A 72089-nucleotide genomic window follows, 5' to 3' on the forward strand; every position below is an offset into this window, starting at 1 on the left:
TTACTAATTTCTTTTCTTCTACTTCTTGTCTTCAATATTCTGCCATTAGTTTATTTCTAAAAAAGTAATCTAGTTGTTTCACTTCTTTCATTTTTCATTATCTGCTTTCCTTTCCATTTTGCAAGTAGGATTTCAATTCAGCAAGTAGCTTTTTCATTCTGTCAAGTAATTTTCATTCAATCAGCAATTTCAATTTTGTGAGTACATTCCAAGTTTTGAAAAGAATACAAAACCAACCCAAAAATATTTCCTTTCGTGCCTCGTAGGAATAGGGACAACTTAGGGAAATTTTTGCCAAATACCCCCACTGTATCCAACAGCCAACCTTCTCTATTCTTCAGTGGTTGTGAATTGGAGGAACCCTTAGGTGAGCAACATGACATATTTGAAGAACCTACGGGGGAAGAAGAAGAAGAGGAACCCATTCCTATTGAGCTAATGACTGAAAAACAAAATGACAAAGGGAATAGAGAGAGAGTTAAGGGTACCTTCCCCATCAGGGAAACTAATGGGGACACTAAGATGAAGAATATAAGCTCATTTGCCCTACCTCATTTCCATGGCCCGACCACAGAGGACCCAGACACTTTCCTATTTTAGTTTGCTATTATATGCTGAACCTATGACTATACAGATGATGATGAAAAGTTAAAACTATTTCCATCTACCCTCAAGGATGTAGCATTGCACTAGTTCATGGGTTTACCTAGAGATATCATCACAACTTGGGCTTAGATGCAGCAGGCCTTTAACAAAAAATATCCGGACTATTATCTATCAAAGGATACTAAAGAAGAAATTTTCAAGATGACCATAGGCCATGATGAATCGTTAGAAGACTACGAAGAAATATCCCATCTTAGTTACAAAAGGGCCAGGTGCACACTTGACCCTGAGTCACTAAAGCTGGTCTTGCTTAGGCGAGTAAGAGTAGATCTTATGGATACCTTACGTTGGTTAGCAGGAGGAGATATCTACAAATTACCCTATGAGGATATCAATACTGTGTTTAGAAACCATTCTAGGGTAGCCAAGTAAAAGGTTGTGGGTAGTCAACCTATGGCCAGTACATCATCTTCTAATTCATCCATCAAGGGTGAAATTGGAAACATGCTAGAAGATTTCAAAAGTGAGATGATACAAACCCTTACCTTGCAACTGGACACCATGAACAATAAAAGGAAGCAGGAGGAAGCAGAGAGAGCCTTCGCCATATTTTGTCCCAGATGCACCAGGAGGCATCCTAGGAATGAATGTCCATTGAACTCTATTGAAATTTTCTCGGTCTGTGAGGAAAATCACTCCACAGACAAGTGCCCTTCTTTACCCGGACTCAAAGTTGTATATCAAGGAGCTGAAGGGTTCACTGAGTAGCTTTGCTACATTAACCAAAGGAGACCTCCTGGGCCTAGACCATTTTTAGAAGGGCATGCAAGGGTTATCCCATGCATATTACAACCCCAACCAAACCACAATTATACCTTCTTGGGGACCCCCTACTTATCCTTCCTGCTCTACACCCCCTCCTTGGTCCTATGCATGTTAGTATCATTCCCAGCCAACCAGCCAGTCATTTCAACCTTATGCTCTGCTAGAACCTTAGTGGAATACACCACTTCAGGGGTGGAGGCCTCAAGACAGCAATGCTCTAGCTCTATTGCCTCCAGCACCTGCCCAACCACAACTCTTACACTTTTCTCCACCCAAGCAACCCTAGATGTCTGCCCAGCTAAATCTAAACCCTAATAATAGGCAAGCTCAGCAAGTATAAAGTGGAGAGACATCCTATCTATCTTATGCTGTGGAAATCCAGGAGATTAACCTGAGATCTGGGAGAGTTCTCCCAGATAACTAACCTCCCCCTCCACCTAGGGACGTTGAGGAAGAAATATAGGAAAGCAACCTTAAAGTAAATCCACCCTTTCCTAAGACATTATCCCAACCACTCCATCCTACCCTAGAAGAGACTGAACTTCTGGGAGAACTGAAAAATCTATGTGTAAAGATCCCCCTTCTCCAGGCAATAAAATATGCTCCCATTTACAATAAGTTTATTAAGGAGAAATGCTTCAAGCATCCAAGGAGGCAAAAAATGGATGCCCCGACCATTAATGTCATTGGGAAGCTGTCCCACTTAATGTTGGGGTAGGTAATATGTCCAAAATATTTGGACCCTCGAAGCCCTGTAGTAGATGTGCACATCAATGGCACCATTGTCCCACATACTCTGATCGATCTTGGGGCTGCCATTAATTTGATTACAAAGGACACCATGCTCAAGCTAAGCCTCCAAGGGTCATTGAGGAAGACCACAACATTTCTGCAACTTGCAGACCATTCCATAGTAACCCCTGAGGGAATTGTGGAGGATGTGATGGTCTCCATTGACTCTTGGGAGTACCCTGCAGATTTCCTAGTTCTCCAGCCTAAGGCTAGGCTTACTGGTTATCCTATCATCCTTGGGAGGCCATGGTTGGCCACTACCAAAGTTTATATTAGTTGCAGAGCTGGGAATATGAGCATAAAGAATGGGCATATGTCCAAGCAGTTAGTCCTATACCCTCCTACTCAACCTTCTCTAGAGCATGATTTACCTTTATGGTTGGATGAGGAGGAAGAAGATGAAGTTTATTCCACCCAAATTTATGCTTTGGAAGCAACCATGGGAGGAGAAGAGTAAGATGAGGATGACTTAATTGAACACCTACTCCAAAGTCCAACTCTCGGTTCATTACCTTTAGAAGAAGCAATAAAGGAAACCGAAAACAATCATCCAATTGAATTATGCTTGGCCGATTCCAACCCATTCCATGTCAAAACCATATAATTCCGCCGAGAGAGAACCTTGAAAATCAATCCATCTCTTTCTACTCTCGAAGAGGAGAAGCTATACAACATGTTAAAGGAAAATCTAGAAGCCTTTTCTTGGAGTTACTAGGAAATGAAGAGAGTACACCCCTTAGTGTGTACTCACCACATATACATCAAAGAAGGTTGCAAGTCGTCCAACAACCACAAAGGAGGATGAATCCAGCTCTTAAAGATATAGTCAAAGAAGAACTGCAAAAACTACTAGATGTAGGATTCATTTACCCTAACTCCGACAGTGAGTGGGTCTCTCCTTTGGTGTTAGTTCCCAAGAAAAATGGTAAGTGGAGGATTTGTGCCAATTACAGGGAGTTCAACAAAGCCACAAAGAAGGATCATTTTCTTCTACCCTTCATTGACCAAGTGCTATATGGCCTCACATGGAAAAGGTTTTTCTCTTCCTAGATTGGTTCAGTGAGTATAACCAAATCGAGACCTACCCAGAAGACTAGGATATGACCACATTCGCCTATCGTTGGGGTACTTTTGCCTATAGGGTCCTCCCTTTTGGCCTATGCAATGCTCCTGTCACTTTTAAGAGAGCAATATTGAGTATTTTCGTTGAATTAGTTCATGATGCGGTGGAGATTTATATGGATGATTTTACACCTTATGGCTGTGATTTTCAAGAGGCTCTGTCTAACCTAGGCAAAGTACTACACAAATGCATTGAAATGAACCTATCTTTCAGTCCTGAAAAATGTGAATTCTTAATGACTGTATGGACCATGCTAGGTCATTCAATATCTTAGCAAGGACTGTAGGTGGACGCAAACAAAATAACTATCATCCAAAGGGTCTCACCTCGTAAATAGTAGAGAGATGTCATAAGTTTCCTAGGGTTAGCTAGATACCATCAAAGGTTCATAAAGGACTTCAACAAGTTGGCCTCTCCTTTTGGTTTTTTGGCCAAAGATTCTGAGTTTATATGGTCAAAAAGTTGTCAAGAGGCCTTAGACATCCTAAAGAATAAGTTAACCACTGGACCAATTCTCCGAGGCCCAAACTGGGACCTCCCCTTTCATATTCATGTTGATGCCTCACACAAAGCCATAGGAGCAGCCCTAGTTCAGATAGATGAAACACTCCCTTATGTTATCTATTTTATATGTACAAACTTATCAAAGGCTGAACTAAATTATATAGTGACCGAAAAGGAACTTCTGACTGTTGTGCATTCATTAAACAAATTCAGGCATTACATTATAGCCTATCAAACATTTGTGCATACTCACCATGCTGCAATCAAATATTTAATGAACAAACCAGATGTGAATGCTCAAATTATAAGATGGTTACTTTTATTACTGCAGTTTGATCTAGCCATTCTTGATAAGCCCGGTAAGGAAAATGTTGTTGCAGAATTTTAATCTAGGGTAAATTTTCCTGCAGGTGAAGAAGGAATGGTGGATGACTAGCTACCGAAGAAGCACTTATTTGCCATTTTAGTTCTCTCTCCATGGTTTGTTGATATAGCAAACTATTTGGTATCAACAAAGTTCCAACCAAACTTGTCCTCCAAAGAAAAGAGCAAGATAGTCAAGAAAAGTGCCCCCTTCACTTGGATTTGGGGCAATCTTTTCAAACTTAGCCCAGATCATATCTTGAGAAGGTGTGTGAGAGAAGAGGAAGTCTTTGACATCCTTCTGACCTGTCATGACGGGCCTTGTGGAGGTCACTTTGCAGCAAAGAGGATAGCATTCAAAGTGTTAGAGGCAGGCTATTATTGGCCCACTCTTTGTCAAGATGTGAAAAAATACACTAGTCAGTGTGATCAGTGCCACAAGATGGGAAGGTCTACTCCAAGAGATGAAATTCCTCTGCAGCCTCAACTGACTTTCGAGCCATTTGACAAGTGGGGCATGGACTTCATTGGGCCTATTGACCCTCCTTCAAAGCAAAAATAATACATTATTTTGTGTGCTGATTATTTGACTAAGTGGGTTGAAACCAAGGAAATTAAGGTAGCAAGAGAAGCGAAGGTGGTTGAGTTCCTAAGGGAGAATGTATTCTACAAATTTGGGTACCCTAGAGAGCTGGTCACAGACCAAGGCAACCAATTTACCTCTAATATGAATGAAGATCTTCTCATCCATCACAAGATCAAGCATAGAACCTCCACTCCCTATCATCCACAAGCTAATGGGCAAGTGGAGGTGACCAACAGAGCATTGGAGAGCATCTCAACCAAGGTGGTGAGCAGCAGGAGGAAGGATTGGGTAGAAGGGCTAGTTGAGGCCACTTGGGCCTATAAGACCACATGGAAGACCACCACTGGATTCACACCCTATGAGCTGGTCTATGGTAAAAAGGCCTTGTTGTCCATTGAATTTGAATATAACACATTAAGGATGGAAGCTCAACTAGATTTGGACCTCAGCAGTGCACAAAAAGAGAGATTGTTTCGATTGAATGGTTTGGATGAATTCTGAATGTAAGCCCTCCTACATACAGAGGTAGTTCAACTTGAGAGGAAGATCTGGCATGATAAAAATATCAAGGACAAGCAATTTCAGGAAGATGATTGGGCATTGTTATATGATTCTAGGTATAAATACTTCAAGGGAAACTTAAGGGCAAGATGGCTCAGACCTTATGTTTTGGAAAGATGCCATGATAATGGTTCAGTGCAAATCAAAACCACAGATGAAGAAGCCATTCCTTTGCTTGTTAATGGACACTGATTGAAAAATTACAAGAGACCTTTATCAAAACAAGAGTTCGTTGATGATATCAATAAAACAATGATGATAGTGGAGCAAGTTCTAGCTCCTCCCTCATCAAATCACTGAGAAAAAAGAAAAAAGAATAAGGACTTAGGTGAAATCCTCCATGAGTCACCTGAGTCCCATCATTGGGTTGAAAATATCTTGAGGCAGCCTAGTGATGAAAAAAAGGGAAAAAAAAACAAAAGAAAAAGAGAATCAAAAGATCCCTGGGTGAAAACCTTTCTTGAGGTGCCTAGTGCAAACAGTTAGGGTGAAAACCACTCTGAGGCAACCTAGTTGCTTTTCAAAAAAAAAAAAAAAGATATCATGAAATTTCCATTTGCATGTGGGTGAGAAGGACAATCAAGGAGCAAAAGAAGATCCCAAGGAGATCCCTGCCACTCACATATTCATTTGTTTCACTCCTTACCATGCATCCCTCCATCATTTTTGTCATTTCTCTACTCCATTTCTTTGGTTTCTACAAAGACTGTGTTTCCTACAGGATCACCTGTATTCCTACAGGATCCCCTGAAAACCTATAGGATGATCCTGTAGGAATTACAGTGACCCAGGAATCCTATAGGAAGTAATCCGAAGGAAAATAATGGACTGGTTAGGTCCCTAAAATTCATCCACTTCATGACCTAGCACCTCACCTTGTCCACCACCATCATCCTTGCACTCACCATTCAAAAAAAGATTAGTTTCAAGAGTTTTTATCCAGTCTTCAAAAGAAAAAGAAAAAAGGAAATAGAGAGGAGTAAATAGCATCACCTGAGTATCCTTTGCTCTCCACACTCCCACTCCTTTCCATCCATTTCACCATCCTCATAGCCCCAGCAAGTAGGATGATTAAAGAGTTTTGAGGGAGAAGCAACTACAAGACATCCTGTAGCAGCCTATCCCACAGAATACCAATCACACCAAAAACAAGTCTTCACCATGATGGCACAAGAGCTCTAAAGCAGCAGCATCAGATCTTCAACTATACGCACCTGCAAAAACAGAGGAGCCATTAGCAAACAACAAGAGGAGGAAGAGAATGGAATGCAACAAATATACACAACAACACCTCTAGTCTTCGACAACTGCAGCATAGCATTCAAACCACAGGTAAGTGTCTCGCTCGCTCTCTCATATGCATCATGTAGTCAAAAATTGTAAGGATTACGAGATAGTTTATTTATAAGCAAAAAGGTGTCCAGTTAACTTGGCCACCTTCGTTAAACGAGCACATGCACAACCGGGTGTCCTCTCACATGTGGCTGTAGTCAACTCAAAGACAGAGAAGGAGTAGGAAAAAAAGTGGTTAAACTACGGATCTACGAGGTAGGAGCTGATTACGAGTAGTGGGAAATGATGAGGTGGTAGTGGGGACCAATGGTCCAAAAATGGCAAAGTACCTTTGCTGCTAGCACACCACCTCACCCTGAATCACCATTAGACGAAATAAAACATCGTTCCCATGCATTCATGCATTTGACCTGCTCAAAAATCCCTCACTCAAGTTGCTCTCATAACCTAGGTAACCCACCGGAAGCAAAGATCCATCGTTCACTGCATAGGAATTCCTACAGGAGCATGTAAAGGAATTCCTAGAGGATACAGAGACTATCTACAGGATACACAGAGACTGTCTACATGATTGGACATAAGATTTCAGAAGGGATATCACTGAAGTTGGCCACTACAACCACTCTAAAGAGGTAGGCTCTAAAATTACATTCCCCCTTGCAAGTAAATGAACTAAGGATACTCTAAATTTAAGTGAATTTAGCAACTGTGTGAAGGGAATTTAATATACACTCATCTCTATTTTGCTCCTGCATTTGAAAAATTGTTTCAACCCTCTCTTTTTATCCTCAAGCTTCACCAACAAGATGATGGGAGGGTTTAATAGGAGAGATCCCACAAACAATGTGAGAATCCAACAACACCCCCAAGTGCTTGAAATATTCACAAGAAATAATTGGATGGGGTTTTTCAAAATAATTAAAGGGTATGATGATGAGGTGGCTCATGAGTTTTCTCTCTCCCTCACTCCACACACCAAAATTCATGCCACTATTGTAATGAGGGGACTCACTATAGATCTCAACCCTGAGCTCATCAGCACAGTCACCACACTACCCCTAGGAATACCATGGAGAAAAGAAGGCGAAGGAGATAGCTAGGTTGCCAAAAGAAAATTCTTTCTAGAAGGTGGGGAACCCACTGAGGACAACAATGGAGTAAGGAGGGAAAGTCTGCCATATCCATGGAGTGAGATAGGCTACCAATTAATCAAATACATCTCATGTGATGGTATATATGGTTTTGTCTATGGCTATCATTTCAGGATCCTTGAAGAATTAAGATTTGGAGTAGAAACACCCGCTCACCAAAGGCTCAGCATACCATATTTCTTGCTTCAATCACTCATAGACTCAAGCAGTAAAGTGAAGGAGGGGAATTACCAACAATTAGCTCACCATGGGTTGATTAGGATCCTCATTGAAGATGCCCTCCAAAACCTCAAGACCCCTATAACATGGTCAGTTTTTAGAGACATGCCAGTAGAGGATGACATCAAAGCTTTCACTTATGATGTTAGTCCTACTCTCAATGAAGAGGAAGTAAAACAGGAAGAGGAAGACACAAAAGTAGATGAGTATGAGATGGATGAAGAAGAAGCTGACACAAAGGAACATGATGAAGATGAAGAAGAAGAGGGAGAATAGAAGGAGGATGATGAAGACACCAAGGAGGAAATTAAGGAGGAAACTAATAGAGATGATGAAGATCTACAATAAGAAGAAGACATGAAAGATAGAGAGGAAGAAGGCAATAGAACAGAGGGCATAGAACACAAGGAGGAGTCACCTAGGGTGTCTCTAGAGGCCACAAAGAGAGAGGCAACAGTTGCCCTCACTACTCTCAGCACCTCATACAAACAAAAAGGAAAAAGGCAGAGGCAGACCCCACTATATTTCAGGACAAGAAAGAGCACAAGAATAAGACAGGGGAAGCCAAAAACATCAACCAAATTTCCTATTTAGATTGAATATTCCCCTACACAAAAAGACAAAATGCCTTCCCCTAATTCCCCTATCACCTATGTAAGGAGGCCTACTACTAGATCAAATTCCTCAAAGGGTAAGGAAATCCTACAGGATCTACAACAAAATCTATAGGAAGCAAAAATAGTCCTACAGGATACAGTACTAAATCTACAGGAGGCACAAAAATTGGAAAGAAAGGTAGGGGAGCAACAAGAAGCTAAACAAGAGGACCCAAAGACAAAAGAACCCAGCCCCCAACCTAACGTGGACTCATGTTACTGATTTATTGAAGGACAAAGGGTCTTACCTCAAAAAGTTACCATCCCACTGTTCTTCGAGCTTGAGAAGGAGAGGGCCAGAACTCACTGATGGATGCAGATTTCCAAATCAAAGGGGGTAGAAGACAGTGGGCACATGGAGGAGAAACTCAAAGAAATGGGTAGAGAGCTAAGTGGCAGAAGGACAAAGAATATATAATGAGAAATAAATTAGAGACAGAAAATGCATGGCTAAGGGGACAACTGTAGGAAAGAGAGAACCAATTAGCATGTATGGCCAGCATCTCCTTGGAGGCAATCTAGTGTAGGGTGCCAGCTAAATCCTACGCTCTCTACCTCAAAGAATAATGGCTGCACTTTTAGATTAAGACACTAGCACAGAGGGGAACCATGCCATTTCAGGACTACAGGTAGTTTCTTGATCTTTATCATCAAAGTACACTAGAGGATAGGGCAGAATGGATACGTTTTATTTACACAACATGAACCTGACAAACATTAATGTATGGGACCCTAATGCGAAGCTAGGAGATCTACAATTAATGGCTTTGACATCATGAATGAACCATGAGGAGTCAAGGGTTGTAGAGATGAAAATGATATTGGCAAGAGAGCAAATTGAACCTCTTTTGATCAGAGCTGAACAATCAAATCCCATGTCCCTCATCAGTACCCATAATTTGATTGCAAATGACCCTGAGTGAGCACCTAGATATATTGCTGCCCAAGAGCAAGCAATTTCACGTTTTGAGGACATGTTTAGGTTGCTAGGAGATGACAGTATACATGCTTGCCTGAGGAGATGGAACGCACTGCCATACAGCTTAAAGATAAGATAATATCGCTCCCCTCAAAGGTTCAGAGAGGCACTCAACATGACATCTATGTATAAGCAATCTATGCAAAGGTTGAAGGTCAATTGGATAGGCATAAAACTCAGTCCACCACTACTCTTAGGGATGCTCGAAGGGAGAAAATAAGAAGAAGAAAAGAGGCAGTGGGAAGAAGTAGAAAAGAAAGAAGGCTTCTATGAACAAGAAGAGGAGACCACAGTAGAGGCATGGGATATCAGAGAGGCTACTAGAGCCATGAAGGATATGGATATTGATTAAGGTGCTCAGAGGATGAGCAACAATTTTAGTACAGGGGTGATGATGAGCCTCATCATTGGGTAATTATATGGGGCTTAATTCACCTCCTAGCTTAGTCAAACCAACTATTCTCATAACTTATTGCATACTTTTGATTATATATTGTTTATGAGATGAGTTAGTGTTTGATATTTTGCTTTGTGGTCTAATGTGCATTTAATGAAGGATTAAAGGAGAAACGCAAAATTTTTTGGTAAAGACCAAGGTAAAAACTCGAATAGGAGAAGGGAGAGCAATTATAGGAGGTAAATCCTCCCCATTTACTACCCCTCCATTCGAATATTCATCCATCAGCTCAGAGTGCAAACAAACAAACCATGAGGACTAGAAGGCAACCGAGCAAGTGAAAGGCAAAGCACCAGTTTATCTCGAGTTTGGGAGCCGAGCCTCCCTAATTTTAAGGAGGTCATTGGAGACTTCAGAGTTATAAGTAGAGAGGCCTAGGACCTGAGTAGGATTCAGATTTTGATTGAAAAACTCTCCTCTATTTTTCGAGATGCAAGACCTGTGACAGTTCTTCTAATGTAATTTGTTTTTCTGGTAATAAGAATGAGTTTTGTTTCGAGCCAACACTTAGTTAGCTCAAAGGGCTGAAGCTCTTGGGTTAGGGCCCAACCCTACTAGCCAAGGCTCCTCTTTATTGTACATGTATGCTTAGTTTAGATTCATAGCTTAGTTGTTAGTTTGCTTATTAGATGCATTCCCATTACAAGTAGTGTAGATCATATTGGTTGTGTGATAAGTTGTTTCCATTTGTACCTTCTTTCAAGTAGCAGGTTAGCAAGGAGAAAAGGATCACAACAAGGTTTTGATCAGGTGACTTGGCCACACTTCCTCCCTCTAGGACATGACTTGAGGAAGGGACCCTTCAGCAGCCCCAAAAACATAGATTTCTAGCTCTTTTATGAGACTTGGAGTTTGTTGTCTTTAATTCAGTAGTTGGTTAATGTTGTAAGGAAGATTTCATTGTCATATTTTTCCATCTCCATTTTTGCAATAAGGTCTCTATCATTCTTTCATTCCCTTCAGCAAATTTCTTCATGCATAATATAAGAAGTTGATTCATGCTTTTATAGTTTGTGAAAAATGTATCTTGTTGCATAGTTCTTTTTGGAAGGCACACATGTTTTATGTAGAGCAAGTACTTCAACTAGAGACCAAGACATCATAGCTAGTAGCCACCTTCCAATTCATCAACTTTATCCATCCCTTGTTTCACCATCACCCTCATTAGTTTTTCATCATTTTTCATTGAAATTCTCATAAACACATTGAGCGAATCTTTCCATCTCTTATCTTGGATGTTGACTCCTGAGTGCTCCTAGATCTTCTAACACTCCATTCCACAAATCACACACCTTTCCTAAACTTCCCAACACCCCCAACACCTCACAATTAGCTCTCGACTGTATCCTGTAGGTTTCCTGTAATTCCTACAGGATCATCCTGTAGGTTTCTAGTACATCCTGTAGGTTTTCCTGAAACAGCCTGTTTTGAGGCTGAATTGATGGGAAACCTCTAGGAAGTCACAAAAAGCCTCCTAGGACCCCTCCACACCATCCAAACACTTCATAAACCTTCTAGCCATCCTCAAACACCTTCCATCCACCTGTCACATCCACAAGAACAATTAGTTTGCATACTTGATTTTGCCTAAAAAACCAAAAAAGTGAAAATAGATTTAGTTTAGTTCCTTTCCTTGAACATTAGTATGGTTTGGTGCTTTTTACTTCTGTAACTTAGATAGTAGCATTTGTTTATTGTTGATTTAATAGTTCTGCTCAGCATAGCTTCTTAAATGGTTAATTAGGGTATGGTGTGGTTTAACATTACATGTTGGAATTTTCCATTACTGCAGTAGAGTAACTCTCTTAGAGTATATTTGCCCTTCTTCCATCAAAGAATCAAGCTTCTTCTGACTCTATAAAAGTTTGGCTTGGAACGCCAGTGGTCTCTCGCTAGCTGAACTGTGACAACAGACAAAACCATCACTTTTACTTGTGCATACAGCATTGTCACCTCCAAGTTTGTATGAACCCCGAGTTGATAAGTAAAGTTGGTAGCCTAGGAGTTACAACATCCTTGTTGCAATACTGGTGCTCATCAATTTCCCATATTTTGAAGAAGAATAATGTCTCCTCTACTTTCATGCCACTTAATACCATTAGGAATTCTCTCGGATCAATTAAAAACCCTATTTACCCCAACGTCATGAAAGGTGTCTACTCGATCCCATGTTCATGTGGGGTTCCCTACATTGGGTTGATCGATCACTCTATTAAACAAATAATCAAAGAGCATGATCCAAACATCAGGCACATCCGATCTCACTCCTCAGCTCTCGCAAAGCATGTAGAGAAATATAAGCACCATTTTTTCATTGAGGATGTGAAGGTCATTTCCAAGGTTGATCGTTTCCACCATAGGAAGCTAAGAGAGGCTATTGAGATTGAGAAACATGCTAAAAAACTCAATAGGGATGATGGGTGGAAATTGAGAAAGAGTTGGATTCCATCTCTTTTATTTTGATTTTTCCAATCTTTTTTTCTTAGATAATTTCATATATGTATAACCATTCGTAAATATTATATTTTTAGAAAATTTTATATATGTATAAACTATTGGTAAATATTACATTGATATTTGTATAATTATTGGTTTATTTTTTTATGAAATAGAAATAAGGTTAGTCATTGTAAATAAAAATGGTTAATATAATAAAAAATGTAATAATAAAAAATTCATAAATAATAATCTAATATTATTAATAAATAATTATATTTTTATTATTCGATTTATTGATTTATTAGTTTATATTATTAAAATGCTTTTGTTTTGACTCTGGTCAATTTTAATATTATTCATTAATAATTTCTAAATGGGTTATTATATATATATATATATATATATATATATATATATATATATATATATATATATATATATATATATATATAGTAATAATAATAATTTTAATATTAATAAATATTAGATATTTATAAATAACGACTAATTTTATAACAACTAGTCATTTGATTGGAATTTAAAAATAAAAATTTATTAATTTATTAATTAAATAACTAATTTCCTAATGACTAGTTTCTAATGGCTAATTCTGGTCACTGATGCATCCTTGCTATTTATTCATTAGGATTTATGGATTTTTTCACCTTTGTCTTGAGGATGAACCACATTAGCTGGTTCAAAACATCAACCAAATAATACTAATGTGATTAATCCGAAAGGCATGCTTACTATAATATTGGAATTTATTGAAAATTATTGGCCCACATAAACTTGGCCTCAAAACCTCAAAAAATATTAGAAATATTGGCAACCTAAAAAGCTTGGAAAATTTTGAAATTATTGAGAGAAATCCAAGATATTTGTAACACAACTTAGAATCAATAGATTATTAGATGCAACCCTTTGAAAGGTGTCAAAAAATTATATGGTTGTTGGTGAGATAAGAAGATTCAGTATTTTTCCACAACTATAGACATCTTAATCTAGATCATACAATGTTAACATATATTTTTTCATTTCCATCAAATCCAAAATGTGTTTTGCTAGTTTTTAGGCTAGAAATGTCAATTTCCCTTGTTATTTTGAGTGGTTGAACAAATAGTCAACTTGTTGGTCATTTGGACTATAGGTCTAACCAAATTTTATTTGAGGAATATTTTCTGGAGGGAAAATATTGAGAAATTATCTATAATTCTGCAAGCATATTTTTCTCCACCATCCCCAAACCCCTTGGGTATTCATTTCAATTGGTTTTAGGGCTTTCATTATTTCCCCTATTTTATAGGACATATCTCTTTTATAGGTATGTTTTTATTTTTAATTATTGATTTTTAATTTCTTAATTTACATTACTTTAAAACTAGGGTGCATACATAACCACATAAAGAATGCTACATTGAATAAGCAGGGCATTTAAGTTCTTCATGTTTAGACATATATAATACTAGGTACCTCCTTTTCCCTAACTATAGCACCCTAAATCTCAGGGACTCAATGGGACTCTAGAGAGTACATGGGATGGCATAAGGGACATCAACCATTATCACGTGAAAACCAAATATAAAGTTTAGGGTCTAGATAGTTAGATATCATCTTTCGCTTGCCAATCCTATAATGTGTTATGCAACTAGCTCACAAAATAGAAGAAAGAGATAGATCAACAACTTCAAAAGTAGTCTCTTCGAGGGGGAAACCTCCTTTTCCTTATTTGATGATATCCTCAATGAATATCCAACTTGGTGAAATAAATTTCTCCATGTAATTCATCCAATAATTCATCAATGAAAGGAATGGGAAATTTATCCTTTTAATAGTAAGCTTGTTGAGCTCCCTATAATCCAGACACATGTGCCATGATACATCCTTCTTGTGTAGCAATACCATTGAAGAAGAGAAATAACTTTGACTAGGTTGAATTATACCAACCTCTATCATTTCTGCAGTCATACGTTCAATTTCACTCTTTTGGGCATATGGATATATGTAAGGCTTGATGTTTCGGGGAACACTTCCTGGAATCAAATGAATAGCATGATCATGATCATGAATAGATGGGAGGCCTTTTGGAGTCTCAAATATCTTGGAATGATTGTCCAAAACATTTTGGAGATCTGGAGAAATAGATGATTTCAATGTGGGAACCTCTAGTGAACATAATTGTGCAATTATGCCTCGTTGTTCTTTCTTTAGAAGATTTGTCATGATGTTAGAGATGATTATCTTTCCTAGTTTCCCTATCATTCCCCTTAATTCAGCTTCCTTTCCTTCCCAAACAAATTTCAAGAAAGGTTCTTAAAAATTAAAAGCTATCATACCCAAAGATTGTAGCCATTGGACTCCTAGTACAACATCAACACCACCCATTGGAATGGAAAGAATTGAACTATTCATTACATATTTTCCCATGGATAACTTGATATTATGGCACTTTCCATAGGAATTTATGGTTCCTCCATTTGAAACCATCACTTGACACTTTGGTGCTTGATATAGGAAGCAATTCAATTCCTTGGCTATCTTACAATGGATAAAATTATGCGTACTACCCCCATCAATCAACGCTATTACCTTTTTCTTCTTGATATGTCCTTCCATCTTGAGAGTTTTAGGAGTGGTAATTCCTGCCAATGCATTACAAGATATGACCAGATTCATTTCTCCTTTCTCTAGGGTTAGTTCCTGGTGCATATCCTCTTCTTTCGACGTTTTGTTTTCCTTTTAGTCCTCCTCTTCACAATCTATGTAAAATATTTTCTTCTCAGCAAATTTATGACCTTTAGTGTATTTTCTATTACAATTGTAAAAAAGCCATTTTGCTCTTTTTTCTTCCAATTGTTGTGGTTTCAACATTGTAGGTTGTGGAAGGCTAGAGGAAGCATCACTTTCATCGTTATAGTTGTGAGTGGTAGGCTTCCTTATTGCCATAATTTTTCTTTCAATTTTTATTGCCATTCTAAATTCCTTCTCTAATGAATCAGGTTCCCAAAGGTGAACCTAAAGTTGGATGTTATACTTTAAAGTCCCTATGAACACATCAATTCTATTCCCCTCTAGAATAGATTTTACCCTTTGTTATGCAACCAACTCACAAAATAGAAGAAAATATAGATCAACGACTTCAAAATTAGCCTCTTCGAGGGGGAAACCTCCTTTACATTACACAAATGAAAAAATCTTGGATGGTACAAATGACAATACCTCCTTTCTATAGATAGGAGTCTAAGGGGTCATAATATAGTCAAGATGACATAAAAATAATAATGTAAGGGCATATCAATAACAATAGTGAGTTTCTATGGGGTACAATAATAACAATATGGGGACAACATGGACACAAGAATAAAAGAAAGTGGGCTACAATGACAATAATAATAAGGGAATACACTACTATTATAGGGGCCTAACATGCCCCTCTCCTTTAGAAAGGTGTTGTCCTTCTCCTTTAGAAAGGTGTTGTCCTCAATGCTTGAGTCGCTATGTGTGCTTCTGTATAAAATTCTCATCCTCCCATGTGGGATGTTTAGTGGCTAAGTTCTTCCACTTGATGAGATACTCTAAAATTGATCGATTTCATAGCTGTCGAGTTCTTATTTTTGTGTCTGCTTCAGGTTCCAATATTATTTTTCTTTCCTCATCAAGTTGTGGCAATATTGTTTGAACTGGGAGCTTGTCACCTGTAACCTTTTTTAAGCATGAAACATGGAAAACTGGGTGCATTCGAGATGCTGTAGGAAGCTCCAATTTGTATGCCATTGTACCAATATTTTGCATAACCTTGTGCGGACCATAATGCTTTGGTGATAATTCATTATCCATCTTAGCTTGCTTGAGGGACATTTGTTTGTATGGTTGTAACTGTAGAAATACCCAGTCACCTACATCAAAACTTATTTCTCAACGATGTTGATTTGCCTATTGTTTCATTCTATTATGTGCCAAGGTGAGGTTATCCCTTAAGAGTTGGAGAACTTGCTGTTGATGCTCAATGCCATCTTCCACTTCTTGAACCTTAGAATTTTCTATTAAATATGATGTGATGGATGGTGGATGATTTCCATAAAGTGCCATAAATGGGGTCATTTTTGCTGCATTATGGAAGGAAGTGTTATACCACCATTCAGCTAGAGGAAACCATTTGACCCATTATTTATATTTATCAGATAAGAAGCAATGAAGATATCCTTCTAAATATTTGTTCACTAGCATAATTTCCCCATCAGATTGAGGATGGTACGATAAGCTATGAGCTAACTGACTACCCAAATAGGAAAATAATTTTGTCCAAAAATTTCTAGAGAAAATGGGGTCTTCGTCGCTTACAATAATCTTTGGTTTTCCATTTATCTTTTGAATTATTTCCATAAATGCAATAGAAATTGTAATGACTTTAAAGAGATGAGATAATGCACAAAAGTGTGCATGCTTGGTAAGTCTATCAACTACCACCATGATGAAACCATTTCCTTCAGACTTGGGTAAACCTGTGATAAAATCCATTGAAACCTCCTTCTAACGTTGACTTGGAATGGATAAAGGTTGTAATATACCTGAGGTCTTAATTGTTTCAAATTTATTTTGTTGGAAAACCAAACATTCCGCCACAAACTTTTGAATATAATATTTAAGGCCATCTCAAAAGAAATCCTTCCACTGGTAGAAAATGATGAAACTAGTGACTAGGTGACTAAAAAATTTAGTCACCCTAAATATTTCAAGTGAATTACTACTAAATTTGAGAAATTTTAAGTGATTGAACTAAAAATGACTAACTTAAATGACTAATTTAGTCTAGGGATAAAATATACAACTAGATAATAAGTGACCAAACTAAAAACGAATAACTTAAATGACTAATTTAGTCAAGGACTAAAATATATGACTAGATAATAAGTGATAAAATTAATAATGATTAACGTAAATGACTACTATAGTCCAAGAATAAAAATATGACCAAATAACAAGTACAACAAGTATATGAATTACTCATTTATATTAGTAATTTTTAATTATGTCACTCCAAAAATGGAAAATTGCAATTTTGATACTGAAGTGTTACATTTCACTACAGGAGTCTCTGAATCCATCTGCAATGTTAAATTTAGAGACAAATGGGTCTTTGAATCCATATACAGTGTTAAAATTATGAATACCCTTTTGTCTCTAAATTTTAACACTGCAGATGGATTCAGAGATCCCCTTCTTTGAATCAATTTGTAGTGTTAAATTTAGAGGAAAAGGTGTCTCTGAGTCCAATTATAGTGTTGAAATTTAGAGACCCATTTAAGAGGGTCTCTAAATCTATTTGCAATGTTAGAACTATTTAGGTAGATGGATTCAACGACCCCCATAAAGGGGTCCATGAATCCATCTATAATGCTAAAATTTAAACAATTTTATACAATATAGAGTATAAGTTTGCAATATATAATAGTTTTATACTCTCTTTGGAAGGAGGGACAAGAAAGAGAGACATAATTCTTAAATACTTATTCAAGAAAATTGATCATGGGAAGATTCAAATATGACCCAAGCACCTTATGGTTCTTATTTTACCATGTTTAAGACCCCAAGTGCAATACATTGTGTAAAAAAAATCCTAATGATATTGAGGCCAAACTTAGAGGCCCCAAGACCCAACTATGGCACAAAAAACCTTAAAATAACACCCATAACATCACATTTGAAGGCTAGATATATCTTATATAAGATATGTGTGGTGGTTTGAGGCCTTATTCATGTCCATTGAACTATTAGAGAAATTTGTTTTAGGGACTAAGGATCTTATTTTCCTTCCCTATCCATCGTAAAGGCTATAAACCCCATTTTTATTATGCAAAACATACTAATTGTGCTCTTATTCTCATTATAATATTTTTTCATGGACATTAAACATGACAAATATTTATTTTAGGCCTAAGGCACTTTTTCATTCCTTGGTCAAGATATCAGCCCTAACTCCCATATATTATGTGGAAAACCTCATAATGGAGCCTTTATCCTAGATGGAGGCCTAAATTCCCTCAAAGATGATTTATATTGTTCTTTATGGTATTTTTCATGAAATGTAAGCTAAAGAAGTTTCATTTTGTGCCCGAGGCCATTGTTTTCATTCCTTTGCCATGGTACAAGCCTAAGACCCATAATTCTTACTATGTAAAACATACCAATGACACTAAAGATCCCCCATAGAGGCCTAAGATCCCCTATAGAAGTTGTGTGTGGTTCTTTGAGAACTACTTCAAAAAGATTAATCATCAAAGATTCAAATAAGGCCTAAGCCCCTTATGTTCTTATTTTGACCAACTCTACACTTGTAAACATCATATGTGATTTAAAAAAACCTAATTTCATTAAGGTCTAATGATGAGGCTCCAAGACACAATCATGATGTGAAAAACCTTTTAATGGAAGACACATCCCTCATAGAGACCAAAGAATATCCCTTAGAGATTATAATTAATGTGGCGGTTTGAAGCCTTTTTAATGGCCTCTAATTATTTAAGACTTAAGTCCCTTTTATAAAATTTCCTTCCTTGGCCATAGTAAAGGTCATGAGACCCATTCTTATTATGAAAAAGATACTAAATGCACATATTCCCAGCTAGAGGTCTTGTTCATGGAAGTTGAGCATGAGAGAGATTGATTTAGGGACTAAGGTCCTTGCTTTCCTCTCTTAATCATAACATAGACACTCACTTCCATATGTGGTGATAAATACCTCTTATGGTGCCCATATACTGACTTAAGACCAAATATTCATTAAAGAAGATCTATGTCGTTTTTAAGTCTAGCTCACAACCCTTGAGACCAAAAATCTTATTGTAAGGCCTAATGCCCTTGATTACCTCCCCTACACATGGTACAGTCCTTGACTCATATACATGGTGTGAAAAAATTCCTAATAGAGTTGATATCCCATATTATCCCTGAAATTATTTAGAGATGATCTATATGGTTGTTCAATGTCAAATTCATAGCCCTTGAGCACGAGAAGCTTCATTTTAGAAGTAGATACCTTTTTCTCCTTACCCCATACTAATTTTTATTATGCAAAGAATAGTAATGATGCCCATATTCATAGTCTAAGGCCCTTTTCATGTCCATTCGTAAAAGCCTTGAGAATTATTCCCTATGTGCAAAATGTGGTAATATTAGTAAGGATAAAGACCCCAATAGAAATTTCTCCATTGTTCATAACATTTTGTAATGTTAAATGTGGGCAATTGGCCTCATTGTAGTAGGAGGAAGCTTAGTTCAAAAAAATAATAATTGTCAAAATTTTAGGAGAGGGTATGTTATCATACATTTCTATGTCTATGTTGAAACAAGAAGAAACCTTAACATGATTTTAATGCTGAGCCTTTTAATTTATCTCAATACATGAAAATGGTGGCCACATAAAAAAATTATACTTTTTTGACACACATAAATATCATTGCAGAGAACCAAAAATTACATTGATTAAAAATTAAATTTTACATATTAAATAGTTTATATACAACTAATATTGTGTTTATTTTTATTAAAATTTTAAATTAATACTATGTATTATTTTTTTTTATAAATATTAATATTGTATTTAATTTTTGCTATAGAATTGGATGTTCAACCCAACGAATTTTCTCGCTCTCCTTTAGTTGTTCCCTCTTATCATAATTAACACTTGGAAACCACATATAAAACAAACATAAAATTAACACGTGGAAACCCATATATAAAACCCAACTACAATTGCAAAAGATTTTGCAACAGATTGAGCGACAATTGATTTGAAAATATTTTGCAATAGAAAGAGCGGAAATTGATTTTAAAGCATGATTAGATATCAGACAATGGAATTGTGGGTAGCACTGGTGCCACCTAGATTTAGGACTCGTCCAAGCTGCTTGACATCTTGCCTGAAACCATCTCAAGACATAAAGTTTGCCGTCAAAATGCACTGCTTTTGAAGGGCATGGAATGCAGTGACAGAGATGCATGGACTCTTTCAAAAAACCCCAGGACCTCCACAATTTTTACACCTTATCGAATTATTTCCTACCACCAACATATAACATTCTTGAGATACATTACACCAGTGATACCCATCTGTAGTTATGCAAAGACATGTTATATGAACCCCTGAAATCCATACCCACATTATTTTCTGCCACTTTTGGGTCCCTGCACAATTCATCACTTAGACTATCAAAAGTGTTCCTTGTATAAAATTTCCTTATAGCCCACTGGAATTTGAGGCCTCTAGGTAGAAGACATTTTTCCCACCACAATGGTAACTTCGTTAATAAAATCTGTGAAGATATCAGGCATGGCAGATGGGATCTCTTACAGCAAGATTCAGTGCCTTCCACATTACCCTAATTGATGATCACACATGTTTTGTTGAGGACACAATTAGAACTAGCAATGGCCTTCCAATTCTTCAAATGGGCAGAATAGAAAAATAGAGTAAGGCAAAATTTACAGAGCTGGTGCGTCATGGTCAATATTATGAGCTTTGCCAGAATGTTTTAGATGAAATAACCCTGATTCACCACTCAATATCAGGTCATGAGACTTGTAATGAGGTATTTGATGGGCTTCTACAAACATCAAACTGGTGTAATTGGAATCTTGTGGTGTTTGATATGCTCATCAAGGCTTATGCCCAGTGTGGGAGGGCGCATGACCTTGCTCAGATATTCAGGCTAATGGAAGTTATTGATTCTGTTACTCACATCATTGTGTCCAATAACATTCTGAATGGTTTATTCAAGTCCAATTGCATCAATCTTTGCTAGGAAATCTATATTGAAATGGGTATGAGACAAATACCTCCCAATGCTTTTACTTTCAATATAGTAATTCATGCTTTATGCAGAGAAGGTAACTTGGAAGAGGGCTTTTAGTTTCATATTGTAACATATAATACTCTCATTGGTCGGTATTATAGGCCCTCTCAACTATATAGAAGCTACAAGAGAACCCTCCAGAATATGGTACTCCATGTGTTCGATAGAATTGTAGTCACAAAAGCCTCGTCACTCCCCTCTTTGATTGTATGTAGAGTCAATGGGGTGAGGGGTAACCTCCCCAAAACCCATTTGTCACTTGTGTATCCACCCCATAAGGGAATAATTAAATTGTATTTTTAATAATATTATCTAATGTCATTGATAAGAAAACCAATAATCTATATATATATATATATCTATATATATATATATATATATATATATATATATATATATATATATATATATATATAGATATATATATATATATATATATATATATATATATATATATATGGTAAAAAAATGATAATATGTAGTTCTCTCATGAGTTCACATAGTAATATGCTTATGTAATAAAAACATGTTCACATTTTAAAACTTATATTTGTGTCATTTTATGCCGAAAAGTGTTTTCTCTATTGAATTGGTTAGGCAAGCACTATTTATCCCAACCAATCTCCTCGCTCCCTTTTTGTCATTCCCTCTTATCATAATTCAATGCGTGGAAACCATTTGTCAGTCACTTCGTACATGGTTCTTCGAGTCTCATTTACTCCACATATAAAACCCAACTGTAATTCCAAAAGCTTTTGGAACAAAAAGAGAGACAATTGATTTTCAAGCATCATCAGATCTCTAACAATGGAATTGTGGGCATCACTGGTGCCACTTGGATCTAGGACTAATTCAAGCTGCTTGATGTCTGCGTCAAATTTTTTTTCGGCGTGTCTCACATAAAAATTTAGACACTTGAGAAGGAAGACTGTGTCGAGAACCACGAGCCATGCCAAGGTTTTTTATTTGTAGTCCAAGAACTTATGGTAGCTGCTTGCTTCCTAAACTCCTCCAAAACTGTTGAATCAAACTTGAGTCTGTTGACTCTTTTTGAAATTTGTGAGTAGGTTAAAGTTTGTAGCGCTCCATGTCATAGAGCTCAGATCTCCAATGATGATAGGGGCTGATGGAAATGGACTGAGGATTGTATGCTTAAGGTTTCACTGCCAATAACTCTTTGGGCACATTAAAAATGAAGATACATAATTCCTTCACTTATTCTTATTCTTATCGATAAAAACTTCCCTTGATTTGAATAACCCAACTGTTCTCATCGATCTTCAATTGAACATCAGTTGTGGACTCCATGTTTTTGAGTCAAAAGAAAATAGTCTCACAAGAAACAAAGGAGAAGAGGTGGGAAATATGTGAGACAGTTGAGCAACTACGAAACCTTATATGGAGCTTCTCTAGTTAATGAATACATAGATCCGACTGGAGGAATTAGGTACTAAAAACTTTCCTTATTTCCTAGCATCAAAACAACACCCCACATGGGTCCTTATACAATGCCTTTGTCAACAATATATTTCACATGTTTAACATGACTTTTAATTTACGCTAAAAGGCGTTTTCTCTATAGAGTTCATTGGGCAAACACTATTTATCCCAACCAATCTCCTCACTCCATTTTCATCATTCCCCCCCATCAAAATTCAACACGTGGAAACCATTTTTTCCTTGTCGTCAGTCCATTCATCCAGAATAGGGTTCTTCAAGTCTTGTTTACTCCACATATAAAACATATAGAACTGTTGGCTCATAGGTTCCAGTGATATAAATTCCAACACCATTCTTCAAATGCCTTTGCGCCTTCAGCTTGTTCCAACAAGTTCCAACAATTCCATGAAGATTATTGTAGAAGGAAGTTCCAACAATTCCATGAAGATTATTGTAGAAGGAAGTTCCAACAATTCCATGAAGATTGTTGTGGGAGGGCTGCGGAAGGATAGATGCTTCCCAACACTGATCTGGACAATGCAGCCGCTGAATGTATCATTTCTTTTTCCCTATTTCTACACCGAAAATCACCACCTGTTCTTTTTTGTTGGATCCCTTGGGAGCCTTCGCCTTCTTAGCGGCCTTGGGCCCCTCAACATTTGTTTCAGGCTTCGCCGTAACAACTTCCTTGGTGGCGATAAAAACTCCTTCCACAGGAGAATTCTCAGCAGATGTGGGGGCCATGGTTTTGTTTCACAGGATTCAATCACAAGAAAATCTTAGAGAATTGCAGGGGACTAATGACAACAACACAAAACAATGCAAACATGCCAAGACAATCGAATAATGATCATGTATAAATTCAAGAGAGAAATAAGTAAATTCAAGATAGCATAAGGAACGAATTTATTAAGTGACTAATGTAGTGTGGGTGTCTTTTGGCATATAAATTAATGGAATGAATTGGCTTGACAACCACGTGTGACAACGAGGCAAATTTGTGAAATTCCTTGTATCAACCAAAATAGAGGACAACCACCTGAATTTTGATTGCCAAACAATGCCACTGAGGTTCTTGTTCTTCACATCCAACGCCAATACAAATTGAATCATTGAATGTGTACTTTAGAGACATGAGGATTATTCAATGAAGAGCAAGATGTGCTCTCAAAATTGTCCTCTGTATTTAATGCATAAGATTCTGCACAATCATGAACTCCTCTATCACATACTGGAACTCAAGAAGATTTCAACCGTTCTCTGAAATGTGAAATCTTAAAATCAATTTCAACACATGGTCATTGGTAGAGATAGTAGCTTGATTTCATGGTTTAATTTCGAGTCACGTTTCAAAAGTATAGAATCCTAGTGTAGATATCATGTCGATTGTTTACTATGTAGCATGATATTTATCTCACAATGATCACGAATTAGACTTCCACAAATTTGAAACGGGTTGTTGATTTAGTGTACAAGAGGGTTTCCACCATTAGCCGCTCACCTCGGTTTAAATGGTACAGTCACTCATGGTCATGCAATTGAGTCATCAGGGTACAATGATTGTATAACACACATACATTTTTGAAGTCCCATGGAGTATGTAAAAGCTTTAGGTTGTAGGTATTCTAGCACTATAAACAAAGGTGAAAGCTCTGCTGTAGGGCAAACCTTGAACAAGGAGGTGGATAAATGCAGTAAGGCTTCTCTTTTTTCGACTGGGATTCAAGGAAGGAGAGCTCTCAATCATTGCTTTGGGCCATATTGGACTCGAAGTATCGGGCAGGGAAGACGATTCTACTATGTGGATAGATAAATTGTACAACACTTTAGACCAAGAGGGTCATGACGATGGATTGACAATCCATGACACCTTTTGGTTATTGTATTTCTCAGCTTAGGTCTGGTTCTTACTATTTATTTCTCGAACTTGGAAACTATACTATATTTTCATCACAAACATTTCGTTTTGTTATCCAATGAGATGGAAAAAAAGATCGGCGAAAACCAATTTGCATAGGTGAGCCACTCTTCTCCTGATACCGTTGGTGCTTTGTTATGGTAAAATGGTTGAAACTTGAAAGTATATATTTTTAGGTTATAATTCTAGCTCCCCTTCGTTTTTTGTTGGAGTTGATATATTTCTCCCACTACCACTATATCGGTCTTCTAATTTCCTCTTTACCAAACTCCTCTACGGTTGAGTTGACTCAAGTCTAACACTAATCTTTGGAGAAATAATAAAATCAGGCCCATTAAGAGAAAACTTGGTCCGGAGCATTGTCGCAATAGTCAAATCATCTATAAAACTTTATTCTGTCTCTAAAAGGAAAAAAAAATTCGTTATCGTTGCTTATTTATCTAATTGCATAACCTGGTCTCATAACATATAGATGGAAAACCACCTGTCGATGCTATAAAACAATAAGGCTCAAGTAGAGATCACATCCATTGACATGACCCCTTTTGATTGCAAGGACTAGAGTGGTTCATGAGGTCTGGAGTTTAGAAAGTTTTTCCCGATCAATGTGGCATTGTGCACCCCATAAGGTAACACTAATGATGTACCCTGACATATACGACAAGGAGATAGTTTCCTTCCACATTCCCAACTCCTTTTGGTATTCCATTGCTCCTCTTGGTGCAATTTCTAGTTTTATAAACATTTTTACTTGAGGTGGGTTTTACCCCATCCTATCCTAAGCGTTATTTTTGTTAGCCTCCACAAATTACATAATGACTTCTAGGCATGTTTCACAGAATTTTAGGTGAGTTTCAACCATTTAAGTCGATTTTTCACCTCGTTTCAAGAAAGTATTCAGCATGACTCATAAGTCTTGGGCGATATCAGTAATCCATCGTGAGTGATTGATTTGATAAATTTACAGGTTCTACTATTCTATAGCATAGGTACCTACAATTTGCAGGAACCACAAACCCATACCCTCCAGTCACTCAAAACAAAGGATCACCTTCCAGAGAAAGAAAATACTCTGAGATCAGAATTTTTTATAGTTTGACATGGGGATACCTTGACGTTACATCCATGAGACTAGTTTGTGTGATTGATGAACCTGTCCGTGAACAACTAGAAATGCTTATTAGCCTGACAACCCTAAATCTTTCTAATAACAAGTTGAGTGGGTAGTTTCCACTGAAATTGGGTACACATTCTAACATTTGGTTGATCGATGTTTCAGGAAATGATTTTGAGGGCCCTCTACGTAGAAATCTACATAGGGAGGATTTTTTTTTGAGTTGGTTATATTTGCGAACAATTTTAGTGGGAATTTGCAGCCCTTTGACTCTTGTATTAACTTAGAATATCTAAACATTGACAACAATTAGTTCAGCAGAATGATTTCTACAAATATTGGGCATCTGAGGAATCTCTTAAAGTTTAGTGCAAGCAATAACCAACAGTTTGGGCCTCTTCTTGGTGAGCTTGCATACATTCCACGCCTCTTGGACCTCAATCTCACAAATAACCAGTTAACAGGTGATATTTATGCATTGTTAGGTTCCTTGGCAAATTTAAGCTCTATTAAACAATCAACTTGATGGGGACATTCCTCCTAAATTGGGATAACTAAAAAATTTAACCTTTTATAGCGCATCTGACAGTTAGTTTTCTGGGTCAATTTGAGCCAGTTTCAAGAATTTGCATTATAGATATAGTTTTCTTCATTCAACCTCGGATGTTAGGAGAGAAAGGGTCACCTTCCAGAGAAATAAAAGACTGTGAAATTATAATTTTTTATAGTTCAACATGGGGATACTTCGACATTGCATCCATGAGACTAGCCCGCGTGATTGATGAGCCCATCCGTGAACAACTAGAAATGCTTGTTAGCCTGACAACCCTAAATCTGTCTGATAACAAGTTGAGTGGGTAGTTGCCACAGAATTTTAGTACACATTCTAATATTTGTCTAATCGATGTTTTAGGAAATGATTTGAGGGCCCTCTACCTTCTTTTTTGTGTAAATCAACATTTTATATTAAGACAATAATACATATTTACAAAAGGTCTGCTCATGTAGACAGAAGACTGCTTTCCTAATCCACATACATCTCGTCATGACCAAAGTGAACTCCTACAGAACCCCAGGGCATACCACGTAGGGCGGCAGAGACAGTTAGAGGTTGACAAAAAACAAACAGTGAACAAATTGAGACCCACATAGAGCCTTGGACAACTAGACAAGAAAACAGAAAAAAAACTGACAAAACGGATGAATTCCAAGGTCAACGATTACATATACAGACCCATGCCTTAGGAACTCATCCAGTGCTTGCAGCAAAGACCTGTTACATCTCTAGAACCACATAATTCTTGGAGGATTCCTGACCAGTTGGAACCTTGGCTCTGCCTGCCTGAGGTGGTGCTGAAAGTGTGCTCTGACTGTTGCCCGTGTTCCCCTCTGCCCTTTCCCAGCACTCTTAGCTTCCTGACATATGGAGTGATGTAGAAGACTGATCAAGACTGTTAGTTTCTTGGAAATTTTGTCAAATTGCTGCTCCAGGCCGCTAATTTTGAAGTCCAGACCTTCCAAGATCGCCACATGCTTCGTAGAAGTTACAACAATTTCATGTTGAGCCTGTCGTGCCTGGCTGATCTAATCACCTTGCATGCTTATGGCTTTTGTCAGCATCATTTTCATCCTCCACATTTCTGCTTGCATGCGGACATATTGGGTTGCTCGCGTTGTAGATGTTCTAGGGTCCTAGACCCATTCCATATCCTTCTCCAAATCATGCTCCTCCAAGTTCCCCTCTTCCTCAGTCACTATGGCCTCCAGCTCCTCAACTATTTGTCGAATATTAGTGTTGTGGATAGTTTTGATCCCATTTTGAAAAGGTTTTCCCAACATGGAAGATATTACTATGGATGTCATTTCAAGAAGTAATTCTTGAAGGAAAGCCATTAAATCATTGATGGAAATTATAGGTTCATGATTTGAGAAAGAACAAAATGGTGCAGTTAATGAACTTATCAAGTCATCATTGGAAATTATTCTGAGGCAACTACAGTTGTATATGTTGAAAATAACCTTATAGAACAAATATTTTTAAAATGTCTCAGTTTGGGTTAGAACTAGAAGAGTCTTGGGAGCAATGACTATTATTTCAATTATATAAATTTCAGTAAACTCTCTCTATATTTATAAATATAGGACTACAGTCAATGCATCCCAAGAAAATGGGGATTTGAGTTGGAATGAAGTGAATAAAGGAAGAACACAACCTAATAAAAAAATTTATTTTATATAGTATATGGGACATCATACATCCATAAGGAGATCAACATAATTCTTTCATTCAACTTAAATGTTTGGAATGAATTAATGTAGAGGCCATTTCAATCAGTATGAAGTTATATTTCCAACTAGAAGTTGTAGCATCACCATTGTTACATGTTGAACACTTTCTTGACTACTTTATATTTCAGGCTATAATATAAGCCCATGAAAATGCCATATCTAATGAAACAGGATGAAGAATGCTCTGCTTGTGGTGTTATATTGCATTGAACTACAAAATAATGGGATTTATTTTTGAATATGGGAGAAGCTCAATAATGCAGGTTCATCCATCAATCATCTAGCATGATAACTACGACAACAACTACCAACAATAGGTTCCTATACTATATGAAGGTCAATATTGTTGTTCACCATGTTTCATATTGGAGTATCTTCAAATAAAATGATGCACATATCTACATGATTTCCATCTTCGGTGGACCCAAATATCAAGGGATTAGGAAGAAAATTTAAAACACGTCAACAGTGATTGTGGTAGAGAGACTTTGAAGTAATACTCAAGCAACTTACAACCACACTTTTGACAAAATTCTATATTTATACAATTTGGATATTCAGATTCATTTAGAAAACCAAATGATAAACATGGAATGGGTGAGGATTCCCTCCCAAATGGGGATGAATTCACCCCTTAATAAACACACGATACAAGGAGGCTTATCATGGGCTATACTTCAAGAGTGCTAGATAATATACATGCCTAGTAGTCATGTTAAATTCTTTCCCAAATAAATTAGTTACGAATGGAAAGTCTTCTAAAAAAAATTATTGGTGCAAGGAAAAAGAAAAAACTTATGTTATTAGTTGCTTGATTCAAGATATGGCTACGAAAATGGAGGGTTTGGCATGATTCATACACATTACATACTACAAATCTTAGCAAGTGGTTGGTTAGTATTTGCAATGAATCTGGGAATTGGAAAAGACCAATTAGAGATAGAATTTCACAAGCTATGAGAGAATGGAATTAATACATTCTCCATATTATGTTATCAGAAATATCTCATTCCCCAGGGGAAAAGATATTAAAGGCTTTTTATCAATGGTCCAATTTGAAAAAAATCTCATAACGATACCAAAAAAATGTCCAAGTGGAAAAATCTACCATCATTCTTCATTCTAAAATTCGAATTTTTTATGGTACCCACATGTAATGAGTAATGAAAAGTGTTTTAGTAGTATTAATAAGTCTATGTTGTTTTGGCTAGAAAAAAAACACGTCATAAAGCTACATTGTCTTTAATCTTACAAAACTTGAAGGAGGAAAACAACTTTGTCATCAAATATCAAATTAAAATAGGATGGAGCAAGCTAGGCATCAAAAAAACATCAAGGTACCCTTTAATCTACATGACATCATCAATTGTGCAAGAAATTTTAACATAGAAGGTATCCTTACAAGGCATGAGGTTTCTTAGATATTGAAAGAGATTTGGTGGATTTTACAAGGGGTTTCATGATTGGTGATAATGGCATTTGAAGCTCTACAATTAGGAACAGTGGCTTGAAAAGAATGGGGATAGTAATTTGAGCTCTACCTCTAAATTTTAAAATAAGGAAAAGCTATGGGGATGGAAACCATTAGGGTAGCTAAAAAATTATAATGTTCTACAGGTGTTGAGAGAATAAATAGTGGTGATATAATATGCTACAAAATAATCACTGACTTAGTAGCGAAGTCCTAGACCACAAGAAAAAACTAACAAGGTCAGATGGAGAAAGAGGAAAGTTGGCCGAATTGGATCTTCACCAAATCTCTTAGTAAATTTTGTAACAAGAATATTTTTATTTATTTTTATTTTGGCAAAGTTGAGGAAATGTCCATAATTCAATTGGAAGATGAAACAGACCATTGTAATGGTTGGAATTCAAAGGTAGTCCATTAAAAATGAAGATTCTAGAGAAAAATAGCATTCAATAAGAGAAGAGATGACAATGAAATGGAGAATAAGAAAGATGAGAGCTCAATGAAATAATTCGATTGATGATCAGATGAGAAGAGGATAGATTTTGTCCTGTGATGAGTGAAGGTTGTTGTTGACCCATAACCATCTGCAAATTTCCCATTATTGAGTAATAATACACTAAATATGTGTATATCTCACCCTTTTGTAATTATTTTCCTGCTTAATAAAATCTTTAATCAACCGAGTTTACTTCCCCATTGGGTTTCCAGGAAGATCTCTCCATATTTGTGTTGTAATGTTATGTACTCTATGCGAGATTATTGTTGTCATTTATGGTGTATTGTTAGTGTCATTTAGCAAAAATTCTAAGCCAAAAAAAGATACAATATCCATGGAATAATTCTTGTGGGCATCTAAAAAATATAGCACTACGTCTTTTTGTGGCATCAATGATTAATTACCTGATGGCTTCTATGATGTTGGATGAGATTGCCAATTTAAGGCATTGATAAAATTTGAAAAGGAGAACCTTTTCTTATATTCTCAGGAGATTATTTTGGTTGATAGAAAAAGAGATGAGGAGTTGGATGCAATAACTCTATCCACTCAAAAAAAATCTTGATTTGAAGAACTATAGAAAATGGAATGAAGAGGAAATCAAGTGTATAATTTATGAATTTCATATAGTGTTACTACTTTCTCTCTTCGTGTCAAAATTATTTAGTGGAAGTGATAAATATTTGAATATATCACCCATGTGAAGAGATGTTATCCAAAATTTTAATTACAATACATCCAATACTAACCTATAGTGGTGTAGGAAGAGATCTATGTTATCCATGTATTCGACAATCCTCCATGCCTATATAGGTATGCCAATTTCTTATTTACTGGTCACTTAGTGCAGATAAGGTTATACCCACTAGGAAAATGTCAATATCGCTGCAAAGATCTTTTATTAAGTAGATAAATATTATGTTGTCTTTTCCTTTGTTGTTTAAGCTTTCATTAACTGCACAATGGGATAAATTGGCACATATGCTTCCTTTGTGGCTAGTAAAAATGTTTATGGTTATTTATTTGTTTCATATATAACCTGATCCGCAAATGGATCTATATTTGAATGTGCGAGAATCGTATTAATAAAATATTCTAATTACAATATATCAAATTCTATCCTCTCAAACTCTCAGAATGACTTTGTTCTAAATGTGGCTTGATCTCTCTGGGCATTGGATTGGTGCCCTAAAGGAAATCAAGGTGTTGGAAACTAAATTAGCTGAGTACCTTGCAGTTGGAGCACATCCACATACCTATTCATATCACAGATTTGGTTTACCTGTAGCTGAGAAAGGTATTGTTCAAATTTGGTCCATTTTCAACATCTTGTTCATATCACAGACTTGGTATACCTGTAGCTGAGAAAGGTATTGTTCAAATCTGGTACATTTTCAACGTTAATGTGAGTGTAAAGGATCCACCTTCCAAATGGTAGAAGGTAAGATAAAAAAGAAATAAATAAAAAAATAAAAAATAAATAAAAAATAAAAAAATAAAAAATAAAAAATAAAAAATAAAAAATAAAAAATAAAAAATGGAGAAAAGTGAACCTGATTATGAAGAAGACAAAGTATCTATAGTGCCTATCCTATTTAAGTAGCTTATGAGAGGGAAACACTTTGTTAAATAATTAGTAGAAGTTCGAGAGAAAAAAAAATATTACATGAGGGATCCAGTCGAATAAAATTGGTTGAAAATATAGAATGAAAAGATTACAAGAATCTAAAAAATATACCCTCCACAATATCAATTGACCCCTAAACTACTCAACCCTAACAATCCCTCAATGCATATCAAATAAAACTTTACATGGGCTTGTTTCTCATTTGAAGCACTTTTTTTAATGAGGTATTGAAAATGCAATGAAACCCAACATGATCTCATGAAATTCTTGAAACAGTGGGAAGTCAAATCAGAATTCAAATAGCTTACACTTGATGCCTAATTGTTATGGATTTTACAAGAATTGTCCCCTAGTCATCAATACAGAGTATGTCCATATCCAATCTAAGTCAATATGTTCATGAACATAGATCTCATTTGTGTGTGTATTGTAGCCAATGTATCTACAAATATTTTGAAAAAAATGTTCAAACTTTGATGAATCTAAATGGAACGACTAAGTTAGTAGGTTCAATTGAATATGTTGTCTAGATTGCCAAATACCAACTGTTATCTCTTCGATAATCCTTACAAATACATTTAATGAAAATTCCTTACTCCCAAATCATCATACTTAGCAAGGCAGTTGTGAGGTATTATAATATAAATAGAGGAAGCGCAATGGTGGATTCAAGGAACTACCATCCAACAAGTTCTCAACAAGAAAGAGACTAGGAAGACTAATTTGAAATAAAAAAGCAAATCAAGCATTCCAGTCTTAACTATAACTTGCAATCATGACAAATAAAATTACTTTAAGCTATGATATCACTGCAATGCTGACTTGAAATGGCTTGCACAACACACACAGAACAATCTAAGGGCCTGCGAACTTATTGTTAAATATTGTGAAACATTGTTTCAGTTTGACATTAACAAATATTTATTGAAAATTTTTTCTCACTAAATTCATATTATGATTTGGTTCATGCATATTTTGTTTGTGTTCCAAGATTAGAAGGTTTTGCATGAAATTACTTCAATCAATTATAAACACAGGAAATTCACCGATAATTAAAGTGGCATGATTCAAGAAAATAGGGCACTTGACGTCTCAATGAGAGGGGAAGGCCTAATATTTTATGATCCTTAATACTCCTAGCCAAAATTCATCTATGGTTGCACTCTGCAGCAAGCAGAAACCAAGAAGAAACCCAGAAATAGGAAATCAATAGAACAAAGGCCAACATCCAGATTCCAAACTACAATATATAAGCCCAAAAATTGATCACTTCCCGCCATACCTCTAACCCTTGCCACCATACCTCTAACCCTTGCGGCCCTATGGATGATGGACACCGATGATGGTGATATTCGAAATTGTTTCCTTTGGGAAGGTCAGTGATGGCATCTCCTACCTGTATTTTGATCATTTAATTACTCACATGACCTAGTCCCAATCTAGCCCAGACATCTCACTTACAGAAATATAGATGCCTCAAGATCTAGGAATGCAGGCACCAGCCAACCCTTTATGAGAGTTAGAGCTAGATAGCTTTAGAATGATAGGTGAGCTAGATAAACCTATAAAAAATACTAATAAGCACCTGAATTTTCCTACCAACACCTACAAACAAATTGTGATGGAGGACTAACCGCCTACCAACACCTACAAATGGACAAATTGTGATGGAGGACTAACTAAAGCGTTGGAATTTCAAAACCAAAATTAATATTTGAATGCATTATGATACCTCTATCAATTGATTTATGTTATGTTGGTAGGTATATAATAAATATTAATTAAAATAAATAAGAAATAGAAAAAGGTTAAGCTGAGAAGAAATTTTATTTCTTCTTAAATTAATGTATTAATGTCTTAAAATCCTCTTGGATGTAGTAGTGCTTTCATCTAATAAGAAATATAGGTACCTAACCATGGTACTTATGAGTTATTTAGAAAATAGGTTATCAAATGTATCTATTTCAATGTTCAATTCTCTACACCTACTAATGAAATGAGGACTTATGGTGCACCATTCAACAAAGAGTTCATGGGGAACTCCTTTTCAACTACCATGCAAGATTAGGAATTATTTTACGTCACATAATATTGCTACATAGGACTACATGTCATTGATAAAAAAAAGTAAGACACATGATAGTAATATTGTCTTCCTCCTCATTCCTAGTGTCTTCAACTATGTCTTTGACCTTTGCTTCTTCAACATCTCTTTTCAATATTTGTCTTCAATATTTACTATTTCAACCATTAACTGTTAAAGTGGAAAATTATAACAAATTAATTCTATATCCTTTTGAGGTAGAAAAGTTCAATATGAATGCTTAGTTTCAAAACTTCAAAATTATAAGGATACGGTATCCACACAAATCATTCAAATAAACTCTCTTAAAGGTAACATTTAAATCTTATTTATTCTTATAATTAAATGAGATAAGCTCTATTGTAATCAATACTATCTTAAAGGTAACATTTAAATCTTATTTATTCTTATAATTAAATGTGATAAGCTCTACTGTAATCAATTTTCTATGAACAATATGTTCCCAATCCATATAAATGGGATACCAAAAATATTATTTACTTAATCCATGGGACCACTACTGAAATTGTGAGACCAAATCCATTAAAGAAGTCACCATTGAGGAATTTTTTGGATGTGATCTAGGATTTTATCAGCTATGCATGTAATCATGGTGATTACACTTGGAAATAAAATCTTCCAAGATATCATCAAACATATTGATGTAATCCATGGGACCACTCATGAAATTATGAGGACAAATCCATTAAATAATTTACCATTGAAAAAATTTATTAGATGGATTTAAGGCTTGGGATTTTATCTCTTATGCATGTACTCATGTTGTTTTAGCTTCCAAAACATGTCATCAAAACTATCACCAAGCATAAGATATCATATTCCATGAAAGGGATTAAAATTTACACTTTTGTTTTAAGCTATGTCTTTACTATCTGACATGGAATTCTTCATAAATTTTACTTTTTATTCATCCCTTCCAATTCACACAAATGTCAGCCATTATTTACCTTTCCTCATCATTTGGCCACTCAAATCCATCTCACTACAATGAGCTTTTTCCACTACCTTGACATAATTCAAACTCAAAACAAACTTCAATCGATGAAATTGAAAACCCGCTTGGGCTTCTCAAACCTTCCATTGAAAACCTCCACAATGATAATTCTTAGCTTGAAAACCTCCGCAATGATAACACTCACATTGGTTCAAAAAATGGTCATGCACTTCTTATACTATCAAAACTGAACCTTTGTGGGGATTATTTTCTTTGGGCACACAATGTCAACATCCAACACAATCACCATGTTAAAAAAACACTCACAATGTGGTTTGGAGATTGCATATAGCCATGTCCTCCATGAAATACTCCAACAAACTAAGCACTTTGTTCACTACTCTTTCTCTTCATAAAGAAACTCGTACATGGATCTTAACGGATAAGAACATTGTCTTCAACTAACACAATTGTCAGTGGCCTTCTTCAATCAACATACAAATTTAACCTATAAAACAAAATGATAACTCTCCTATGAGCTGTGATGCACCCTTCTTCTTATTTTTTATATGAAAATAGTTATATATAAAATCCCCATGTTCATTTCCTTCTTCCTTTCAATATACGTGAGGCTATAACCATGAATAATAGGTTATTTTGGCACTTCATGTTTCAATAGCATAGTAATGGGTGGAGGAGAACTAATTTTCAAGATATCTACCTAACTTGATATCCACATGGCCATTGGAGCAAATATGTAGTCTTGTAAACTCTCTCACTAGATAAACAACTCTTCTTTCTATGCATAACACAATTTACAGTGTCTAGTAAGCACTCCAATAAGTCCACATTGTAGCCAATGATTTTGGATGTAAACAAAATGTCTTCTTAGCTAATATAAAACTTGAACCTGATCCTCAAACCCTTGGTTCTAGATTAATGCCATGGTCAATTTATCTCATGTGTGCATGGTGAAACTACACATGAGTTACACACTTCAAAAGTATCCATGATTGTCATTGTTGTTGATATTTAGACTTTCGTTTGCTCATCCATCATAAAATGGAGACCCTTTGCAATTTAGGACTTGGTCATTTTCCTCCAGTGTATTGTTTTACTTTTTTGTATCACTGTGTATTGTAATCTCGATGATGAAATCTACTCAAAAGCATCAAATGTTTTCTCCATCATGCTCAATTTATGAAAAACAAATTGGCATTGGCTACCTTTCTCCACCACCACCTAGGTATTGAATATTTTATCCATACAATACAACTCGTACAAGATAAATATCTTTGTTTCATGAGTTATCAAGTACCTGGGCTCACAGATGTAACCTTTGAACTCTTCTTCCTAATATTCTTTGGACAAATTTTTCTTCATTTATGGATAGCTTTCTCCATGATTTCCATCTCTTTTTTTTTTTTGCTAAGAAGTGACTATGAAAGTCCTTAACTTCCATCAGAGAATTTGTTTGGGTTTTTCTTGTGCATTGAGGTGTTTGAATGGGTAAATGATGTTTTTTAGTAGTTTGTGGTGCCCTTAGCAAGCCCTCATTTATTACATTAAGGTGTTGAAACATTTCCTCTATGTTTAATGGTTTTATGTTAACACCAAAAATGATAAATTGGGGGTCATTTGAATTAGGAGGTGATTTCAAATTGGGGTTAGGGTTTCCCAAATATCATTATATTTATTAAATTCTATCATCAAATAAGTAATAACAAATTTTATTTTAAACATTTAAAAAAACACTCAAACACCATAACTTGTATAATTTCATTACACTGGTAGGCAACTTTATTTGGAATATGGGTTGGAGAATTTTGATTCCATATGATCTAGATTTGATAAACGTGGAGTCATTGTATTCATTATCTTACACATGAAATTATGGGTTTGGAAACCTAATCAACATGATTGTATGTTTAAAAATTGATGATAAGGTGTTTCCTTAGCCTACCCTAGTGAGGTTTTAGGTGGCTATGCGAATTGACCATTTCATAATAGTGTCTACATTATCAATTCACTATTTCATGGAAATTTCTACTCATGATTCAACAATTGAGGTGATCATTCAACTACTACAAGTTTTAAGTGCTATAAACACAAAAATTTCCATCACCAACTTCTAATCTCAACACTTTAATATTAGCTATTCAAGATCACTATCTCTCCACGAGAGACTTCTAAACACTTTAAGGTATAAATAATATTGGTTTCCACATTATATGTGTCAATCCTAGATTTTTATGTGCACTTCATTTATTATTAGGGATTTCATGCTAAATATTCAGTGTGATTCATTTTGAAAAAAAAATAAAAAAAATTTCGCAAGGTAGAAGGAGTTACTTATGAGGATGGAAGAGACTCTAGCATTTGGGATACATTCTCCCATATTCCAGGTTAAGTTGAAAGAAGGTTAATTCCAATATCGAGGCATTTTTAATTGTTGATTTCTACTTCCTTATCACTTTTCTTGACTAGTTAATTATTGTGGATTTTTTCTTGTTGTAATTATAGCCTCCCTTGATTGTTAATTATTGGGGATTTTTAGTACTTATATCCTTTCAGTAGCAAGTGAACATGACCTGTGAACCATTATATTTTGGAAAAATGGAGATGAAAAATGAATTTTTGACAATGGCCCTTTGACTATGCTTTGAAACCGTTATTGAATGCAACCAAATTCACAAGTAGGTGGTGGGCATTTACTATTTCCAATAGTTTCTTTAGTACAAAATACATTTATGTCCAACAAATGTGTAATATTAATACATGGAAAATTAACCAACAACTAACAATGAAAGAGGTTGATCCCAATAATTTTGAAATGGAGTTTGAATACCTTATATTTAAGTTGGAAATTACACAACATCAAGTTATGTGCTTCTTCACTTTCATGATTTCCTCATCCCACACCAATTACCAGCCCTAACCTTTTCCTTTGAATTTAATCCCAAACTAGTGTTTTCTACTGCACATGTGGAAAGAAACAAAACAATTTTGTCAATGTCCACAAATGACCAAAATAGGTCAATAAGACTGTTATCACAAAGTCTAGTACCTTAGTGCAAATCCTTCAAAAGGTGATAAGGTCAGTGGAATAAGGAATTGTTACCACTATCATCGAGGCAACAAATTTCCTCATTTTAGTGAAGGATGAATCCTATACAAGGTGGTCTTCCTTCGTAGCCTATATGGTCCCTAAAGTGGGATAATCAAGTCTAAGGGAACCTATGCAGCTACCAAACTTACCACCAATAGAATATGATAATCAAGGTAAGATCAAGGTTATTATTGAATGTCATTTCTAGGTTTGGATGGATGAGGATCTAGGGTAATTTGGAAGGCTTGGTAAGTCATGACTTAATACAAGAGGATACCCAAACACTGCAGAAGAAGAAAAATATATTGGTTGTTTCAAACACAAATAAAAGGTGATAATTCATTGTAGTAGAACACGTTATATTCAGCCCTTGAAACAAGTGATCATTAAGAAAAAATAGGTTTAAATAATGAGTTAAACTAGGGTTTATCAAGCTAGGTATATTTGAACATTAAGATGCATATATCAATCCTAAGTATTAGGATTTCTAGCCCTAACAGGGTTGTAAATGAAATTAGCAAGACAAAGTATGGTGACAAGAGTAATTTTAGGTCAAATAAATGCATAGTCACCAAGACATCTAGCTTATTTATGGTTGAGAACTTATGTAAAGTTGTTGTAAACCCTAACCTAACCCTAAAACATAAAATAAGAACTGAATTTTAGGTTTTAGGGAGAAACTAGTGCCTACTATATTTTTTTGGGCATATGAAGTCAACTAAAGACTCCCTTGAGAGGATGTAAGTATATCTAGGTTCATGTATAAGGTTGTCTATTAAAAATTCTAGAAAATCCATATAGTACCTTACAATCTTTCAGGACAATTCAAGGGAATATTCTCCACTAGAAGTCTTCCCAGGAAAAAAGAAAAGAAAAAGAAAGGTAGACTTTTACCCCATTCTCATAATTACACCTTGAGTCTTGGGTTAGCATAGTAAGTACCTTTAGGTAGGTAAGGGGGTGTGTTACAAGTTATGCTAGTGTATGTGTTAAGGGAATATGGCTTGGGGGTTGAAGGGATAGTGAATTTAGTGGTCATGCGTTAAGGGCTGACGGGTTGTGATAATGGTCCCCTAGTCCCCTTATCACTACTACTGGGGGTACCCTTGTCAATTTATTTCGTTGCCTTCCCTCTAGAGCCCTTAGCCCATATGACATTAGGTCCTAAGTTTCCTTCTCATTCTCTAATGCTAAGATTATAATTCTTACCAAACCATGTTTGGAACTCCCCTTGCCCCATTCAATATATAACAAGATACCCCTCCCACCTTTTTTGTCATACCATTCAACTTCTCTTAATGTTAGGGACCCCCAAATTTAGTCCTAATGCCCCTAGAACTACATCCTTGGCTCCCCTTGGGTAAGGGATTAAATGAATTAGGGTTTATGGGTTGTGATAAGGGAGCCCCTAATCCTCCTATCACAACTATTGGGGATTCCTCAATCAACTCCAATTGCACGATAAAAAAGAGAAATTAAAAGAAAAAGACAAGGAAATTGGTGTTGGCATTATGATGTATGTGTTGTACTTGATGGAAACACACTTGATGGTAACTAGATGAATCTACAAAAGCGATATCAAATGTGACAGAATGCAGGACAGTAGTCTTTACAGATGTGATGAAATGTAGGACAGCTTCAAGGAATCAGTTCAGAAGGCAACTCACTCAGATGAAAGATCATAGTATAGTAGGTAAACAACAAATAATTATAGTTTAGTCTTCACAGAATGACGAAAGAGAGGTATACAAAGGTTCACCGTTGACCAAGTTGTGTATACATGTAGGTTCACTATATACAAGTCGCGTATAGTACACACTCACTTTCAAATAAGGAAAAGCGCGTATACCTTGGAAAACTAAATTTTTGGTCTGAAGTATTTGCTCGATGGTATTTTGATCCATGGTATCTGGTCTAAGGTATTGACCCTAGGTATTTGATCCAAGGTATTGGTCCTAAGTGGTTTTGATCAATGGTATTGAGAAAGGACTAAAACTATAAAAGGAGGAGAAGATCATTAGGCCAAGGTGTGCATGTATTGAATATTTGATGAAGTGTGAGACCTAGTATGCAAGTTATTGGGTTATGGTGCATTGCTGGATCTGAACCAAGGATGAACCTTAGCTAATGATGAGAGATCAGAACTAATGATGGATAGGGAACTTAACACGTAAAATGAACTATCATTATGTGTTTTTTCTCATGTATATTCTAGATCTGATTATTGACGCATATATTATTCTGCAAATGATATGATCTAGGTATAACTAAACTCTGGTATAGCTGTAGAACTCTGAATTTATATTTGCAGATGTATACACTGGTTGGCCTTGAGAAAAGCGTGTGTACACATAGGTTTGACACTTGGAAGTAGCGTATACCTTATAAAATATATTTCAGCTGTTTCTCTTTACTGTTGCATAGTTCTGGGTTCTGGTTACTGTATTCTGATGACAGTATTTTGAATGATCAGATTGATAATGGTCTAAGTGAATGATTAATAGGGCTATGGTTGGTTCAAAAGGTGATTAGTTGATGCAAATATATTTGATGATTGAATGATGTTGTTGATGGATCCAGTCTGAAAATTTATGAAACGTGGTCCCTGGAAGAAAAGAGAAGGTCGTAGCCTTTTGTAGGTCGGCGCCTATATACCAAGCAAACATATCAGCTAGTACAAGAGCTAGGGGGTTGTAGCTCCCTTCCAAGAGAAGCTGGAGAACGAGAGAAGGTTGTAACCTTCTGTAGGTAGAAGCCTATGTACTGGTATAAGTTTGCACCAGTACAAAAATTGTAAACATATTTTCTTATTATTAAAAGAAGATAGAGACGACAACAGCAGGTGGTTTTTACCCACATTAGGTTTCCACCTTATATCTTGGTGTTCATGCATTTTTCTTATGTGTGATGCTTTATTCTGCTTTTATTGCACTGTCTAATGAATTCTTGATATTCTGGTTAAATTTCAATGCATGATAAATTGGTTAAATCAAAAGATCTCTGCATACACGATGGTTTCCTTAAGTACAGTCGTGTATACACGCTAGTTCACTTAACTGAACTAGTGTATACAATTTTTTTTTGAAAATTAAATTATTGTTCTGATAATACTGATTCAACCCCCCCCCTATCTTAGTATTATTTCCAACAATTGGTATCAGAGCAGGTCCTTCAGAAGAAGCTTGATCGCTTGAAGGAAGATCCATCATCATGAGTAATCAAGAAAGCGGGGGATCCATCAGACCGCCACTCTTTGATCGGAGCAACTTTATTTATTGGAAGATAAGAACCATAGCCTATCTTCAATCACTTGGAACAGATGTTTGGGAAATCGTGGAAGGAGGATATACATTTCCATCAACAATTCCTATGGATACGGGAGGTAAAAAGCAATATGAAACCAATGCCAAGGTTGTCAATACATTATTGGGAAGTCTGTCACAATCAGAGTTTGTCAAAGTTATGCAGCTCAAATCAGCCAAAGAAATATTGGACAAAATCGTTCTAAGCTACGAAGGAGAATCTCAGGTAAAATGTGCTAAACTGCAAATCTCAGAATTAAATATGAAACTCTTAAGATGCACAATGCTGAAAGTATAGCTAGTTTCTTCTTATGTATAGATGAGGTTACTAATTGCATGAATAATCTAGGTGAAGAGATAAAGGAAGTTACCTAAGTTGAGAAATTTTTGAGATCCTTGTCTATTAAATTTGAATCAAAAGTATCTACCATAGAAGAAAAATAAGATCTACAAACTATTAGTATGACACAGCTTCACAGAATCTTAATTGCCTTTGAGATGAGAAAAGGAGGCCCATCAGATATGAGAGAAGCCACATTTAAAGCTTCAGCAAAAGGAAAAGAAGAACTCAATGAATCAGGACATATTTCAGAAGAAGAGGATAAAGTAAACTTTGTCAAGAAGCTTCAACAGGGTTCCGAAAGATTTAGAGGTAAACTACCTTTCAAATGCTTTGCCTGTGGTAGAGTCGGTCATTATGCTACCAAATGTCCTCATAAAGATAAATATGATAAAGGGAAGGAATCTGCAAAATGGAATAGAAAAAAAAGCGTAAGTAAAAAGAGCTACTATACTCATGAAGATAGCGATTGTTTATCAAGTAGTGATGAAGATGAAAATACTAATGACTATAGACTTCTAATGGCTTATGAAGATGATAATTTTTTGGATAATTTAGATGAAGATGATCTATTTGAAGAAATATCTAAACTCAAAGTCTGTTTAGAAGAAAAGAATATTATTATAGATATCTTGACATACCAACTTGATGAAAGAGAAAAACACAATGAAAAACTAGAATGTGAAATTGTGGGTCTAGGAAAGGATCTTGAGAAAACAAAAGCTCTCAATCTTAAATTTTCTGAAGGATCAGAAACCTTAAATCAAATTATCAATGTGTAGCATTCTCATCTGATAAAGACAGGTCTTGGATATACTAAAGAAGCATCTCAATCACAGAAGTCATCTAAAAGATATCTTGATGCAACAAATAATAGTGAATAGTATGAAAATCATCAGCAAAGGCATAAAGTAGATCACCAGGTAAATTGGGCTCCATTCACTTCAAGGATGAATGGAGCCTAATTTGCTTCAAATTTTAATAGAAACTACAATCACCAGGTCAATAGATTCGATAATCGCAGGAACTTTCTTAATGGTCAATGTTTTCAATATCATAACTTTGGACACAAAGTTGCTCAATGTGTTGCTTACAAGACCATCATGACTATAGAAGAATGAAATCAAAGGAATGTGACAGGGATGAAGAAAATTTCATACAATAACTTTTCTTTTCTTAAAAATGAAACGGAATGCTCAATGTGTAACAACTTTGGCCATGAAGAATCGGAATGCAGGAGTAAATTTCGGCAAATATCTCAAAAGGAGAAAACTCAATTAAATCCCAAAATATGGAGAAAGAAAGAAATACAAACAGAAAGATGTGGTATAACCTTGTATGTAGGAGGACAAGAAAATCAATGGTACATCGATGGTGGATGCTCAAAACACATGACAGGTGACAAAGAAAAACTTCACTCTTATAATGGCTTAGAAAAGGAAAAGAATGACTCATTTTGAAATGACACTCCTCCTGTCATAAAAGGTGAAGGCTCTATTTTCATGAAAGAAAAGGTTAAAGTTGGGAATGTTATGTATGTTGATGGTCTAAAACATAACCTGTTGAGTGTCAGTCAAATGTGTGATCAAGGAAATGAATTGGTATTTCGATCAAACAGATGTGTTGTTCGTGAGCTTGAAACAGAAGAAACCGTGATCAAAGGTACAAGAACTCCAAACAACTTATACATACTCAAGGGAGGACAACAACAATGCTATCTAAGCAAAAATGATGAAAACTGGCTATGGCACAGAAGGTTGGGGCATCTAAGCTTTTCTAAAATAAGAAAAGCATGCAGATTCCAGGTTATTCGTGATCTTCTTGATATCAACGTTCCTAAAAATACAATATGAAAATCATGTCAATTCGGTAAGCAAACCAGATCTCACTTCATTGGAAAATAAGGGTCAGCTAGTAAGCCTCTTGAACTTGTTCATACTGATTTATGTGGACCATCAAGGAAAACGTCACTGCGTGGAGAAGAATAATTTATATTGTTCATTGATGATTTTTCTAGAATGTGTTGGATAGGTCTTCTAAAGCATAAAGATGAAGCATTTGAGAAATTCAAAGTCTTCAAAGCTTTGGTTGAAAATGAATCAGATTGCAAAATTAAATGCCTTAGATCCGATCGAGGAGGGGAATATACCTTGGATGAGTTCTTTGACTTTTGTGAACAACATGGAATAAAATGGTAGTTCTCCACTCCAAGGACTCCTCAGCAAAATGGAGTGGTAGAAAAAATGAATAGAACTGTTCAAAAAATGGCTCGATCTATGCCAGATGAATATGTAACTCCTGCAACCTTCTGGGGTGATGTTGCATTTGCCGCCGTCACTATTCTCAACCAAGAAAATGTTCAAGTAAACAACACTCAAACTCCACATGAACTTTGGTATGGTAAGACTCCTACTGTAAAATACTTCAAAGTTTTTGGAAGCAAATGTTACATCAAAAGGATAGATGAAAAGCTTGGTAAGTTTGAACCCAGAGAAGATGAAGGTTTCCTTCTTGGCTACTCTTCCCAAAGTAAAGAATATAAATGTTATAATAAAATACTTGGGAAAATTATTGAAAGTATTGATGTTGTGGTTGATGAAACATGCAAAAATCCAAAATAGATAAAAACTAAAGATTATGACAATGAAGAAGATGAGGATCAATTTCCCTCATCAAATCACACTGATTCTGAAGAAGAAACCAATGAAGCACCAGAAGAAGAGATAATAGTAGAAGAAAAGACTTTGTCTAGGTATGTTCAGAAAAATCATCTAGAAACTCAAATTTTAGGGGAAAAAGGGGCAGGTGTGCAGACAAGAAGAACTATTATAGAATCCTCAAGCTATCTAGCATTAGTATCTTCCACCGAACCTCAAAATGTAAATGAAGCATGCAAAGATGAATGTTGGGTCAAGGCCATGAATGAAGAAATTGAGCAAATTGAAAAGAATAATACTTGGGAATTAGTCCCTAGATCTCTTGATAAGAATATCATAGGAACTAAATGGATATTCAAAAACAAGCTGAACGAAAATGGAGAAGTTACTGGAAACAAGACCAAACTTGTTTGTAAAGGATATGCTCAACAAGAAGGTATAGATTTTGAAGAAACTTTTGCACCTGTTGCTAGCTTGAAGCCATAAGAATGTTTCTTGCTCTTTCTAGTTTTCAAAAATTCAAAGTATACCAAATGGATGTAAAATTTGCCTTTCTTAATGGATGCTTAGAAGAAGAAGTCTATATTGAACAACCAGAAGGATTCATTCTTGGAAATGATAAAAAACTTGTATGTGTTGGGCTATGTTATATTCTTTCCACAACTAGCCCATGTAGTTAAGTGGGGGTTAGAAGGTGGGTGGAGCCCCCCTTCGTTGCACCGATTGTGTGGCAGGGGGGTGATAGGGGGTTTGAGGCATACCCGTAACCCCACTTTATGGGGTCCAGGGCAGCGCCCCAGAAAATTTTGGTTTTGGACTCTATGTTAGGTTGGGCAGACCCACCTATGGTTTTGTGCATGATTTTCGCACATGTTTTTTGGACGCGATGGTTTTTCGGTCCATGGTATTAGACATGATGGTTTTCGGTCCATGGTATTGGATGCTTTAGCATGTATAAATATGTATTATAACATTGAAAGGAACATAACGAAAAATCAAGCTAGGAGTCCCAGTTTTGGGATCCAGGGGAAAATCTCTGTGTATATATGTTTTATGTGTTATGCTCTCGCATTGTTTATTTTGTATGTTTTAGAATCCGTATGCAGGTAATTAATGTACAGGGTTAAAACCTATAGTATGCAAACTCAAAAAATCTCTCTATGGTATAAAACATGCTCCAAGGGCATGGTATTACCGTCTTGATAAATATCTCAACCAACAGGGTTTTTCAAAGGGGTCAGCAGATAGCAATCTATATACAAAGATGGACACTGATAAATTGCTAATAATTGTTGTGTATGTTGATGATATCATTTTTGGTAGCAATGAAGAATCGATGAGTCAAAATTTTGCTTCATTAATGCAGCAAGAATTTGAAATGTCCTTGCTTGGCGAGGTTACCTATTTTCTTGGTCTACAAGTTCAACAAAATAAAGATGGTATTTTCTCTCACAAACCAAATATATCAAACATATCCTGAAAAAGTACGGCATGGAATATTCTAAACCAGTATGTACCCAAATGGTAACAGGATGCAGTCTTAGCTCAAATAATGAATCAATAGTAGTACATCAACCAAATTATAGATCCATGATTGACAGTCTGCTTTATCTAACAGCTACCCGACTAGACGTCATGCATGCAGTGGGAATAGTTGGAAGATTCCAGGCAAATCCAAAGGAATCACACCTTCAGGTAGTCAAAAGGATTTTCAAATATATTCAAGGAACATAAAACTTTTGTTTAGGGTATACTAGAGATACAAATCTTACACTTCATGCATATACAGATGCAGATTAGGCAGGAAGTGTTGATGAAAGAAAAAGCGCTAGTGGTGGTGCATTCTATATGGGTTCCAGGTTAGTGTCTTGGTTCAACAAGAAACAAAGTTCAATTGCATTATCTACATCTGAAGCATAATACGTGGCTGTTGCATCTTGCTGCAAATAACTACTTTGGATGATGCAAACCTTGCAAGACATTCAGATCACATGTACTCCACCCATCTCCATTCTATGTGATAATACAAGTGCCATCAGTATTTCAAAGAATCTAGTCATGCACTCCAAGACCAAGCACATACCCATCAAATATTATTTTCTATGTGAACAAGTGCTTGAACAAAAGGTCAAATTGGAGCATTCTCCCTCCAAAGAACAAGTTGCTGATATATTCACTAAACCACTGCCTAGAGAGACATTTGAATATCTCAGGAAAAAGTTGGGAGTAGTTGTCACATCATCCTGCTGTTAAATCCTATTTTCCTAATATGAAGGTGGTTATACACGAGTTTCATGAAGTGTATTCATGTACATATGCGTGTTTTTGTGGGCATAGTCACGTATATGTTGGTTGGAAGAAAAGCAGTGGGCTAGACTCAGAAAAAAGGGGTCTACTATGGTTCTCTCAATTATCTGATTTGTTTGATGATGGTTTCAATCTCCTAATAACATGTGGAAATATATTGGTCCTCATAAAGTTGTTTATAACTTGATGTATATATGATAGATGATGATGCTTTGATATCTCATACTGACATATGAAATGATCATATTTGACAGTGAACAGGTAGAAGAGGTTCAAGGGAGAACATGGTTGATGATATTTTGGGAACTAATGATGGACATATATAGGTTGCTAGTTTGGATGATGTTGTTGATGGTACAAATCATATGATAGTTTCTGATGACTATCATGGTCTTGTTTAAGACATTTGGTCTCTGTTATATATGTCATGTACATCTTTTAATGTAAAGGTCATGAAAAGACCTAATTTGTAACCCCATTAGTCATGGGATGGATGATGTAATGTGTCTTGATTTTTACATGTATAAACAATTGATATATCCCCACTTGGTTGGGTGGATGAGTCAAATTTTGTATATCCCCACTTGATTGGGAGATGGATGTATGTATGAGTCATTGGTGATAGGAAGGTCATTTGTGATGTATGTATGGAGTCATGTTCTTCTTTTAGAACATCTTTATGTAGACTTTTCTTATGCTCAGGGGGAGCATGGACTCGATCATGGGAGCTCAATCAACACACTTCATCATATTAGAGAATTCAGCATGCACTCAGGGTGAGCATGACCCTTTTCCCTTGATGTCAAAGGGGGAGAGTGACTTGGTGTAGTTGTTGCCATCAATTCCAAAGGGGGAGATTGTTGGCATTATGATGTATGTGTTGTACATGATGGCAACCAACTTGTAGCAGAACAACTCACTTGTATATGGTAACTAGATGAAGAGATATCAGATGTGACAGAATGCATGACAGTAGTGTTTACAGATGTGATGAAATGTAGGGTAGCTTCAAGGAATTAGTTCAGAAGGCAACTCACTCAGATGAAACATCACAGTATAGCAAGTAAACAACAATGAATTACAGATCAATCTTCACAGAATGAAGAAAGAGAGGTATATACACAGGTTCACCACTGACCAAGCTGCGTATACACGCAAGTTCAAGCATACAAGTTGTGTATACATACACAAACACTTTCTTAGAAGGAAAAGTGCATATACCTTGGAAAACTAAATTTTTGGTCTGAAGTATTTGGTCCATGGAATTTTTATCCAGGGTATTGGTCCAAGGTATCTGGTCTGAGGTATTCACCCTAGGTATTTGATCCAAGGTATTGGTCTTAAGTGGTTTTGGTCCATGGTATTCAGAAACGCCTAAAACTATAAAAGGAGGAGAAGATCATAAGGCCAAGGTGTGCAAGTATCAAATATCTGATGAAGTGTGAGATCTAGTATGCAAGTTACTGGGTTATGGTGCATTGCTAGATCTAAACCAAGGATGAACCTTAGCTGATGATGAGAGATCAAAACTAATGATGGATCAAGAACTTAAGGTGTAAAACAAACTATCATTATGTGTTTTTGCTCATGTATATTCTAGATCTCAATACTGACGCATATATTATTATGTAAATGATATGATCTGGGTATAACTAAAGTCTAGAATAGTTGCAGAACTCTGAATTTATATTTGCAGATGTATACATTGGTTTGCTTTGAGTAAAGCACGTGTACACACAGGTTCGACACATGGAAGTAGAGTATACCTTATAAAATATATTTAAGTTGTTTCTCTTTACTGCTGCAAACTTCCAGTTTTTGGTTTGGGTTTTGATTACTGTATTCTGGTGACAATATTCTGAATGATCAGATTGATGGATGATCTAAGTGAATGATTGATAGAGCTATGGTTGGTTCAAAAGGTGATTGGTTGATGCAGATATATTTGATGATTGAATGATGTTGTTGATGGATCCAATCTAAAAATTTATGAAACGTGGTCCCTGGAAGAAAAGAGATGGTCGTAGCCTTCTATAGGTCGGCGCCTACGTACTAAGCATACATATCGGCTAGTACAAGAGCTAGGAGGTTGTAGCTCCCTTCCAGGAAAAGTTGGAGAATGAGAGAAGGTTGTAACCTTCTGCAGGTAGAAGCCTGCGCACTGGTATAAATCTGTACCAGTACAAAAATTGTAAACATATTTTCTTATTACTAAAAGAAGACAGAGATGACAGCAGTAGGTGGTTTTCACCCACATTGGGTTTCCACCTTATATCTTGGTGTTCATGTATGTTGTTTATGTGTGATGCTTTATTCTTCCTTTAATGCACTGTCTAATGAATTCCTAATATACTGGTTAAAATTCAATGCATGATAAATTGGGTAAATCAAAAGATCTTTGCATACACACTGGTTTCCATAAGTACAGTCGTGTATACATGCTAGTTCACTTAACTGAAGTAGCGTATAAAAATCTATTTTGAAAATTAAATTATTGATCTGATAATACTGATTCACCACCCCCCTCCTCTCAGTATTATTTCCAACAATTGGATTATTGAAAGAAATTTCTGAATAATTAATGGAACAAAAAGCTACCATGGAGATGGGGAAATAAAATGGAGTTAATCCAAAACCATCGAACAATGTAAGAATTACATGTGTAGACTATTTAATTTTTTTATATATGTTTGACTTATGTTTGACAATAAGGTTGAGTTTGGCCTATTTTTTCTCCTCTTAATGTATCTTCTAGCCCCACAATTGTTGATATTATTAGTGTAATTCTATTTAGAAGCAATTAAATTCTAAAGAATGAGGTGATATTATCACTAGATGAAAAAGGGAGATCTAATTGCAAGATGACCTTGGTCAGATTCATATTAAAGGCATATGAAATGGGTTCAAAAGGGGATGAACCTAAATATAGATAGATTGAACACACACCATTCATATAGTTGAGGACTACATGTGTCAGTTTTGAATAGACTTGGAGCAAACTAAGGGAATTTGAATTTTTTTTTGAGCATGTTGTGGACAAAACCTTTGAGAAATATTGTAGACTTTTATGGGATTGTTACCCATACATTTGTTAAGAGAATGGACCAGTGTTAAAGGATGATGATAACTAAAGGGACATACTTATATCCTCTTTTTTGTTTTGAGTGGAAATGAGTTACGTTTGGGTCGTGCACAATGATGAAAATTACTTTATTGTTTATGTTAAATAGGATACATTTGTGGACATTAGAAGACCATATTATTTCCATTTGAAAGAAAGTACATGGAGGATATTGGGGGGGAATTTGGCTGTAACACCCCTCTATTATATGTAACAATTTTTCACTATCATGTCAGACCTAAGCTAAGACCGAGTTGTAACATAAAATCTAGGTCAGAGGTGTAACAATGAAAGTAAATACTTCATTATTAAATAAATAAAGATAATTTAATCACTTGGAAAATGAGACACCAGGAGATGAGATTCTTGCCAAATGAAACACCCATTAGTGAATGGGAATGAATAATTCTTTCATGATAAGACTTCTAGATCCAATTCTAGATAACCTTAATCGGTTGGAAGATAAATATCGATTAAGTTACCTAGCTGGAGAAATACGCTAAGTTTACGAAAAACATAAAATCCTTGAGGGAGAGAAAGGTAAGATTTTATGAGGAAAAGCCTCGTGGGAGACAAAGGTGAGATTCTCTGGGAAAATTCTAGGAAAGTGGATAAAAATATCCATGAAAGCAAGACATTTCTAAAGGAAATGATATCATAAAAGAGGGTATTAAATACCCATTGAAGAGATAAACAAGAGGTAGCTAATCAATGATAAGAAATCTCGGCTGGAGGGTAAATTGGAGGAAGCCAATTTTAGGTTGGGTGGCAGTGCTCGATTTTCCAAGTGACATTCTTTCAGTTACTTTGGTCTAGATCAATTGTAGGGGATGCACTATATGTTTTATCCTGACTCTTTATTTTGTTGAATATCTCAGCATATGCGTATAGTTGCATGTGTTATATTGTTTATGAGAATGATTGAATATTTATGCATGTGACCATTATTCAAAATAAATTAAATCAAAGTGTAAATTTTGTGATGGGAGTATTATAGGTTCTTATTAATATTGGGTCAAGGAGCTATGTGACAAATGGTATCAGATCTCTAAGTTCCAATATTGTAGCCTATGGGCCGACCCATGTTTGTAAGATATGACTGAGTTGTAGGTCCTAAAATAGCTCCTATAAAAATAAGATGTTTCACTGAAAGGTTTTGGTTATAAAATTGTTATAAGAAAAATACTCAAATGAGTTCTATAGTAGTTCCCTAAGGAATTAGAATCCATAATGGTTAAAAATAAACCTTAAAATGATTTTTTGGAGGAGCACTTTGGAACTGAAGAGGGATCATTTAAATAGAAGTAATCTGAAACCCTGATTCGCAGCAGTGGATATTGAAGAAAGAAGGGTAGAATATGTTTACATGTCTATACTGAGTTTTTTTCAAGCAATATTTATATATTCTGACAAAAATGTTGTTCTTATAATTGTTGATGATTTTGTAGTTGTGGATTTCCTTTCTACAGTTGTAAGTAAGTGTTACAACTCTGCTTCAATGATCTAAATATCTAATTAGATAAGATCAGAAATAAATATGTTTATACCTTTGTGAAGTATGTACGAAAAAAGTCAAAATGTAAGAGCCTGAGGTATGGGTTATCTATCATCTATCTCAAATGAGAATGGCCACATTTACATATAGTTAGAAAAGTGTTCCTACAGTATTCGGTATTTTTTTAATCTCTCTAAAGCATTAGGAAATGTCAAAGAAAAAGAGAGACAATGAATGACAAGGAAGTATAATTGTGTATGTGAAACATAAATGTATATGCGACGACTCAAGAATTACTATAAATACTCCTAATAGAATTTAACTATATCTTGATACATAAGGGGGATTTTGAGGTCTAAAATGGGCCTCCTAAGAAAAATGTACAACCAAAATAAACTTTATAGGAACCAATAGGATTGAAGATGGTGGTGTCAACCATGAGGGGTGATTCACCATTTTTGAAGTAAAAAAGTAAAAAGATTATAAAATAATAAAATAATAAAACTACTTTTTGAACTCATATTTTCAACTTATCTCCCTAAGGTTTTACTCAAATTTTGAGTAGGAGTACTCGTTGGATGAAAAATTTAATTCCTTATCCATGTAGTACCCATGTTGCATACTTTTGATGGACTCTTCTACATGAGAAATGAGAAATACATGAAAAAATGTGATTGCAATCACATTTTTGATCTATTTCTCATTTTTTGTGTAGTATGGTCCATATAAAGTATGTAACATGGGTACTCCTTGGATGATGAATCAAATTCTGCATCCAATGAGTTTTTCCATTCAAATTTTGAGTAAACTCATAAGGAGATAAGTTGAAAATACGAGTTGAAAAAACAGTTTTTTCTTTTTTCCCTCTAAAATTTGAGGATGTAATCTAATATTATTTTATTATTTCCACTATTATTTTATAATTTCCTTAGGAGGCCCATTTTAGACCTTGAAATTCCCCTAATGAGTATAGATAATTCACCCTTTAAAAAGTCAAAATAAAAACAATGCTAACAACAGTTCATTTAGGATGGGGGGGTTTGCATTCTCACAAGAATCTTATCATGATGAGTCCATTCTCGATCCACAATTCATGAGGTGGGGGTCTTCCACTAAGGGAACCTTGACTAGTGAAAGGGTGGATAAAATAATAACAACCTATGAAAAAAAAAATATATCCCAAACGCCACGCTCCTTGATGTCACCCAAGCTCATAGGATCTCAGTGCGTTCCAAATACGGGTTAAATGCAACATAATCGATACTACATTGGGACAACAAAAAATCGAATCTCCTTGTGATCAAACCCCAAACCCTTGAGAATGGCATCTGGAGGATTGGCCGAGGTGGCCTCTGCATATACAATGTTCCTTGATATCCTTCGCTCATGGTTATCTCAGAGAGCGATTTAACAATACGTTTTTCCCTTGGAAAATTTGGCACTTCACTTTCAATTGAGGGTTTGTGAGTTAAAAATGGATTAAGGTAAATATTGTTTCAGGTGACTTGGTGTTAAATTGCCCCGATCTGTAAGTGTTGATCTGAACTGGATGTTCATATTAGGGACATAAATATATTTAAATGGAGTTGCAAATTGAATTACCTAAAGCTATGGATGTACATTGTGGGATGGGACCCTTTATTTATACTGGGAATGCAGTTAATGTAGAGGTGCGTCTACGTTAAGAATATGGAAAAATCCTTGGAACATTGATTGATGGCTTTGTGATCTATGGGCAAAGGCTAAACCCTATAGAATGCTATTAAGTGTTTATAAAAATATCTTTATGGTGTGCAAACGAATAATTAAAGAATTTTTGTATGAAAATAAATGGTTAAACATGCTCGATATGAGCTAAAGTTGTTCTTTTCAAAACCTCACACCTTTGAGACACTAAGGCATGCTCGATTATGGTAGTTTTAGAAAGTGTGTGCTATTGGTAGTTTTAAAACATGAACAACACCTTCCCAGTTTGATTGTCGAAAAAAATTCTCCTTGTCAACCGTTGATGCAACTTTTCTGCTTGCCTTATCAGCTGATCTAGAGGAGTTCGATTGATGATTGAGCTTCCCACAAAATAATTTAGTTGGGATAATGGTTATCTTGATGGTTGCACCCATAAAATATTTCAATTGGATTTATCAGTGAATTACCAACTGTACTTATATTTTGTGAAGAGATTCTAACCTTGAAGGACTTAATTGGATAAGGTTTATCTAGATATTCTCATTGACATCGTATTACATTGCGTTGTAATTTTGATACCAGAGGCTTCGTTTATTTTTGGATTGGAAATATCATTTAGCCAATGGTTTAGTGCATAGCCTCTTTAGTGTAAAGACTTCTTACATTCATTATTGTTAATCTAATGAATCATATTAACAATGAGGTTGAGCGAGCAGAAAAAAGGACACAAAGAAAAGATCAACATGGTTGACATCAAGGGTTCTGATAATGGAGGAATTTATTATCACTTATTCATCGTCCATTGAATATAAGTGGGAGAAAAGCCATGACTCGGAATTGTGTTGGTTGCTCGGGTACTGTATTTCAGAATCATCATTGACAGGGGAATTGGCTTTTAGGACATCCTTGGTAGACAAATAATTGGAAATGAGCAATTTTACAATGACAAGGAAATGCAGGGAGTAATGGTATGATGGCTGGAGAGGAAGCCCTACTGGAGGTATAGATACTGGAGGTACAGAGGGCGGGACCACGTGATCATCTGCGAGGACCCCAATGCCCTGTAAGAGGTGATCGACAACTTCAAGAATATTGTACTTATTATTTCCTATTTCAGGAGATTGAAAGCCCAATAGGCTTCTCTGGACAAGGAACTATTTTTTCTATGTTTGCATCAGATCTATTCCTCGACTGGAGATGTCGAGATTGACCATAGAGACTCTCTTTTCCATGCATAGGAAATAGGTTCAAGAAAGAGGTGTGAATATTTTCGTTCATTGTTCTTAAATGTTGAATTAATTAAATTAATGACCTATAAAATAAGCATATCAAGGTTTTCAAAATGAATTTAGGCTTTAATAGAGATAATAGAGAAGACACTAAATTGACGTTAAAGTTTGATGTAGAAATGGGGTCAAAATTCAAAATACTTTAAAGTTTTTCTTTCCAAAAATGATTTTCAAATCATTTTGATGTGTTAAGTTTTCCTTTCCCCAATGTAGGAGGGTTTATATCACTTTATCCAGTTTATAACATTTAAATAAAAAATTTTCGTCCAGGAAGAAATGATGGGGTTATCTATTCTGTCAAAGTACACCAAAAGTTGTTGATGCTTGTCACATTTGCACGCACACAAAACCTGTCTCTTTCCCTAACTGCTATCACAAGTATGCATGCACAATGAGCACGAGCACAAACATAAACATCATCGAAGAAACTTAAGTATTATTCAGGACTTGAACATCACCCCACTTTCACTGACCTGGCAAGCCAACATTGACAATTCTCTTAAGGTTTTCATGAAAGAAAGATTAAATTTGAACCAAATTTGAAGTATGAGTGGTTGTGTTTTCATTTTTTATAGAAATTATGAACTGGGCTATAATTATAAGGTTCGCCTAAAATAGTAAAAACAAGGCTCAAAATTGGATTTTTTTACTATGAAGGAATGATTTAAACCATGCATACCAAGATCAATATCAATTACAAATTCAGTATGACACCACAAAAATTTGGATAGAAAAAATCCCACACGTGAAAAAATAATTCTATGTTGTTATATAACATAGAACCTTACAGTGTTGTGGAGGAATAGAGAGTAATACAAATAAATGAAAACAATTAACATGTTGATAAATTTCAATAAGTAGAAATGGCCGAATTGATTACTATTTTATTTTCCCTACTTATTGAGTGTTTGGAAATATATGAGAATTAAATTTTTATTTCATTATATGTTTTCCAAAACTTAAGTTATTGTTGAATTCTCTTGGGAGGGCACAAATACTCTATAACATGATTTAAAACCGGTTTAAAATACTTACGCATGATAGACCTAGTTTTAAATGTTCATAGTCGAGATTGATGAATGAAGAAAATTGTAAGGTATGGTTATTATATTAAAAGTTTGGATTATGAATTCTAGTGGTGTGGTCATCATGGTTTATGAATATGAATGCAAGTGTTGAAAGGAGGAATGGCAGATAAGTAAAGTTGAATACTATGTTTAATTGTGTGCCAATAGGTATCTTCTACCATACTATCATAATATTACTTTACTCATATTAAAATTAAACTATGAGTTGTATGATTGCTAAGAAAGGACATAGATTAATAAAATAAAAACTAATGCCGCCAAGAATAGTACATTCAATGACATAATGGAATAAAGTTTATGCTTATAGAGATCCTAAGAAGGATGAAAAATGAAGGGAAGAAATGTTGAACTATTATGAGGTAACTGGGAAACAAAAATAGATAAAATAGACAAGTCCCTTTCCATAGATCGTTGTCAACACAAGGAAAGATTAAAATAAAATTATATAGAGGGAATCTATATAATTCATAGGAAAAAATTTCATGACATTCTATCAAAAGTATCCGAAATTGATGGTTAATTAATGCGTTTCCAGCCTAGAATAGATTCTGAAGGATTTATGTACATGAAATTCCCGTGAAATATCATTAAGGTCTTGAGAAATAGGTCTCTGTATTTGGTATGAGACTATGGATTTTTTAAAATTGTCTTTCAATTTAGTATTTTGTGCATTTAGATGTAATTGTGTAGTTCATTTTTGATGTGGTTGTGGAAACGGGTTGAACTGTTAACTCACCCTTATGGGGAAAACGCTTCAAATATACACTACTGAAAGGAACTAAACCTTACCATGTCATTATTGAAATATTAAGTAACAACATGCATACTTAATTAGATATGCATGGTTTGGAACCTACAAGTTCCTTTTTCAATAAATCAATATACCAATAATGGTAACTGATATATGTAAGAGGCACAAATTATATTTCCAATCTAGACTGAACTAGGGTCAGAGTGGTGAAGTGTGTGCACACATGTAATACAACTCACTATATACATGTTGAAGAAGACATCATACATTAATAATTATATGTCCCAGTCAATGGGACTAGCATGCAAAATTACATCTATGGTAAATACATAATAGGAGTGTAAAAGCAGCTCCTAATGCTTCTCAATTAATAGCAATAAGACAACATTCTCAACTTCACTCATATTCTAATACGTAAATTATTGAAACTCAAATTTCACAAGCTTGATGTGCATATCAATCCAAATATAGATGGGTTTTTGTTAATAATATCTCACAAATACGGACCTTTCAAAATCTGTAGCAAGAAAAAAATGCTACCAATAGAATGATTGTAGATCTTAAGAATGTAATTCTTGTGGAAATTGATGAGATTAAAATTATTTGTTTACTTCTACTATATACAAACAAAGTATAAATTATTTATAAGAACATATATGGTGGTGTTGGATGCACTTTAAGTAGAAATAGAGAAATTTAGAGTAGCCTAATGACTAACAAGAATTGTACACTAGATTCGGAATAGGTTTGTCTGAATTAATACATAAATTCTTGGTAAACCCAAAAGTTTTCACATTAATACAACTTATGATGATCTAAGGATATTATTCTAGTAGTAAAATAATACATGCACCAAGTAAAGTGTGACATATAAAAGGTTCTAGAAAGGATGGAATAACAAACCATGCAACAACGCGTTGTTAAATCAATATGATGCTTTAACCATATTGGATGGCTATGTGGTACTGGTAAGTGAAATTTTTGTGTAAAAGATAATAGGTTTTGATAAAATCATATCTAGCAACCTATTCAAATTAGTTGACAATTGTACAATCTCAGATGCATAAACTATTTATTTTAATGAATTTTATATTTGGTAAATGAGTAATATTCTCTTGTTTTTTAGGGGTAATTTATTTTTTAAAGTGAGGTGTAAACATGTAAATGACCTAAATTCAACCCCTGGTACACTTAGTGCCTAAAACTTTAGAGGGTGTCACATTGAAAGCATTGTAACCCTCATTCATGACTCACGGATAGGAGGCATATGTACTTGCATAGTGATTATTTGATTGAATTCATATATACACTAAATTATCCATGGTCATCAAGTGCTCATATGGCATAATTAGATTATGTGTTGTGTACTTTGAAATACCAAACAATTATTTTCTTGGCTAAATACAAGGTTAAGGTTGATAAACTTCAAATAACACATTGAATTCCACAATAGACTAACTATCATAAGCAATACTTTGTTTTATGATTAAGCGGAGGTCATATTTCACTATTAGTAAAACCTTGACTAAGGGACAGATACAATCCCAAAACCTCAAAGTTATTGGTATTGTAAAGTTGTATTATGCATAATTACACATATGTTATCATTTTCTAACATTTTCCTACAACCACAAGATACATGAAAAGGATTATCTAAATAAAAACACTTGAATACTTTGACATAAGAAATTTCAGTTATGCTCTTGTTGAAGAAGTTGAATAGGTCCATGAATTCCTTATTCTCTAATCGACAAACCGAGCATGGCTTGATTGGATTTACCTAAAGTAGTACGAATGAAAAAATGAAGGATTCTTTCTGGCATAATAATAACATGGTTGAAATCATGTGGATGAAGTGTATGTTGTGCAATTATCACTATGGACATTTTGTATCATCTACACATTGTACAAGTGGTACTGTGTACATGCGGTACATGTGGTACTGGTAAGGATGCATTTATTACATGATGTGTGTAATACACATTATGTGTATGTACAAATGGTTTAGGATAAGCCACTAGATGATTTCCTGGTGGGGCATCCAATCCGAAGTACGAACAGAAGAAAGGCAAAAGAGGAAGCTAAGGATTGATTAAAGGATAAGCATTAGTAGTTATTCGGTTTTAGCATGCATGTGATTTATGATTCTCATCTATGATGATTACATGTGATCTATGATTGGGTTTATGATGGTTACATGCGAGATATGATGTTGATGCTTATGTTTTGAGCTGACATGATGTGATATTTTTATTCATGTTGATTGATCAAATGTATTAGCTGACTTGTTATGACTATTACAGGGAGACTGCAGGGAGCAAGTGTTCGGTAAGAACACAAATGCATGGGAAGAACACGCATTTCTTCCTATTATTTACATACAATGAAATTGAAGATGAGGAATCACAATTAAATGGAGGGAATTATTAACACGTAGTCACTCAAATAGTAGTACTGCTTTATTAAGTTATGACATTAACTGTGGTAAACAAAATTGAGTTTTTACATCTGAAATCTCTCACAAAATGTTAGGTCCCTATACTTCTAGTGTAACCCCTTATTGTTATTAGAACAACCCCCTTATTATATTGTTGTGCCCATGTAGTCCCCATATTATTATTATTGTGCCCCATATAAGCCCACTATTGTTATCATTGTGCCCTTACATTATTATTGTTATGTTGGCTCTGATTATATTATGACCCCTTAGACTCCTATATATAGAAACGAGGTCTTGTCATTTGTATCATCCAAGAATTATTCATTTGTTTAATGTAAAGGAGGTTTGCCCCTCGAAGAGGCTAAATTCTAGGGCATTTATATTTCTTTTCTATCTTTTTGTGAGTTGGTTTCATAACATTTGGTATTAGAGGTTTGGATTATAGGGTTTTGCTGCTCCAAACAAGTCATCGTGGAATTTTCAGAATAAATGTTTCACGATGATGTTTCAGAATTTGTTTCACTACGAAGTTTCAGAAGCTAAAAAAAACCCATTTGACAAGAAATCGGTCTGCACCTCGGGTCCGATGTTCAGATCTTGTCTCGCTATATTTTGGGAGATATGATATGAGGAAGTTAGGATTTTGCAAGCTCCAAAATTTCATCTCAAATAGGTCATCGTGGAATTCTAACTATAAAATTTTGTCTACAAAGTTTCAAACGTTGAAACTAAAACCCATTTAAGCAGCAATTTTGGTGAAGCTTGGGCCGAAATTGCAAATCTTGGTTCACTATATTTTCAGCGATACAGTCCAAGACATTTAGGGTTTCTGTAGGCTCCCGAATTACGTCTTAAACAGGTGACCCTGGGAAAATCGTCATAACTTTCTCTCTAAGCATCAAATTGAAATTTTGTAATAAGTTTCAAAGAGAAAACGAACTGTAGTTTTCTTTGTATAAGTTTCAGGTCCTAAGGTTGACACAGTGACACGTGGTACTTTGTACAAGTTCGCTCTACTGAACTAGTCTATAATCAGGTCATCGTGGGAGATTTGACATAACTCTTCCTTGCAGAATCCAATATTGATCAGACTTGTTCGGTTAGAAGCAGGACTCAGAGGGCTACTGTAGGATTCAATTTCAGAACTTGGAGATCTGAAATTACAGAGTTACAATCATTTCAAGGTCGAGCTCCTAAAATCAAGAAAAGGTGATATGAGGAATTTTGATGGCAAGGATCCAGTAAATTGGATACTACAGATGGAGCAATATTTTGATCTATATTAGGTGCAACTGTTACAAAAGGTAGGCATTGCATCTCCATATTTAGAACCGGATCAATTTTTATGGTATAAAGGGATTTTTTCTCATAAACCACTTGTTACGTGGTCAATTTTCATGGAGGAAATGATAGCACATTATGAGGATACAAAGAGAAACACCTTCTTTAGCCAATTGATAAATCTCAAACAAAAGTGGTCAATGGCAGAGCCTATTGAGGACTTTCAAAAATTGAGTATAAGGGAAAATGATATTCTAGAGAAGCAGAGGATTGATGTCTCCATATGGACTTTAAAGGATAACATTCAACACGAGGTTCCTCTTTGGGAACCTGATTCATTGGATAAGGAATTCAGGTTGGAAAGAAAAGTGGAAAGCAAAATTATGGAAACAAGGAAGTCGACCCCTCACAACTATAAATATCGAAGTGTTGTTTCTCCTAGCCTTGCACAACCTACAAGGTTGACACCACAACAATTGGATGAAAAAAGAGCAAAACGGTTTTGTTACAATTGTGATAACAAATACATTAAAGGTCGTAAGTGTGCTAAGAAGAAATGATTTTACATTGATTGTGGAGAGGAGAAAGAAAAGGATCAAGAAATGTCAAAAGAAGAGGATATACACCATGAACCAACCATAGAGAAAGAGGAAATGAATCCGACCATATCTTGTAAAGAATTGGTAAGAATTACCACTCCTAAAAATCCTAACATAGAAGGATATATCAAGAAGAAAAATGTTCAAGAAGTGAAAGATCACATCGAGCATGAAGAAATGAATCTGACCATATCTTGTAATGCATTGGTAGAAATTACCATTCCTCAAACTCTCAAGATAGAAAGACATATCAAGAAGAAAAATGTTCAAAAAGTGAAAGATCACATCGATCATCAAGAAATGAATTCGACCATATCTTGTAATGCATTGGAAGACATTACCACTCCTCAATCTCTCAAGATAGGAGGACATATCAAGAAGAAAAATATTCAAGCAGTGAAATATCACATCGAGCATCAACAACAAGTTCTTCAACTTTTAAAGGATAATGTCTTTGGTGCAGAATCAAATGAAACAATAAGCAGATCAACATTGCAGTGAAAGAAGTTTTAATGTAGGCAATTGGGTATTTTTACGGCTACATCTCAAGCAAGCTATTTATGAGAAGGAAATGTTGGTAATACTACATGCACTTAAGAAATGGCAACCTTACCTAATGGGAAGACACTTCAAGGTAAAAATGGATCATAATAGTCTTAAATACTTTTTAGAATAAAAATTATCTTTAGAAGAACAGAAAAAATGGGTCTCAAATATGTTGGGTTATGATTTTGAAATCATCTACAAAAGAGGAGAGAAAAATGTTGTTGCAAATTCACTCTCAAGAAAGGATGAGGATGTGGAAGCATTTTTTTTGTGCTATTTCTATTATCCAACTAGATTGGATAAATGAAGCAAGGGATGAATGGAAGAAGTATGAAGGAGTGTGGCCACTCATTCAAAAGTTGTAGAATATCCCAGTTCAAACAATATTGCTAGAACTTGACGAGGAAGGAAAAATCATATTGAAACTTGGAGCAGTCACAGAAACAAGAACTCGATAGCTATGAAATCGATCAATTTCAAAGTATCTCATCAAGTGAAATAACCTACCCACTAATGATTCCACATGGGAGCAAAATAATTTTATACAGAAGCATCAAGAACTACTCAAGCGTTGAGGACAACACTTTTTGAAGGAGAGGGGCATGTTAGGTCCCTATACTACTAGTATAACCCCTTATTTTTATTAGAACAACTCCCTTATTATATTGTTGTTCCCATGTAGTCCCCATATTATTATTATTGTGCCCCATACAAGCCCAATATTGTTATCATTGTGTCCTCACATTATTATTGTTATGCCGACTCTCATTATATTATGACCCCTTAGACTCCTATATATAGAAAGGAGGTCTTGTCATTTGTATCATCCAAGAATTATTCATTTGTGTAATATAAAGGAGGTTGACCCCTCGAAGAGGATGAATTCTAAGGCATTTATATTTCTTTTCTATCTTTTTGTGAGCTGGTTTCATAACAAAAAATTGATGGAAACAAATGTTACAAGTAGCAATGGAAGGAGAATTGCTGGTAGAACTCCTTTCTAACCTATATATTGGAAGATATGATTTAGGTGGAAAGCCCATCAAACTTGTAGTTTCAGTAACAACTACATATGAACGAGGAAATAAATTGTAAGATGCAGTAATACACCAAGGATGGTGTCAATTTAAGGGTGGGAGTATGTAACACCTCTCCATTGTATGTAGCAATTTGTTGCTATCTTGTTGGACCTAAGCTAAGACTGAGTTGTAAAAGAAAATTTAGGTCTGAGGTTTAACAATTAAAGTAAATAATTCATTATTAAATAAATAAATATAATTTAATCACTTGGAAAATGAGACACCAAGAGATGAGATTCTTTCCAAATGAAATCCCATTGGTGAATGGGAATGGATAATTCTTTCATGATAAGAATTCTAGATCCAATTTTAGATAATCTTAATGGATTCAGAGATAAATATCCATTAAGTTACTTAGACGGAGAAAGATGTTGAGTTTAAGAAAAACATAAAAACCTTATGGGAAAGAAAGGAAAGATCTTATGAGGAAAAGCCTGACGGGAGAGAAAGGTGAGCTTTTCTATGAAAAGCCTAGGCCAATGGATAAAAATATCCATGAAAGCAAGATGCTTCTAAAGGGAACCATATCATGAAAGAGGGTATTAAAAACAGATTGAAGAGATAAACAAGAGGTAGTTGATCCATGGCCAGAACTCACGACTTGGGGGTGAGCTGGAGGAAGTCATTTCTAGGTTGGGTGGTGGTGCTCAATATTCCAAGTGACATTCTTTCAGTTACTTTAGTCTGACTCAATTGCATGGGATCTACTATATATTTTCTCCTCACTCTTTATGTTATTGAATCTCTCAACATATGTGTATAGTTACATGTGTTATATTGCTTATGGGAATGATTGAATACTTAGGCATGTGACCAATACTGAATATAAATTAAATCAAAGTGTAAATTTAGTGATGGGAGCATAATAGGTGGTTATTAATATTGGGTCAAGGAGGTATGTGACAGTGACTATCGGAAAAATGTAAATCCGATTTTGGGACCTTGTGCTACTTTTCCTTGGACCAAAATAGTGCTTGGAGGTTGTATCTGAAGGGGGTTAGAGGACAAAACCCTAATACGACCAAGAAGATTAGTTTTGGAGCACCCATGTTCTTTTAGGAAGGCTTACGAGTTTTAGGAGTTAAGGGGTTTAGGAGTCAGGGGTTAAGGGTAAATGGTAAAATTATGACCAAGAAGATTAGTGTTGGAGCACCCATTGTTTGGGAGAAAGGATTAGGGGTTCTAGCAGTTGAGGGTTTTAAGGGTAAGGGGTTAAGGGTAAAGGGTTAAGGGTAAGGTGATAGGGATTATGGGATTTACGAGTTATGGGGTTGAGGTTTAGGGACTTTTGTTAGCATTATGATGCATGTGTTGTACTTGATGGCAACCCACTTGTAGCGGAACAACTCACTTCTACATGGTAACTAGATGAATGTAAAAAAGAGATATCAAATGTGATAGAATGCATGACAATAGTATTTATAGATGTGATGAAATGAAGGGTAGCTTCAAGGAATCAGTTCAGAAGGAAAATATCTTAGATGAAAGATCACAGTATAGCAGGCAAACAACAAGAATGAAGAAAGAAAGGTATACGCAGGTTCCCCTTGACCAAGCCACGTATACACACACACTAGCAGACCAAAAGGCACGTATGCATATACACGCACTTTCACACAAGGAAACGTGCATACATGTTGGAAAACTTGGTTTTGGTCCGTGGTATTTGGACCATGGTATTTTGGTATTGGTCCATGGTATTTGGTCCGAGGTATTGACCCCAAGTATTGGGTCCAAGGTATTTGTCCTACGTGGTTTTGGACTATGGCATTGAGTAAGGCCTACGAATATAAAAGGAGGAGAAGATCATTAGGCAAAGGTACTCACCAAGTCTCAAATATCTGATGAAGTGTGAGATCCAGTATGCAGGTTATGGGTTTATGATGCTTTGCTCTATCTGAGCCAAGGAGGAATACTAGTGATTGATGGAGGACAAGGTCTAATGATGGATCAGGATCTTATGGCTTGGAATGTATCATCTCTATATGGTTTGATCATTCTTATTATAGAACTGTATTCTGACACATGTAATGTTCTGTAAATATTATGATCTGGGTATAACTGAAGTCTGGAATAGCTGCAAAATTATGAATGAATACTTACAGATGTATACGTTGGTTGACTTTGATAAAAGTGTGTATACACGTAGGTTAGATATATCTATGTAGCATATACCATATGAACTATGATATTTGAAGTTATAGGTGGTTCTGGTTGTTGATGCAAAGTTCTATGTTCTGGTGACTATTTACTGGTGTTAGTATTCTACATATTTAGATTGGTTGATTGTGATTAGCTTTAGAGTTGATGAATGAGATCTAATAATGGATCAGGATCATAATGACTTATGTTTATGTGATCTGATGGTCTAGATTTGGTTGCTAACACACGTATTATCGTTGTATATGTAATGTTCTGGGTATGTATGAAGTCAGGAAGTGTAGCGAAGTTATAAGTAAGTATTTGATGACATATACGCTAGTTCGCTTTGGTGAAGTGTCATATACACACTAGTTTGTCTCTTCCAGGTAGCGTATGCACTCTAATGCATGATTTTTGATGATACAGATGGCTCTGAATATTTTTGCAAAGTTTTGTGTTTTGCTCTGTGTTCTGGTGACTGCGTTTTTGTTGACAAGATTTTAGTGATTCAGTGTTGGGAGATTCAGAGATTGATGATGCAAGTGGTGATTGATTTTGTGCTTCAATGTTATTGACGGGTCCAGTATGAAAGTTGGATGAAACGTGGCCTTCATATTTTGATGCTGTGTTCCAGGAGTATCCAGTCTAAAAATTTATGGAAAGTGGTCCCTGGAAAAAAAGAGAAGGTTGCAGCCTTCTGTAGGTTAGCACCTACGTACTAGTACATCAGCTAGTACAAGGGCTAAGGGGGTTGTAGCTCCCTTCCAGGAGAAGATGGAGAACAAGAGAAGGTTGTAGCCTTATGCAAGTAGAAGCCTACATACTAGTATAAGACTGCATTAGTATAGAAATATTATAAAAAGAAGTTTCTTATTGAAAGAAGAGAGAGAAGAATTGCAGCAGGTGGTTTTCACCCACTTTGGGTTTCCACCTTATATCATGGTGTTCATGTGTGTTTGTTATGTGTGATGATTTGTTCTGTTTTACTACACCTATTTATGGTTTATATGGTTAATAATTTTTGATGCACTCATTAAAGATCAACTAACTGAATCATAAGTTTACTGGATATACGCTAGTTGCATTAAACACAGTTGTGTATACACGCAAGTTTCCTTCATTGAAGTAGCGTATATGAAATTAAGTAACAAAAGAAAAATATTATTGATTTGCCAATACTGATTCACCCCCCGCTTAGTATTATTTCCAAAAATTGGAATTAGAGAAATTCCTTTGGTAGAAGCTTGATCGCTTGAAGGAGATCCATAGAACAATGGGAAAAAAGCTAAAGAAGAAAGCGCCTAAGAAAAAGAAGACATCTCTGAGGAACTATGGCAGTGGGAGAATCAATTAGGGAATATGTGGAAGCAACACTTCAGACTCAGAATCACATCAGAATGAAGATGAATAAGCAGAAGAACTATCAGGTATGAATTTTTTATCCTCTGGTGATACATTTCTCCATCCATTTAAAGATGATGAAAGTGATAGCGAAACAACTAAATTTTCTCTTATGGGTGAGGAAGAAAGATATCAAATAGAGGCAAAATTTAAAAGGCTTACAGATAAAATTAGAGATCAACAAGATCTATTGGGAAAAATGGAATGTGCCTCTGAAGAAGAAGCTACCAAACTAAAAGCTCAACTAGAGGAAGGAAACAAGGCAAGGAAGCAATTCAAGGAAAAGGAAGATCAATGTCAAAAAGTATAGGATGAAGTGACATCACTAAGAAATGAAGTAAATGAAAAGAGCACAACAATCAAGAAACTCAAAAATAGATCCAGTTACTATGAAAGTCTTGAAGCTAAGATCCTCTCGCTAAAAGAAGATCTTGAAGAATCAAATAAGTAGAACAAAGATCTACTCCAAGCTCTTGAAAAACAAGAAAATGAAGTTCTTGAATTAAGACATTAGTTGCAAGAAGGAAGAAAAATTGAAGGAATCATGAAGAAGTAGTATCTTAAAAAGAAAGAGCAACATCAGGTTGAGGTAAATATTCTAAAAGATAAATTATAAGAAAAGGATAAGCGCTTACGATTTCAAGATAGTACTAAGATCTTCGATGATATTCTTAGTAGTCAAAGGTCCCCTGCTATCAAAAATGGTCTTGGTTTTCATGAATCTATTGAAGGAGAATCTAGTTCACAAAGTAAGACAAGGGACTATAATTCAAAATCTGAAATGCTCAACAAGGAGATGAGAGGTCAATCCCATCAACAACCAAGGAAAGAAATTCTTCAAAGAAAATATTTTACTCCTAGCTATGGAAGTGATAGTCGGTCAATTCCTCAAATGAATAATGTTGAATGTTATGTATGTCATAATTTTGGACATGCTTCAACCAGATGCAAAAGAAGAATGGTTCAAGACCATCACACAGAAAGATCATCACGTTTGAGGTACTTTAAGGGATATTGTTTTGCTTGCAATATGTTTGGTCACAAAGCCATTGACTGCTATAGAAGGAATATGAAACATATGAGATGTTAAGCATGTAACAAGCTTCGAAATATAGCAAAGGAATGCAGGAACAAAGTGCGGGCACCATACCAAAAGGAGAAAACATCATCACAATTGAAGGTATGGAAGAAGAAGGAAGTACAGTCAGACAGATGTGGCACAACATAATGTACAGACATAACAGACTCAGAGGGAGCTGAAAGTGTGAAACTTTAGTGTTCTAAATCTCATACACAAGTTTCATGAAGAGAAGTCACGTATATATGAGAGTTCAACACTGCACAGTCGTGTATATGTTAGTTTGAGTAAAAGCAGTGGGACAGACTCAGGAAAAAGGGTCTGATATGATTTATTCCATTATTTTCTCTGTTTGATAATGGTTACAATTTGATGATGTTATGTGGAAATGTCTTGGTACTTATAAGATGTTTAGAAGTGTTTTTGATCCTAAGTTGATGATGATAATGCCTTGATACTTCTTGCTGATATATGCATGATCAGATTTGACAGTGAACAAATGACAGAGGTTCAGGGGGAGCATATGCTTTGAATAATGCATTTTTTGCATTATGGTTAGAAGTCCTCGGTGATGATGCTTATATGGCTAAATGATACATCTTGCTATGATATGGTTATGAGTTGCCCATCACAAAATCTCATATGATTCTTGGGGTTACATAGTTGGTGTTCAGATCATATTTGTGGATGATTCTCTGATGATGCATATATGTTGCTTACATGGTGATATTCATAAGGATAATGAGAAGTAAAAAGCTTGAATACACAACTTCATTACTTGATGATGAGTCACTCATATGCTGCTATCATCATATGCATAAAGATCATATAATACGGTTATGATGCAGGATTCCTATAGTTCTTGGCTCTCACATGGTTGAGGATTGTTGTTGTTAATGATATCAAGAAGTCTTGATGAAATATCTTCAGCTCAAGTTTTGCTAGATACATAGTGCTATATACAATATGCTGGATACATGGATGATTACTCAAAGTTGCATTGTTGGAGACATGATGATGACGAGTTCTTACCTATATGATGCTAGGTTGATACTCACATATGTTGATTTATGTTTATCAGATGAGGGATGTTCCCGAGTGATGATACAAGGATGGTATAAAAGATCATGCAGATCTTGATTATAATGTGATGACTATGGTGTTTTTCACATATGATATAGTGTGAATGATTCTGTATGACATATGCAGAATTCATTCATGGAAGGCTATGATAATGTTCAAAAGGATGATTTGATATCTATATGCAGACATAACTTATTGCAGGTTGACAATATCTACAATAATGGACATATATGGGTTGCTGGTCTGGATGTTGTTGACAAATGTTTATGGAGAAGATCATACATTGTGTATGATAGTTGTTGATGACTATCATGGTCTTGTTTAAATGTTTGGTCTCTGTTATAAATGTCATGTATATCATTCGATGTAAAGGTCATATCAAGACCCATGATGTAATAGTTTGACTTCGTCTATTGTAGTCGTTTGATGAATCCCTTTTGGTCATATGATGTAATTTGTATCCCCACTATGCATGGGAAGGATGATGTAATATTTCAGTCATGTATAAACAATTTGTATCTAGTATATCCCCACTTCGTTGGGTGGATGAGTCAAATTTATCCTCACTTGATTGGGAGAATGAAAGTATGTATGAGTCATTGATGATAGGAAGGTCAAACTCTCATAGCTGAGTTATAGAGTCATGTTATTTTCTTTAAAATATGTGTAGACTATGCATATGGTCAAGGGGAGCATGGATCATACCGTACATCTCAGCATGAACAAAGGGGGAGTTTAGTCAAATAATTTAGCGTGTGCCTAGGGGGAGCACGATTAATATTCAACAATTCTGATATGAAAGTCTTTTGCTCTTAGAGGGAGAAGATATTGGTCTGCCCTTTACCCTTGATGTCAAAGGGGGAGAGTGACTTGGTGTTTTTGTTTCCATCAAGTCCAAAGGGGGAGATTGTTGGCATTATGATGCATGTGTTGTACTTGATGGCAACCCACTTGCAGTAGAACAATTCGCTTGTACATGGTAACTAGATGAATCTACAGAAGAGATATCAAATGTGACAGAATGCATGATAGTAGTATTTATAGATGTGATGAAATGAAGGGCAGCTTGAAGGAATCAGTTCAGAAGGCAACTCTCTCAGATGAAAGATCACAGTATAGCAGGTAAACAACAAGAATGGAGAAAGAAAGATATACGCAGGTTCCCCTTGACCAAGTTGCGTATACACGCGGGCTAGCAGACTAAAAGGTGTGTATGCGTATACACGCACTTTCAAGCAAGGAAAAGCATGTACATGTTGGAAAACTTGGTTTTGGTCCGTGGTATTTAGACCATGGTATTTTGGTATTGGTCCATGGTATTTGGTCCGAGGTATTGACCCCAGGTATAGGGTCCACTGTATTGGTCCTACGTGATTCTGGACTATGGTATTGAGTAAGGCCTAAGACTATAAAAGGAGGAGAAGATCATTAGGCAAAGGTACTCAGCAAGTCTCGAATATCTGATGAAGTGTGAGATCCAGTATGCAGGTTATGGTTTTATGATGCTTTTCTTGATCTGAGCCAAGGAGGAATCTCAGCGGTTGATGGAGGACAAGGTATAATGATGGATTAGGATCTTATGCCTTGGAATGAATCATATCTATATGGTTTGATCATGCTTATTCTAGATCAGTATTCTGGCGGATGTAATGTTCTGTAAATATTATGATCTGGGTATAACTGAAGTCTGGAATAGCTGCAATATTATGAATGAATACTTATAGATGTATACGCTAGTTGACTTTGATAAGACCACGTATACTCGCAGGTTAGATACATCTAAGTAGTGTATACCATATGAACTATGATATTTGAAGTTATAGGTGGTTTTGGTTGTTGATGCGAAGTTCTAAGTTTTGGTGACTGTTTACTGGTGTCAGTATTCTGCATATTCAGATTGGTTGATTGTGATTAGCTTCAGAGTTGATGGATGAGATCTAATAATGGATCATGATCATAATAACTTATCTTTATGTGATCTGATGGACTAAATCTGGTTGCTAACACACGTATTATCCTTATATATGTAATGATATGGGTATGTCTGAAGTCAGGAAGTGCAGCGAAGTTATAAGTAAGTATTTGATGACATATACACTGTTTCGCTTTGGTGAAGTTGCGTATACATGCTTGTTCGGCCCTTCCAAGTAGTGTATGCACTGTGATGCATGATTTTTGATGATACAGTTGGCTCTAAATATTGTTGCACAGTTTTTTGTTCTACTATTTGTTTTGGTGAGTGTTCTTTTGTTGACAAGATTTTAGTGATTCATTGTTGGGTGATTTAGAGATTTATGATGCAAGTGGTGATTTATCTTTTGCTTCAATGTTATTGATGGGTCCAGTATGAAAATTGGATGAAACGTGGCCTTCAGATTTTGATGTTGTGTTCCAGGAGTATCTAGTCTAAAAATTTATGAAACGTGGTCCCTGGAAGAATAGAGAAGGTTGTAGCCTTATGTAGGTCAACACCTATGTACTAGTACATCAGCTAGTACAAGAGCCAAGGGGGTTGTATCTCCCTTCTAGGTCAAGCTAGAGAACGAGAGAAGGTTGTAGCCTTCTGTAGGTAAAAGCTTGTGTACTGGTATAGGACTGCTCCAGTACAGAAATATTCTAAAAAATAAGTTTCTTATTGAAATAAGATAGAGACGAATTGCAGCAGGTGGTTTTCACCCACTTTGGGTTTCCACCTTATATCGTGGTGTTCATGTGTGCTTCTTATGTGTGATGATCTGTTCTATTTTACTGCACTTGTTTATAGTTTATATGGTTAATAATGTTTTGATTCACTCATTAAAGATCAAATAACTGAATCATAAGTTTACTGGATATACGCTAGTTGCATTAAACACAGTTGCGTATACACGCAGGTTGCCTTCATTGAAGTAGCATATATGAAATTGGGTAAGAAAAGAAAAATATTATTGATTTGCTAATACTAATTCACCCCCCCCCATTGAGTGTTATTTCCAAAAACTTTAGGGTTAGAGGACAATGTCTTAGTAGTTAAGGGCTTCAAGGGTTAAGGCATAAGTACCAAGGGCTTAGGGGTGTCGACAGGTTATGGCATTTAGGTGTCAACGTGTGAAGGGGTTAGGGATTAGGGGTTAATGGTTAAGGGTCAGGGTTTATGAGGATAATGGCTTAGGGCTTAAGGGTTTCGGGGATTCTAACATAGGGGTTAAGGGATTAATCTCTTAGGGTTTAAGGGATCAAGGGGTTAATGGGTTATGAGTTATGAGTGTAAGGATTAAGAGATTATGGCTTCAAGTTTAAAGAGATATGGAATTTAGTGGTTATGGGTTAAGGGCTTATTATTTTTTATAATGGGCCCCCTAATCCTCTTATCACAACTATTTGTGGTTCCCCTATCAGTTTCTCTCATTTCCTTCCCTCAAGGTCCCCTAGTCCCTATGTCATGAGCACTTAAGGACCCTTCTCATTCTCTAATGCTAGTATTATAGATCTCGGTAAACTGTGCTTGAACCTCTCACTTCTACTCATCACTGCTACACTTATGTCCCCTTATGTCATTCAATAAACCAAAACATCCCCTCCCTCAAAACTCATGAGAATTAAGTAGTTGGAGGCGATCATTTATCAATTGCCTATAAAAGTTTAATTCTAAAGACTTTTATGGGGAGGGGTGGTTGTCTAAAACTACCTCCAAAATTTACATTGTTGTGACTTTTAAGCATGGTTCAAATATTCTTAGTTAGGGGTTAAGGTTAAGGGGTTAGTGGTGTAGGTTTTAAGGGATCAAGGGGTTAATGGATTGTGAGTTATGAGTGTAGGGGTTAAGCGATTATGGCTTGGGGGTTAAGGTTTTAGTGGGTATGGCTTAAGGGCTTATGGGTTCTGATAATAGGGCCCCTAATCACCTTATCACAACTATTGGGAGTTGCCCTATCAATTTCTCTCATTGCCTTCCTTCTAGGCCCCCTAGCCCTTGTGTCGTGAGATCTTATAGTATTTTATCATTCTCTAATGCTAAGATTATAGATCTCAGTAAACCATGATCAAACTTCTCACATATACCCATCCATGATACCCTTATGTCCCCTTTCCCCATTCAATACACCAATATATATCCCTCATCGAAAATTCATGTGAATTGAACATTTGGATGCCGTCATTTAACAACCACCTCTAAAGGTTTAATTCTAATGTTTTTTTGGGGGGTTTTTCCCAAAATGCCTCCAAAAGGTACATTGTCATGACTTTTAAGGGGACTTGCTTTGTAACCCCCCTTAAAAGTCACAAGAATTGAACATTTGGATGTGGTTTTGGGCATTCCCTCCCCCACAAGTCATGAGAATTTAAATTTTAGAGGCAATTGTTAAATGACTGCCTCCAAAAGTTAAATTCTCGTGAACTTTAGGGGGGTTGTCAAAAAACTTCCATGAAAAATATATTTTGGGGTAGTGATTTAAACTTGCACCCCCTCCCCACCACACCTCCCGCCACCCTCTGCCCCCACCCCCACACACACA

This window comes from Pinus tabuliformis, chromosome 1_2, assembly GCF_031772625.1.
Source record: "Pinus tabuliformis cultivar Carrire ecotype Pingquan chromosome 1_2, CPIR1, whole genome shotgun sequence".
Lineage (NCBI taxonomy): Eukaryota > Viridiplantae > Streptophyta > Pinopsida > Pinales > Pinaceae > Pinus > Pinus tabuliformis.